Source organism: Chiloscyllium plagiosum, unplaced genomic scaffold, assembly GCF_037043375.1.
Source record: "Chiloscyllium plagiosum isolate Xiang-an unplaced genomic scaffold, Cpla_swu_hap1 HiC_scaffold_39, whole genome shotgun sequence".
Classification (NCBI taxonomy): domain Eukaryota; kingdom Metazoa; phylum Chordata; class Chondrichthyes; order Orectolobiformes; family Hemiscylliidae; genus Chiloscyllium; species Chiloscyllium plagiosum.
The window spans coordinates 513,235-585,323 of record NW_028270177.1 but is presented as its reverse complement, the minus strand read 5'-3'; the positions used below and the strand labels follow the sequence as shown (position 1 = coordinate 585,323).

At 48.1% G+C, this 72,089-nt stretch overlaps 1 protein-coding gene across 1 annotated transcript; it reads right to left on the bottom strand.

Annotated features, from left to right (window-relative positions):
- Positions 1-13,744: 13,744 nt before the first annotated feature.
- On the bottom strand, positions 13,745-43,764 carry slc30a4 (solute carrier family 30 member 4). The gene is made up of 7 exons (XM_043674562.2): positions 43,287-43,764; positions 33,815-33,961; positions 29,263-29,416; positions 22,646-22,853; positions 18,647-18,752; positions 16,873-17,007; positions 13,745-15,964 (listed from the first exon to the last, which is right to left on the bottom strand). Exons 1-7 carry the CDS (start codon positions 43,660-43,662, stop codon positions 15,810-15,812), a joined length of 1,281 nt encoding a protein of 426 aa, XP_043530497.1. The 5' UTR covers positions 43,663-43,764; the 3' UTR covers positions 13,745-15,809.
- Positions 43,765-72,089: the final 28,325 nt, after the last annotated feature.

Here is a 72,089-nt window from a genome sequence, read left to right as displayed (position 1 = left end):
ACTGGAGGGGATGGGCACATTAGAAATATGGAGCTTATTCAAGGAAAAGCTCCTGTGTGTCTTAGATAAGTATGTACCTGTCAGGCAGGGAGGAAGCTGTAGAGCGCGGGAGCTCTACGAAGGCATATGGCGTACTGGCTTTTATTGGTAGAGGAATTGAGTTCCGGAGTACTGAGGTCATGTTGCAGTTGTATAAGACTCTGGTGCGGCCACATCTGGAGTATTGTGTGCAGTTTTGGTCGCCATACTATAGGAAGGATGTGGAGGCACTGGAACGGGTGCAGAGGAGGTTTACCAGGATGTTGCCTGGTATGGTAGAAAGTTTACGAAGGAAGTGGAATCTCTGGTTAAGAGGAAGAGGAAGGCTTATGTTAGGATGAGATGTGAAGGCTCAGTTAGGGCGCTTGAGGGTTACAAGGTAGCCAGGAAAGGCCTAAAGAGAGAGCTCAGAAGAGCCAGGAGGAGACATGAGAAGTTGTTGGCGGATAGGATGAGGGTAAACCCTAAGGCTTTCTATAGGTATTTAAGGAATAAAAGAATGACAAGAGAACGATTAGGGCCAATCAAGGATAGTAGTGGGAAGTTGTGTGTGGAGTCAGAGGAGGTAGGGGAAGCACTTAATGAATAGTTTTCAACAGTATTCACTCGAGAAAACGACAATGTTGTCGAGGAGAATACTGAGATACAGGCCACTAGACTAGGTGGGATTGAGGTTCACAAGGAAGAGGTATTAGAAATACTGCAGAGTGTGAAAATAGATAAGTCCCCTGGGCCGGATGGGATTTAGAACATAGAACATAGAAGAATACAGCGCAGTACAGGCCCTTCGGCCCTCGATGTTGCGCCGATCCAAGCCCATCTAACCTACACTAGCCCACTATCCTCCATATGCCTATCAATGCCCGCTTAAATGCCCATAATGAGGGAGAGTCCACCACTGCTACTGGCAGGGCATTCCATGAACTCACGACTCGCTGAGTAAAGAACCTACCCCTAACATCTGTCCTTTACCTACCCCCCCTTAATTTAAAGCTATGCCCCCTTGTAATAGCTGACTCCATACGTGGAAAAAGATTCTCACTGTCGACCCTATCTAAACCCCTATCTAAACCTCTATTAAGTCACCCCTAAACCTTTTTTTCTCCAATGAAAACAACCCGAAGTGCCTCAGCCTTTCCTCATACGATCTTTCTACCATACCAGGCAACATCCTGGTAAACCTCCTCTGCACCCGTTCCAGTGCCTCCACATCCTTCCTATAGTATGGCGACCAAAACTGCACACAATACTCCAGATGTGGCCGCACCAGAGTCTTATACAACTGCAACATGACCTCAGTACTCCGGAACTCAATTCCTCTACCAATAAAAGCCAGTACGCCATATGCCTTCTTCACCGCACTATTTACCTGGGTGGCAACTTTCCAAGATTTGTGTACATGGACACCAAGATCCCTCTGCTCATCCACACTACCAAGTATCCGACCGTTAGCCCAGTACCCCATCTTTTTATTACTCTTACCAAAGTGAATCACCTCACACTTAGCTACATTGAACTCCATTTGCCACCTTTCTGCCCAGTTCTGCAGCTTATCTATATCCCGCTGTAACCTGCCACATCCTTCCTCACTGTCTACAACTCCTCCGACTTTCGTATCATCCGCAAACTTACTCACCCAACCTTCTAACCCCTCCTCCAGGTCATTTATAAAAATGACAAACAACAATGGTCCCAAAACAGATCCTTGCGGAACACCGCTAGTGACGGCACTCCAAGATGAACCTTTGCCATCAACTACTACCCTCTGTCTTCTTCCAGCCAGCCAACTCCCAATCCAAACCTCCAACTCACCCTCAATGCCATACCTCCGTATTTTTTGCAGTAGTCTACCATGGGGAATCTTATCAAACGCCTTACTAAAATCCATATACACCACATCTACTGCTTTCCCCTCGTCCACCTCCTTAGTCACCTTCTCAAAGAATTCAATAAGGTTTGTGAGGCACGACCTGCCCTTCACAAAACCATGCTGACTATCCTTGATCACATTATTCCTATCCAGATGTTCATAAATCCTATCCCTTACAATTCTCTCTAAGATTTTGCCCACAACAGAAGTGAGACTCACCGGCCTATAGTTACTAGGGTTATCCCTACTCCCCTTCTTGAACAAGGGAACCACATTTGCTAGCCTCCAATCTTCTGGCACTACTCCTGTAGACAACGAGGACATAAAAATCAAGGCCAATGGCTCTGCAATCTCCTCCCTTGCTTCCCAGAGAATCCTAGGATAAATGCCATCAGGCCCAGGAGACTTATCTATTTTCACCCTTTCCAGAATTTCGAACACCTCTTCTCTACATACCTCAAAGCCATCCATTCTACTTAATTGTGACTCAGTACTCACATTGACAACAATGTCCTGTTCCTGATTGAATACTGACGAAAAGTATTCATTCAGTGTCTCCCCAATCTCTTCAGCCTCCACACGCAACTTCCCACTACTATCCTTGACTGGACCTATTCCTACCCTAGTCATTCTTTTATTCCTGACATACCTATAGAAAGCCTTAGGGTTTTCCCTAATCCTACCAACTATGGACCTTTCATGACCCCTCCTTGCTGCTCTTAGCTCTCTCTTCAGGTCCTTCCTGGCTACCTTATAACTCTCAATCGCCCCAATTGAACCTTCACGCCTCATCTTTACATAGGCCGCCCTCTTCCATTTAACAAGGGATTCCAATTCCTTATTAAACCACGGCTCCCTCACACGACCCTTTCCTCCCTGCCTGACGGGCACATACTTATCAAGGACACTCAATAGTTGCTCCTTGAACAAGCTCCACATATCAATTACACCCTTGCCTTGAAGCTTACTTTTCCAGGCCACACATCCTAAGTCATGCCTCACAGCATCATAATTTCCCTGCCCCCATCTATAACTCTTGCCCTGTAGTGCACACTTATCCCTCTCCATCACTAGAGTAAAGGTCACCGAATTGTGGTCACTGTCCCCAAAGTGCTCACCTACCTCTAATTCTAACACCTGGCCTGGTTCGTTAGCCAGAACCAAATCCAGTATGGCCTCACCTCTTGTTGGCCTATCTACATATTGTGTCAGGAAACCCTCCTGCACACATTGGACAAACACTGACCCATCTAACGAACTTGAGCTATAGCTTTCCCAATTAATATCAGGAAAGTTAAAGTCCCCCATAACAACCACCCTATTACTTTCACTCTTCTCTTGAATCATCCTCGCAATCCTTTCTTCTACGTTTCTAGGACTATTCGGAGGCCTGTAAAAAACTCCTAACAGGGTGAGCTCACCTTTCCTATTCCTAACCTCAGCCCAAACTACCTCAGATGGCGAGTCTTCATCCATCGTCCTTTCCACAACTGTAATACTATCTTTGACAAGCAATGCCACACCTCCCCCTCTTTTACCCCAACCTCTGACCCTACTAAAACATTTAAACCCTGGAACCTGCAACAGCCAATCCTGTCCCTGTTCTACCCATGTCTCCGTAATAGCCACAACATCGAAGTCCCAGGTACCAACCCACGCTGCAAGTTCACCTACCTTATTTCGTATACTTCTTGCATTGAAGTATACACACTTCAAACCTAGGATCCTCTGGGAAGCCAGGGAGGAGATTGCCGAGCCTTTGGCATTGATCTTTAAATCATCATTGTCTCCAAGAATAGTGCCAGAAGGCTGGAGGATAGCAAATGTGGTTCCCCTGTTCAAGAAGGGGAGTAGAGACAACCCTGGTAATTATAGACCAGTGAGCCTTACTTCAGTTGTTGGTAAAGTGTTGGAAAAGGTTATAAGAGATAGGATTTATAATCATCTAGAAAATAATAATTTGATTAGGGACAGTCAACACGGTTTTGTGAAGGGTAGGTCGTGCCTCACAAACCTTATTGAGTTCTTTGAGAAGGTGACCAAACAGGTAGATGAGAGTAAACCGGTTGATGTGGTGTATATGGATTTCAGCAAGGCGTTCGCTAAGGTTCCCCACAGTAGGCTTTTGTACAAAATGGAATGGGATTGTGGGAGATATAGCAGTTTGGATCAGTAATTGGCTTGCTGAAAGAAGACAGAGGGTGGTGGTTGATGGGAAATGTTCATCCTGGAGTCAAGTTACCAGTGGTGTACCGCAAGAGTTGGTGTTGGGTCCACTGCTGTTTGTCATTTTTATAAACGACTTGGATGAGTGCGTAGAAGGGTGGGTTAGTAAATTTGCAGATGACACTAAGGTCGGTGGAGTTGTGGAGAGTGACATAGATAAGCTGCAGAGCTGGGCTGAGAGGTGGCAAATGGAGTTTAATGCAGACAAGTGTGAGGTGATTCACTTTGGTCGGAGTAACCGGAATGCAAAGTACTGGACTAATGGTAAGATTCTTGGTAGTGTAGATGAGCAGCGAGATCTCGGTGTCCAGGTACACAGATCCTTGAAAGTTGCCATCCAGGTTGACAGTGTTGTTAAGAAGGCATACAGTGTTTTAGCTTTTATTAATAGAGGGATCGAGTTCCGGAACCATGAGGTTATGCTGCAGCTGTACAAAACTCTGGTGCGGCCGCATTTGGAGTATTGTGTACAGTTCTGGTCACCGCCTTATAAGAAGGATGTGGAAGCTTTGGAAAGGGTGCAGAGGAGATTTACCAGGATGTGGCCTGGTATGGAGGGAAGGTCTTATGAGGAAAGGCTGGGGGCCTTGAGGCTGTTTTCATTAGAGAGAAGAAGGTTGAGAGGTGACTTAATAGAGACATATAAGATAATCAGAGGGTTAGATAGGGTGGACAGGGAGAGCTTTTTTCCAAGTATGGTGACAGCGAGCACGAGGGGGCATAGCTTTAAATTGAGGGGTGATAGATGTAGGACAAATGTCAGAGGTAGTTTCTTTACTCAGAGAGTAGTAAGGGTATGGAATGCAATCTTCTTCCTGACCTCTCCGCCCCCACCCTCACCTTGACCTCCTTCCACCTATCGCATCTCCAACGCCCCTCCCCCAAGTCCCTCCTCCCTACCTTTTATCTTAGCCTGCTGGACACACTTTCCTCATTCCTGAAGAAGGGCTTATGCCCGAAACGTCGATTCTCCTGTTCCTTGGATGTGCCTGACCTGCTGTGCTTTTCCAGCAACACATTTTCAGCTCTGATCTCCAGCATTTGCAGTCCTCACTTTCTCCTATGGAATGCTTTGCCTGCATTGGTAGTAGATTCACCAACTTTAAGTACATTTAAGTTGTCATTGGACAAACATATGGAAGTACATGGAATAGTGTAGGTTAGATGGGCTTCAGATTGGTATGACAGGTCGGCACAACATCGAGGGCCGAAGAGCCTGCGCTTTAATGTAATGTTCTATGTTCTAAAAATGTTCTATGTTCTAACTCATTCATCTACATTGTAAATAATTGTGGCCCCAGCACTGATCCATGTCGTACTCCAATAGTTACAGGTTGCTATCCTGAAAATACTCCCTTTATTCCAATTCTGTCTCCTACTAGTTCTCCAATGCTCTCTCCATGCTAATGTACTACCCCAATCACCATGGACTTGCATCCTAAGTAGCCTAACGTCTGGTAACTTATAAAACATCTTTGGAAATACAAATAGATCACATCTACTGCTTCCCCTTTACTTATCCTGCTTGTCACCACCTCAGAGAATTCAGGCGTGATCTCCCCTTCATGAAGCCAAGCTGACTCTGATCATATAATGTGCAATCAACTCACTGCTAAAATGTCCCCAGTGACTCTGCTTCCACCATCACCACTGGCAACGTATTCCATGTATTCACAACTCTCTGTGTAAAGAACTGACCTCTGACATTTCCTTTATACCTTCCTCCTAATATCTTCAAACTATGACTCCTCGTACCAGTCAATCCTGCCCTGGGGAAAAGTCTCTGGCTGTTGACTCTATCTATTCCTCTCATTATTTTGTACACCTCGATCAGGTCTCCTCTCTTCCTCCTTCTCTCTAGAGAGAAAAGTCCGAGCTTATTCAACCTTTCTTCATACGGCAAGCCTTCCAGTCCAGGCAGCATCCTGGTAAACCTTCTTTGCACCCCCTCCAAAGCCTCTGTATCTTTCCTATAGTAGGGCAACCAGAACTGCATACAATATTCCAAGTGTGGTCTCACCAGGGACTTGTAGAGCTGCAGCAAAACCTTGCGGCTCTTAAACTTGATCCCCCTGTTAATGAAAGCCAAAACACCATATGCTTTCTTAACAACCCTATCCAATTGGGTGGCAACTTTGAGGGATCTATGTACTTGAACAGCCAGATCCCTCTGTTCCTCCACACTGCCAAGAATCCTGTCTTTAATCCTATATTCAGCATTCCAGTTCGACCTTCCAAAATGCATCACTTCGCATTTATCCAGGTTGAACTCCATCTGCCATTTCTCAACCCAGCTCTGCATCCTGTCTATGTCGCGCTGCAGCCTGCAGTAGCCCTCGATACTATCGACCACACCTCCAATCTTTGTGCCATCTGCAAATTTAATAACCCATCCCTCAACCTCCTCATCCAAGTCATTTATAAAAACTACAAAGAGCAGAGGCCCAAGAACAGAGCCCAGTGGGACCCCACTCAACACTGACCTCCAGGTGGAATACATTCCATTTACAATCACTCTCTGCCTTCTGTCAGCCAGCCAGTTCTGAATCCAGATAGCCAAATCTCCCTGTATCCCATACCTCCTGACTTTATGAATGAGCCTACCACGGGGAACCTTATCAAATGCCTTGCTGAAATCCATATACACCACATCCACTGCTCGACCTTCGTCGATCTGTCTTGTTACCTCCTCAAAGAACTCAATAAGATTTGTGTGGCATGACCTGCTCCATGACCAGCCATGCTGACTGCCTTTAATCACGCTATGCTTTGCCAAATAGTCATAAATCCTATCCCTCACAATTTTTTCCAAAACTTTGCTGACCACAGACGTGAGACTGACTGGTCTGTAACTGCCAGGGATTTCCCTATTCCCTTTCTTGAAAAGAGGAACAACATTCACCTCCTTCCAATCCTCCGGTACGACTCCTGTGGAGAGTGAGGAGGCAAATATCCTCGCCAGCAGCTTAGCAACCTCCTTTCTCACTTGCCGGAGCAGCCTAGGATAAATCTGGTCTGACCCTGGGGACTTATCAATCTTAATGTTTTCCAAATTTTTCGGCACATCAACTTCATCAATCTTGATCTGGTCAAGACTCTATCCCAGCTCCTCAAAGTTCTCATTCACAACAAGGTCCCTTTCCTTGGTGAAAACAGAAGTAAAAACCTCATTTAGGACTTCCCCTATCTGCTCAGACTCCACGCACAAGTTCCCTACGCTATCTCTGATCGGCCCTACCTTCTCCCTGATCATTCTCTTATTCCTCACGTATGAGTAAAATGCCTTTGGGTTCTCCTTAATCCTGCCTGCCAAGCCTTTTTCATGCCCCTTCCTGGCTCTCCTCAGTCCATTTCTGAGCTCCTTTCTAGCAAGCCTGTAATCCTCTAAAGCTGTGCTAGATCCTTGCTTCCTCCACCTTACGTAAGCTGCCTTCTTCCTTTTGACAAGAATCTCCTCTGTTTTCGTCATCCAAGGTTCCTTAATCTTACCCCTTCTTACCTGTCTCAGAGGAACAAATTGGTGCATCACTCGCAACAACTGCTCCTTAAACAGTCTCCACATGTCTGTTGTGCCCTTTCTGTGGAACAATTGCTCCCAGTCTGTACTTCTCAACTCCTGTCTGATAGCGTCATAATTTCCTTTTCTCCAATTAAATATCTTCCTTGGTAACTGCTCCTTTCACTCTCCGAGACTATGCTAAATGTGAGGCAGTTGTGATCACTTTCACCGAAGTGCTCTCCCACTGCGAGATCTGACACCGGTCCTGGCTCGTTGCCGAACACCAAATCCAAAAAGGCCTTTCCCCTCGTTGGTCTGTCTACATACTGAGTAAGGAAACCCTCCTGAACACACCTGACAAAAATGGCTCCATCCAAACCATCTGCACTGAGGGGTTCCAGTCGATATTGGGAAAGTTGAAATCACCCATAACAACAACCCTGCTACTTTTGCATTTTTCCAGAATTTGCCCGCCTATGAGATCTTCAGTTTCTCTACTGCTATTAGGTGGTCTGTAGAAAACCCCCAATGAGGTGGCTGTTCCCCTGCTGTTCCTAACTTCTACCCATTTAGTTTTATTTTCTATGTTTGCTTACTCTGTCCTTTCCTGTTCCACTCTGGATATCGTTATCCAAATATAAGCCCTGAAATGTCATATCCTCTTGATTTGTCTGCCTACATTTCCCTCTATCAAACCATCCCCTTCTCCAAACAGTTTAAAGCTCTCTTTACAGTCATGGTTATTTGATTCATCAGGTCACTGGTCCCAGCAGAGTTCAAAGGAAGTCCATACCACCAAAACAGGTCCATCCTACCCCAGTGCTGATGCCAGTGCCTCCCAAACAGAAACCCAATCTACCCACACCAACCTTTCAGCATACGTTTAACTCTTTGACTTTATTAACTTTACACTAGTTTGCCTGTGGCTCAGGTGGTCATCCAGAGATTATAACCCAGGAGGTTCTGCTTTTACATTTAGTCCTTACCTGTTCAAAATCTTTCAGCAAAATCCTCCTTCTTAGTCATATCAATGTCATTGATACCAATGTAGACAACAACTAGATTCCTCCCCACTCTCTCAAGTTCCTCTTCAGCCCTGAGGAAATGTCCTTAACCCTGGCACCATGCAGCCTTTGGGACTCCCACTCACAGAGAACTGTATCTTTCTTCTCAATTATTATTGTTCCCTACCACAACCAAGTGCTTATTTCCTGTGATGCCCTTGAATAGCTGCCTGTACCATAGAGCTGTGGTCAGTTTGCTCAGGTTTCCTGCAGTGCCCACTCATGTTTACACAGTGTGTAAGAACCTTATAACTAATGGACAATTGTTGGGGCTTGGCTGTCTGAACACTACCCCCAAATCCCTAGATCTGTCTCAGCTGCAGTTACACCCTTCTGTCTCTGATCACACACCGATTTTGAATGACCTAATGTAATGGGTGTGACCACCTCCTGCAATGTGCAGGTTACTTGCTCCTTCCCTGATCTGGTAAACTGGCTGCAGCTCAACTCCAGTCCCTCAACTTGGATCGAAAGTTCCTCAAGCTGCAACCAAATATTTAAAGTGTAACTGCCAAAAGACTTTCCATCTCAGATGTTTTCTCATGTTCACTTTTGCAAGTGCAATAAAAGAGCAGAGTATTATTTAAACATAATATCACTGTGGAATAGGGAGCTGCAGAGGGATTTGGGTTTTCTAGTGCCTGAGTCACAGAAACACTAGTAAGCTTGTATAGCAAGTAACCACAAAAATTAATGAAATTTTATCCTTTATTATGAGAGGAATTGAATGTAAAATAGGAATGTTATGTTTGAGTTATATAGGCCACATTACGAGTATCACATGCAGTTTTAGTCTCCTTATTTAGAGTCATAAGGTCATACAGCACATGTCTATGCCCACCATGTCACTGCTGACAAACAAACACTGAACTACACTAATCCAATTTACCATTGCCCGTTATCCCCATGACCAGTGCTCATCCAGATGCTTCTTAAATAGTGAGAAATCTGTCTCCACCACCTCTCAGGCAAAATGTTCTATATTTTTACTTCCTCAGATTTCCTCTAAACCACCTACTCCTCACTTCAAATGGTCTTGGACACATCTGCCAAGATGAGAAGATTGTCATGATCTACCCTGCCTATGGCTTTCTTCACTTTGTACACCTCAATCAGAAATTAATCCCCTCCCCACCCCCACTCCCTCCCACCAACCCCCTCAGTTACCACTGCACCAGGGAAAACAAACCCAGCCTATCCTCATAACTGAGACATGCAACATCCTGGTGAATCTCCTCTGCAACCTCTCCACTGCAGTCAGTCCTTCTGATAGTCTGGGAACCAGAACCATACACAGTATTCCATCTATAGTCAAACTAATGTTTTATAAAGGGACAACAAGACTTCCATGATTCTATAATCTATGCACCAGCTAATGAAGGCAAGCATCCTGTGTGTTTTTTTCCCCACCCTGTCTCCCTGTGCTGACATCTTTAGGGATCTGTGGACTTGTATACCAAGTCCCTTTGTTCCTCAGTACTCCCTAGGGACCTACCATTCATTGTGTGTATCCATCCCTTTTTAGACCTCCCAAAATGCATCATCTCACACTTAACAAGATTAAATGCCATTTGCCATAGCTCTGCCCAATTTACCAACTGATTAATATCAGACTGTAGCCTGAGACCACCCTTCTCACTGTCAACATAGAACATAGAACAATACAGCACAGAACAGGCCTTCGGCCCATGATGTTGTGCCGAACATTTGTCCTAGCTTAAGTACCTATCCATGTACCTATCCAATTGCCGCTTAAAGGTCACCAAAGATTCTGACTCTACCACTCCCACAGGCAGCGCATTCCATGCCCCCACCACTCTCTGGGTAAAGAACCCACCCCTGACATCCCCCCTATACCTTCTACCCTTCACCTTAAATTTATGTCCCCTTGTAACACTCTGTTGTACCCGGGGAAAAAGTTTCTGACTGTCTACTCTATCTATTCCTCTGATCATCTTATAAACCTCTATCAAGTCACCCCTCATCCTTCGCCGTTCCAACGAGAAAAGGCCTAGCACTCTCAACCTATCCTCGTACGACCTATTCTCCATCCAGGCAACATCCTGGTAAATCTTCTCTGCACCCTCTCCAAAGCTTCCACATCTTTCCTAAAGTGAGGCGACCAGAACTGCACACAGTACTCCAAATGTGGCCTAACCAAAGTCCTGTACAGTTGCAACATCACTTCACGACTCTTGAATTCAATCCCTCTGCTAATGAACGCTAATACACCATAGGCCTTCTTACAAGCTCTATCCACCTGAGTGGCAACTTTCAAAGATCTATGAACATAGACCCCAAGATCCCTCTGCTCCTCCACCTCACTAAGAACCCTACCGTTAACCCTGTATTCCGCATCTTATTTGTCTTTCCAAAATGGACAACCTCACACTTGGCAGGGTTGAACTCCATCTGCCACTCCTCAGCCCAGCTCTGCATCATATCTAAGTGTCTTTGCAGCCGACAACAGCCCTCCTCACTATCCACAACTCCACCTATCTTCATATCATCTGCAAATTTACTGACCCACCCTTCAACTCCCTCATCCAAGTCATTAATAAAAATTACAAACAGCAGAAGACCCAGAACTGATCCCTGCAGAACTCCACTTGTAAGTGGGCTCCAGGCTGAATATTTGCCATCTATCACCACTCTCTGACTTCGACCGGTTAGCCAGTTTTCTATCCAATTGGCCAAATTTCCCTCTATCCCATGCCTCCTGACTTTCCGCATAAGCCTACCATGGGGAACCTTATCAAATGCCTTACTAAAATCCATGTATACTACTTCCACTGCTCTACCCTCATCCACATGCTTGGTCACCTCCTCAAAGAATTCAATAAGACTTGTAAGGCAAGACCTACCCTTCACAAATCCAAACAACACCATCAATTTTTGTGTCATCTGCAGACTTACTAATTAAATCTTCTTTATGCATATCTAAGTCATTAATGTGGATAACAAACAGCAAGGCTGCCAGCACTGATCCCTGTGGTACACCGCTGGTAAAAGGCTTCCAATCAGAAAAACAGCCCTCCACCATCATCCTTTGCCTTCCATTTGCAAGTCAATTTGGATCCAGTTTGTAAAGATGTCTTGGATCCCATAAGTTCTTACTTTTTGGATCAGCCTTCTTGTGGGACCTTGTCAAAGGTCTTACCGAAATCCATGTAAACTGCATCAATTGCACTACCCTTATCAAAATATTTCATCACTTCTTCAAAAATCCCCATTGAATTAGTCACACAGGATCTCCCTCTAATAAATCCATGCTGACCATCCTTGATCAACTCCTGCCTTTCCAAGTGTTGACTAATCCTGTCCCTCAGAAATGTTTCCATTAATTTCCGTCACTGATATAGATTAGTTGCTCTGTAATTACCTGGCCTATCCCTGCTGCCCGACTTGAACAAAGGAACTGCATTAACTATCCTCCAGTCATGTAAGATCCTGAATGATCTTGACAAAGTGAATGTGGAAAATAACTTTCCAGTTGTGGGTGAGCCCAGAACTAGCAGACACTGTTTTAAAACTAAGGGCCACCCTTTAGCACAGAGATGAGAAGAATTTGTTCTGTCAGAGGGTCGTATGATTTTGAAGGTTACTATCTCATAAGATGGTGAAGATGAAGTTATTTAATATTTTTGAGGTGGAGATGGATTGATTCCCTTGTCTAACTAGAATCTATGGTTATTGTAGGCCGATGGTGAAGTGAGATGATTGATTATTTACCTGTAATCAGCTTTAGAATAAACAAATGTAGTTCTAATCACTTATTCTAAGCATGATGGGATTTGTAACCATTTCTACACAAATGTAACCAAGAATGCAAGTTGTTAAGCTAAAGAAAGTTAACGCCTTGAAACAACAGTCTGGGGGTGATATGGGAATGGGGATGAAACATTGTTAGGCTCGCAGTGATAACAAATCCCAGAAATGACAAAAAATGTGAAAGGAACATCTACAGGGCTGATCATTGACAAGGCTGATGTAACGTAAGTGCAGAAAATCAATGACGTGAACTGTAAAAAAAAGTAATGAAATGGGAGCATTAAGACTATAAAATGTCATGCTGACACATTAGAGAAAGATCTGGACTGACTTTTACCAATTGTGTCTCTGAGAAAATGCTGATAAAATAAAGTCTGTACTTAGTGAACCCAGGATTCAAAGTATTTCTTAACCTCAACAATCATAATGTGGTATCTGAAACAAAAACAGATCTTATTGTATATCGGAGCAGTATCTCAGAACCAACTCTACTCTAATTTATATGTTCACATGTTGCACTCTCCAGTGAATTAACCTAACTGGAAATATCTGACGGGACAATTCAGGTTCAGAGGCAAGACACTTGCATTTGAGTAGCATCCTAATGTCTACAACAGAAGCTGTCATGTGGTCCTGGGTTTGGGGCATGAACAGAAACGACGCGCTTTATCAAGAGTCTTCAATCACAACCCCATCTTGATCTCTGGATTAATCACCTCAGTGTACAGAAAGATGCAAGGGATTAAGAAAATGCAGAAGTTTCAAAACCTGCAGCATTTAAATATTCCACGGGTCAATCCGCTGCTGTTACCCAGTGATCTGTGCTTGTGGATAATGGCCACAGTTCTGTCAGCAAATGTAGTTCAGAAGAAGTTAACCACATTTATCATGAAGCAATCTGACAGGAAATTCAGATTTTTCAAAACCTGAATTTCACTTACACAGAAATGCAAATGTGGTCAGCACACAGTGCCTGGTAAAGCGATAAGGTGGAAGGAGGCAGCTGCTCCCGTGGAGAATGATTGACAATGGCGCCACATAAACAAGGTCAAGTGTCAAAGATGTCACTGCTCAAGAAATTAGACCTTAGAAAAGTGGAGAATGTAGAAAAATAGTTTAGTAGTTTTGATTATTGAGTTGAAGCTATGTTGTGTTTGAATTAATAAAGTTAGGTAGGATAACGGTACATCCTGAGTATGTGCACATTCTCAAGAAATAGCTTTATAATAAACACTGAAGGCTCATTAATACAACTATAAAAAAATAATCTCAATAGCTTGTACAAATCACTAACTTTTATATTTTTAGATTCTCCTCATAAAACAATCCGAGTGTATAAAGTACAATTTCCATGGGAGAGGACAGGCATTTAGCGAAATAAATATTATCAGAGAAAATCTTTCCCAAAAATACATCATTTAAAGTGTTGATTATAAAACACTGTTTAACAGTAAACACTGACAAAGTCAACATTTCAGAAAAAGGAACATATTGTGGATGAAATAAAAAACAAAATGCTGGAGAAACTCAGCAGGTCTAGCTGCACCTGTGGAGAGAGACAGAGTTTATGTCACAGGTCAATTACCTTTACTCAGAACTGCCTCACTCTTTATTTCCCACAGGTGATGCCAGAACTCCCACGCATTTCCAGTATTTTCTGTCTTTATTTCAGATATAGTCAGTTTACTGCAGAGGTTTTATGTTCACATTCCAGACAAACTGTACTATTGCACGTTAACTGTAACAAACTCAGTAACATGATGGTCCTGCATGCTACTCAGCTAATAGTTACACTAGGTACTGACATTTCAACCTGCCTTCTTTAAGCAGAACCAAATCCCAGAGTCTTTGGCACAATGGTACTGGGGAGAGAATGTGCTGAAATATATTAAAATATTTTATCTCCCACCAAATTTTTAACATTGGTTGTACAGAGCTACAGCAATAAGAGTTCTAATTCCCTGCATTGGGAATGAGATGGGGCCAGCAGTAAATGTGGAGAGGTTAAAATTATAACTCCATTAGAGGCACTTTCATAATCATTAATGAGTTTGTGGCTGAAGCAATAATATAACAAATCTTAATCCTGAACCTTGAACCTTGAACACTTTGGAAACTCAATGAATGACCCAGCAGAGGAGGAGGCCATTTGCTCCATCATACCTGTGCTGAAATTATTCAACTTCCTTTTTCTTGAGGGCAGCGATGAGGGCATTGCTGGCCAGGCAGCATTTATTGTCCATCCCTAATTGCCTAGAGGGCAGTTAAGAGTCAACCACATTGCTGGTGGAGTCACGTGTAGGCCAGATTAAGTAAGGATGGCAGTTTCCTTAGTGAACGAGATGGGTTTTTCCAACAATCGACACTGGATTCATGGTCATTGCTAGATTCTTAATTCCAGAATATTTATTGAAATCAAATTCCACCATTTGCCATGGCAGGATTTGAACCCAGGTCTCCAGAACATTACCTAGATCTCTGGATTAATAGTCCAGCGATAATATGGATTCTAAATTCCCAGAATCTGCAATACTGTAGACTGTAAATCATAACTACATTAAAGTAAGTAACAAAACTGAAATATCTCAGTGGTATAGCTAAAATAAAGTTGCTTTGTTGTATATGGAAAATGCAAATGATGTAGCACTTGATGTGTAACAATCCAGTAATACTGTCCATTTAGATTAGATTAGATTACTTACACTGAGGAAACAGGCCCTTCGGCCCAACAAGTCCACACTGCCCCGCCGAAGCGCAACCCACCCATACCCCTACATTTACCCCTTACCTAACACTACGAGCAATTTAGCATGGCCAATTCACCTGACCCTGCACATCTTTGGACTGTGGGAGGAAACTGGAGCACCCGGAGGAAACCCACGCAGACACGGGGAGAATGTGCAAACTCCACACAGTCAGTCGCCTGAGGCGGACATTGAACCCGGGTCTCTGGCGCTGTGAGGCAGCAGTGCTAACCACTGTGCCACCGTGCCGCCCTAACAAAGGAGGGAGCGCGCAAGCAGTCCTGCACTACTGTAGAACAGAAATTATCAGAAATTGGAGAAGAACCTGACCAGACTCAATAGCAATTAAGCAGCAAAGATTCTTCAAAAGGAGCTTCTGGGAGTGAGGTCCTAATGGTGATACAAATATAATATGTGACTAAGTGACATACCGGGTTTTGCGATGCTCAATATCACAGTTGTTTATCCTTGAGAATGGTCACCATGTTAAAATTTTTAAAAACTACTTTTTACATTTATATAAAATTATCAATTGTAGATTTTCTGAGCAATCTTTTGTGTGAAGTTATTCTCTTCCTCAGACCTGAGTCCAGCTACTAAGCTTCCAAGGACCTGCACTTAGTGCAGACATTGTTTCCAGCCTCCTTGAAAACTTGCACTTGTACAGTGCATTGGTGCATTCCGAAAGTATACAGCAAGATCTGCTGGACTTGACATTGCACATCTTCCCATCTGGAGAAACTCTCTGGAACTGAAAAGATATAAATATCCATCAGATTCTGTCAGGAAGATACATGGCAATGTTTTCAGAATCTCTTAAGACATTGGTTTAGGAGTGAAGGATGACATTCTCACACAGAGGGGAGATCAACCTCTTGAATCCAGCACAACACCAAATCTCCAAAAGCAGCAGCTCAACACAGACCCACTATTTCAGGAGAAGGGCAACCAATTCACAGACAGTGTCACCATTCTGACCCCTAAAACCAACTCAACAATCCCATCAGCTTCATCCTGTCTCCCCCTCTTTCTCTACTCCTCCCCATAATCCTTGTGTAATTCTCTCTCCATTACACTTGCCTCTGTTTCCCTCTCTCTTTCTCTCCCCATCTCTCTCTGCCACACTTCTGTCTCTTTCTTTCCCTCTCTCTATCACATGAACCTCTGTCTTGCTCTCTCCCTTTCACTATCTCTCATTCTCTCCCCCTTGTTTTCTGACACACTCTCCCACTATTTCATTCTCTGCCACAGTTCATGCTTCTTCTTAGTGACAGAAATTCAGCAGATTAAGACTTTGGACCAATCAATGACCTACATCTGATTGACAAGTGAGTGATTTGTTCACAGTCCAGTCAAACACTGCAATTTCTTTGAAATCAACCAGTAACTATGTTTTTCCAGAGCCTTTTGCCCAATCCCTAGCGCTGGGACATTCTGTGGTTTATCTCCGTGGTCTGGGTCGACGGCCTCATTGAAACAAAGACAGGTCTTCCCATCCTGTTAGCAAACTAAGGTGCAGTAAATGCTTGAGATCATGGGCAACAGTGTGTGCCTTAGGGTTTACTCCAGACTGAGTTAAAGAGTTAACCACAGTCTATTCTATCGGTACCAAATAGTTAATCAGAGAGTGTGTCAGGATCAAACATGTAAATTGCTTACTCAGCTTTAAGTGCACAATTGCTGCTGTTTTGCCAACTGTTAGTGACCAGACATTCAGGCGTTGAATGGAATGAACGTCATCAATCTTTAACAGAGCATCACGGAGACGATGAACATCAAGGTGTCGTGGAGTTCCTGGGAGAGGAAGAAACCGATGGAAAGTCACTTTTAGAGCAAAATACTCCCTGCTAAATGGTTCCATCAAATAATTCAGCCCAGCACAAGTTCTCAACACACATATTAAGCATTAAGCCTGCATCTTCCTGGATGTGCTAGATTTAAGTCAGACATTTACCCTGGGATCACGGATGGGGATTGTACATTGATTTAGGATAAAAGGAAAACTTCACAGAGTGAGAACAAATATTAGACACTAGGTTAAACAGTTCTGATGAGATAATGCAGACTGGTTGTTTAATCTCATTCATTTTGAAAAGCATCTCAACATAATATTTTAAATACTGTGGAAAATAGTGCTTTCCATAGGAACAGAGATTACAGACAAGCAGGCCAATCAGTCCATTCCTGATGAAGGGCTTTTGCCCGAAATGTCGATTTTCCTGCTCCTCGGATGCTGCCTGGCCTGCTGTGCTTTTCCAGCACCACTCGAATCCAGACTCTGGTTTCCAGCATCTGCAGTCCTCACTTTTGCTGTTCAGTCCATAGCACCACTAGAAGTGCTAGATCTTTGACAGGAAGTATCTGATTCTAGCCATTCATCTGCATTCTTCCTGTTTATTCTGTTTATCCCATTTTTTATAAAAAATCACCTCTGTACGTGTGTGAGTGAGTGTGAGTGTATATGTGAATGTGTGTGTGAGAGAGTGTTTGTATGTCTCTGCATGTGTGTGTGTGAGTGAGTGCGACTGTGTGTGTCTGTCTGTCTGCGTATGGGGCTGTGAGTGAGTGTGAATGTGTGTGTCTGCATCTGTGTGAGTAAGTCTATATGTGTGAGAGTGAGAGAAATCTACCACCTACTCTTCACTCTTTTACTTTGCGGAAACTTAAATCAAAACAATGAGTGGATATCATTACAGTATTTCAGTGATTAATTTGGGGGTAAGTGCAGAACAAAAGGGAAAATTGGGAGAGGTGTCTCACAGACTAGTCAGGAATACTCACAGAACAATACCTTACAGACAATGTGCCAGACCCCATCATCATCATCCCTGGATATGTCCTGTCACATTGGCAGGGCAGACCCAGCAGAGGGGGCGATATAGTGGGATATAGTCAGGAGGGAGTTGCTCTGGGGATCCTCAACATTGACTTTGGAGTCCATGAAACTTCATGGCTTAAAATTAACCTCCTGCTGATTAACACGTACTGCACCCCTTTCTCCCTTTCAGAGCATGACTCTGAACTCCTCCATGTTGACCATTTGGAGGAAGCAATGAGGGTGGCAAAGGGCATAGGATGTACCCTGGGTGGGGACTTCAATGTGCCCCATCTGTGTGTTCTTCTATTAAAGGGAGTAGTTTTGAAATTCTGGCAAGGTAATATTAGAAAGAATAATATTCAGTAACTCATCTGCACAGTCCTCAGCGCGGAGAGAAAACTGGAATTGTTCTCCTGATGTTGCAATCCAGTGGGTAGCTGTATGATGGGACACAGCCACATCTTGATCTCTGATGCTAAAAGCAGACATTTCTTTTTCCAACATGGGGAAATGATAAAGCCACATCCATCAAATGCCTCAAACACCACATTACACTGACCCTCCCTGTAACTGGGCAACTGGAATCTGGAGGGAATATCACACTGAAACTCATACCTTCCAGGAAGATTAAACCAGTGTCACGTAGGATTCGAAAAGTTGTGCACAGCACCAGGAAGGAGAAGATGTAAGTGCAGATTGGATCAGCGATCTTGTACAAAGGCTGCAAGAGTGGAACGGGAGAATGAGAGCATTCACAGTCATCAGGGACTTTCTCACAGAGACAGAGTTCGTGAAGTGATCCACACCTACCCCAACATTCCCCACCTCCTGACAGTTCCCCACAATATCACCCTAACCCCATCAATGAAAGCCAATTTTAGTCACTTCATGAAGAGAAGCCCCAAAGGCAGATGAAGACTAATTTCTCCCATTGGTGATAGATTGAGAACCAAGAGAGTACAGATTGAAGAGGTAGGTTCCTTGCTCCTTATGATTTTAAATGCTTCACCTGGATTTACACTCAGCCTTCTCTTCACCAGGGAGAACTGTCCTAATTTCTCCAATTTATCATCAGAAGTGAAGCACCTCACCTGTGAAACCATTCTCTTAAATCCCATCTGCACTCAATTCAATGCCTTCACATTTCCCTAAAGTGCAGCACCTGGAACTGGGCACAATATTCCAGCTGAGGCTGAGCGTCTTCATTATCAACATAATTTCCTTGCATTAGTATTCTATGGTCCTACTCACACAACTTAGATTCTGTATGTTTTACAGGTATATAATCCATTATCCAAAATTCCAAAATCCGAAAAGCTCTGAAATCTGAAATGCTTTGCATGGGAGTCTAGGGCGTCATTTTGGTGTACGAGCAGGTGACCCTACTCCACATCCACTCGAACCATGTCACTCAGATGTGACATGGCGGCGTGGCCCAGTACTGGCAGGCATCAATTGTGTGTCAGCGCTCGTACTATTCACACGTGCGTCTGCTATTAGGTAATTTTTAAAAGTTTCACTGTGAAAATGTCATTTATTCTGAAACACGAAAAGTTCCAAATTCCTAAAAACAACTGGCCCAAGGATTTTGGATAAAGAATTGTGTACGTGTATAAACCTGTCCTGCCACCTTCATCAATTTACATACATCTGCACCCAGCTCTCTGCTCCTGTACTCATCAATAAGATTAAATTTACATAGTTTGTACATAAGCCAAAAGAAATTTCTTCACACAGAATGTGGGAGGCTATTGAAGTCATGCCAAGACTCAAGATTAGATTAAGGAAGGGGATAATGAAAAATAATTAGTGATATGTGAACAAGGCAGATAAATATGATGGAGATAGTTCACTCATTTGGACAGTACAGGGTAACATGAACAATATGGACTGAATGGCCTGGTCCCAGACTATAACCTCTATGTGTTTACTCAGAATATCAAGGTTGAGCTCCCCTGGGTATAGTAAGTCTGTTAGACAGAACATAGAACAGTACAGGCTCTTCGGCTCTCAATGTTGTGCCGGCCTTTTATCTTATGCTAAGATCAAACTAACGTACACACCCTTCCATGTGCTTAAAAAGAGTCATTTAAATGTTCCTAAAGTATTTGACTCTACTACCACTGCTGGCAGTGCATTCCACGTACACACTACTCTCTGTACTTACCTCTGACATCTCCCTTAAACCTTCTTCCAATCACCTTAAAATTATGGCCCTCGTGATTTCTGCCTGGGAAAAAGTCTCTGGCTATCTACTCTATCTATGCCGCTCAACATCTTGTACACCTGTATCAAGTCACCTCTCATCCTTCTTCACTCTAATTAGAAAAGTCCTAGCTCCCTCAATCTTTCTTCTTAAGACATGCCCTCCATTCCAGGCAGCATCCTGGTCAATCTCCTCTAGAACGTTAAAACTTGCACATCTTTCCTCTAATGAGGCGACCAGAATTGAGCACAATATTCCAAGTATGGCCTAACCAGGGCTCTACAGAATTGCAGCATAACCTTGCGATTCTTAAACTCAATCCCCCTGCAAATGAAAGCAAACACACCATACACCTTCTTAACAACTCTATCAACTTGGGTGGGAACTTTGAGGGATCTATGGATTTGGACCCCTCAAAGGAACAGATCTATGGATCTGTTCCTGCACACTGCCAAGAATCCTGCCTTTAATCCTGTATTCTACATTCAAATTTTATCTTTCAAAGTAAATCACTTCACACTTTTCCAAGTTGAACTCCATCTGCCACTTATCAGCACAGTTCTGCATCCCGTTAACGTCATGTTGCAACCTACAACAGCTCTTCACACTATGCACAACTCCATCAACCTTCATGTCATCAGCAAACTTACTAACCCACCCTTCCACTTGCTCATCCAAGTCATTTATAAAAATCACAAAGTGCAGAGGTCCCAGAACCGATGCCTCTGGAACACTAGGGGTCAACAAGCTCCAGGCTGAATACTTTCCATCTACCACTACCCTCTGTCTTCTATGGGCCAGCCAATTCTGAATCCAGACAACTAAATTTCCCTATATCCCATGCCTCCTTATTTTCTGAATGAGCCTACCAAGTAGAACCTTATCAAACACCTTATTAAATTCCATTCCTGAAGAAGGGCTTATGCCCGAAACATCGATTCTCCTGTTCCCTGGATGCTGCCTGACCTGCTGCGCTTTTCCAGCAATACATTTTCAGCTAAAATCCATGCACACCACATCCACTGCACTACCTTCATCAATGTGTTTTGTCACATCCTCAAATAATTCAATAAGGCTTGTGAGGCATGACCTGCCCCTCACAAATCCTGTCTCTCAAAAACTTCTACAATACAGAGTAAAATCCTCCATTACCATGTTCCGACCCAAACTTAAGAAGAGTGTATTTCCAGTCCCAAAGGAGATAATATTTGTCTCATTTCAGTGATATTAATTCAAGGAGAATGTTATTTGTGAGTATCTCCAAATTTTTGCAAGGTTTGTGAAGGTTTGTAGTTCAGGTTGAGGTTTAGGGTGTAGGTTTGCTCGCTGAGCTGTAGGTTTGATATCCAGACGTTTCATTACCTGGCTAGATAACATCATCAGTGGCGACCTCCAAGTGAAGCGAAGCTGTTGTCTCCTGCTTTCTATTTATATCTTTCTCCTGGATGGGGTTCCTGGGGTTTGTGGTGATGTCATTTCCTGTTTGTTTTCTGAGGGGTTGATAGATTGTATCTAGATCTATGTGCTTGTTTATGGCGTTGTGGTTGGAGTGCCAGGCCTCTAGGAATTCTCTGGCATGTCTTTGCTTAGCCTGTCCCAGGATAGATGTGTTGTCCCAGTCGAAATGGTGGGTTTTTTTTTCCTCCGTGTGTAGGGCTATGAGAGAGAGGGGGTCGTGTTTTTTTTGTGGCTAGCTGGTGTTCGTGTATCCTGGTGGCTAACTTTCTTCCTGTTTGCCCTACATAGTGTTTGTGACAGTCCTTGCATGGAACTTTGTAGACGACATTGGTTTTGTCCATGGGTGTACAACCCAGGAACACCATCCAGGACAAACATATAACCTACACCCTAGTAACTCCAAATGCCAGACACATATACCTGACAGACCAATACAGCTGGCAGACCCATATAGTTGGCAGAATTGTTGCACGCCCACAGCAGATGCTGTGGATTAAATACAACAAGTGAGCCATAAATGTGGGGATTAGGAGCAGCAGGAGGTTATTTGCCCCTCGAGCCTACTCCACTGTGCGACAGAACCGCTGGCAGGCTGGATACTGAAAAGATGTGACCCCCTGTGGAACAGACCAGATCTCAGGCATAGAGATTAAGGTGGGGATGAAGAGAATTTTTGTTTCCTGAGAGAGTCATAAGTCTTTGGAAGTCTCTTCATCAGTGAGTGCTGTGGGTGACAGCATTGAATAATTTTAAGGCAGAGTTAGATAGATGCTTGACTAATGAGGAATTCAAAGGTTACCTGGAGGAGGTTGGAATGTGATGTGAGGCTATAATTAAAGGAGACACATTTCAAACTGGTTTCATTAAAGAGATTTGGGAGGGTCAGAGTTAGGAAAACATTTAGAAATGCATATTTTTCTTTCAGTTCAGCCTCTGAAAGCAATACTTACTTTAAAGCGGATGATGTAAGCAGCCACCAGGACACCAACACTCTGCACCAGGTCCCCAAGGGCATGGATGAAAGCAGCTCTGACAGCAAGGCTGTCCATGTTGTGACTGTGCTCTGTGTTGTTCCTCTGATCTCCTCTAGCAACATGTTCTGACTGGCAGTGAGAATGGGAATGCATGTGACTGGACTGGTTCAGCAAAACTCCCATTCTGTTCAAAAAATACAAAGAATAGAAACAGTAAAGTACTTGTAGCTGCAGAGAACAATCAGGTAGAGTCAACAACTGTGTTTGTACTGGGCTCCAGCTTTCTTACTCTGTACTTTTGTACTGTGAACAAAAGTAAGACACCACTCAGAAGCCGAAATCTTAAACAACGTGCAGTTCTTGGAAGCAGGTGATGTTTGCACTCATATCTCAGGTAGTTTTGGGACAATAAACTACAGTCTCTGATGTCAGAGGAATTTTAAAATTCAACTCAACAACAAGACTTCATTTTAATCTCAATATGCCACTGGTGTAACAGCCTGGAGTATGTGTTTGAACTCATAACCTTCTTACCCAGACTCACTTTTATTTCCAAATATCATTTAATAAAATGCTCCAAACAAATTCAGGTTTTTTCATTGCAGGAACAGTGGGCAGTGATCCTGTACCTGGTTTATTAGTAAGCATTTCCCATTCTACAGGACATGGGAAACAGCAAAATTGATTGCTGGCCTGGACACAGGAAATCACCCGGGCTCCTCTCAAGTAATCGCACAGTCTATGTCGAACTCCTGGTACTGCGAAATATTGGGTTTCAACTATTCAGTAGGACATCCTTGTGATCCACCACTTAGGACAATATGACAGAGATTCCCTAACATGGGCCTTTTTGGGTCCAAGCCTGGATTTGTTTGGCAAGTAATGGTAGAGTGTCCATGAGGTTCAAAGTTGCAATGACTTCACCCATTTCTGGGGGTGAAGGTACAGAGCTCAGGGCATCCACATTGGCTCGGTGCCTCCCTAGACATGTTCCAAGGTATATTCGTAGGCAGCTAATAGCAATATCCCCCAGCACTGAATCAGAGTTTATACAATGAGAGAAATCACCTGTCTTCCTTGAACAGCAGAGGTTTGTGATCAGTGACTATGGTGAAATGTTGACTGTAGACATACTGACGGAATTTATTCACTGTGAGTACCATGGCCAAACCTTCCTCCTCATCTGGGCAGACTTTTTTCTGCCCCTGTGATAATTCCAATATGTGACAGTACCGCCGTTATCCCACTGGGGGAGGTGTTGTTCATTAAAATGAGTGGTCTCAGCAAACATAATGTTGACAAACATATTTGTTGACAGTGATTGTTGTTTAATGTTTGCAAAGGCCTTTTCTTGTGGCATTTACCACAAATATTTCAGATTTTATTTTAGCAGACATGGAGAAGTGGCAGCAGGGTCACCAGATTAGGTATGAATTTCTCATAGTGATTTATGAGACCCAGAAAAGGCTTCATGTTTCTTCAAGCTGGAGGCCTTTTTATGCCTTTTGATTCTCTTCAACATTAACCCTTGTTAACCCTGTACCTGAGGAACATTACCTCATTTACCTGGAAGCTGGACACAGTGAAGACTTACTCCAAACTCTCCAAATGTTCCTTTGCAGTGGCTCCTGAGGTTAGAATATCATCTGCATAGACTGCCTTCCTGGGCACCCCTTGGAGAATGTTTTCCATTTCCTTCTAAAAGATGGCTCAAGTCAAAGACACCCAAAAAGGGAAGTGTACTCATACAGTCCTTCATGAGTATTTATAGTAACATACTTCCTGGGTGACAACTCAAGCTCCATTTGGAGGTAGGTGTAATTATTGTTCAGTTTGGAAAATATGTGACTCCCACCCAACTTTACAACCAAGACTTCTCTGTGTGGCATAGGATATGTGTCTAAGCAAGAAGCTCTGTTGACCATTAGCTTTTAATCTTCACAGATGTGGACTGAGTTGTCAGGTTTTAAAACTAGGACTACTGGTGTGGCCCATTCAGCAACCTTTACAGAGTGTATGATGCCGAGTTCCTCTACACTTTCCAATTCAGCCTCTATGTTGGTGCTGAGAGCACCAGCTGTACCTTGAGGTACTTGGGTCAGGCTTCTGGATCGACATGAATCTTGGTCCTGGCTCTTTTTATCCTCATGAGGCCCTTTTGAAAATCTTCGGGATTCTTTCTTAAGACTTCACACAGATTGCCAGTGCCTGTTTTAAAGATTTCTTGCCAATCTAGGTGTATTTTCTGTAGCCAGTTCCTTCCTGAAGTGTTGAAACCTTGCCCTTGTATCACCATTAAAGGGAGTTAGACTGTCTATTGTGTAACTGGGATTACCAAGCTCCCAATAATAAAGGCTGTCCAATCTATGTGGCTGATCTAGCCTTGGTGTCTCACAGGTTGAAAGGCAAGATGCCCCGTTGGAGTTTCTGAAAGGTTTTCTCCCCAACAACAGATACAATGGTGCCTGGATCTACCTCCATGTCTCTTAAGGGTGGTTACTTACCTGGAGTTTTATCTTAATTGAGGCCATTTTGGGAGCAGTGATGTAATTTAGCTCTGTCAATTCCTCATCCTCAGTCTGATTTATTTGCTTGTCTTGAGGTGACTTTGTCCTTTGACCCGGGCAGTATGTATTTTGCCTGTTTTGATCGCCTTGTCTGGGAAGGACCCTATGATCACACGTGCAGACCGGACATTCCTGCTGCTCACTGTATGTGGAGAATCATCCCATCCAGTTCTGGAACCTCATAGTCTTCAAACTCAATTGCCCTTCCCTGGTAACAAACAGCAGCTGTGAGGATTATCCCACTGGGCACTTGGCTCAATGTATGGGTGGTCACTCACGATAGGGGATTGTACCATCTATGGGTCCCTGAAGCTCCTGAGTCACTTTATCTGCATTTTCACCAGAAAGAGTCAGTTCTGTTGCTTCCTTGTGGTCTGGATCTGGTTTGGTGAGTTATCTCCTTTGGGTCACAATGTTATTAATTCCACAAACGAAGTGATTCCTTAACATTTCCTGCAGTGCTGACCCAAACTGTCTGTGTCCTGCTAATTTCCACAGTTTTGTCAAGAATTGAGTACCTGACTCCCCAGGAAGTCTTTTTACCGTATTAAACCTGTTTGCCTGTTAAACCTGTTTACCGTGTGAAACCTGTTTGCCGTGTGAAACCTGTAAGGCTAGAGTACAGCAGATAGTTTGGCCTCAGAGTAGTTCATTATCATATCTATCAGTTCATCAAAGGAATTTAATTCCTGGTTTGTGGGTAGGTTAATCTCTTTATGATGCCGAAACTCAGGGCCCACAAGCGGTGAGGAGAATGACTTTTTGTCAGCGATTCCCATCTATTCAGTTTTCTCAGAAAAGTATTTAATTCTTTTGGCATAAGATTCCCAAGCAGCAGCATTTCCAATATTTCCCCGTCAGAGTCTTACCGGGATTTTTGAAAATCTCGGCTGCCTGAAACTTTTTTTTCAGTCTCATCATGATTGTCACAACTCAGGAAAACCGACTAGAAAGGAACTGCAAAATAGAGTCACTCCTCACTGTGTACATTGACTAGCCCCAGCCTGGGACAGACAGTTCCACAGATTCATCCCAAGGTCTGCTGTTTTTAAAAATTCAACTTGTTCAGCGCTGTTATTACACACTTCCCAAGCAGATGGGACTTGAACGTGGGCCTCCTGGCCCAAAGGTCTGAACACTACCACTGTACCTCAAGCCCCTCTTCACTCTGCATATTCTTATATCCCAAAGCAATGGCTCTGCCTTATTCTGTACTTCAGCTGGGATTTAGCACTATGTTTTCTGTTCATTACCTGTCGTTCCTGAGAGTGGGTTAGTGGTATCCTCTGTTACACTGGTATGCAATGTTAGTCACTAGTTATTTCAATCAAGTTGTTCAGACATGTCTGATGGGAATTCAGGTGGGACTTGAACCCTGGGTCCCCTGCTCAGAGGTAGGGACACTATTACTATGGCACAAGGGCCCCTGATGGGTCTGCGTTTTTATATTTGGAAGTCTTATTACAATGAGTCTGCTCTATAAATATCTTTGAGCGACTTGTTTGGGGATGTTTCTACACACCTCTGGAACCTGGATCTCCTGGTCCAGAGGTAGGGACTCTACAACTATGCCACAAGAGGTTTCTGCGTTTAGTTGCCACTTTGATTTGGCTTCTCAATTCTTCCTTTCTCTTATTTTCTAAACAACCCTGTCCAGCAATACTATCACATACCCCTCAAGCAGATGTGACTTCAACCCAGACAACCTGCTTCAGAGGTAGGGACACTACCACTGCTCCACATGAGCCCTCTAGCCCTGTTTTTTTAAAATGTATATCTGAAAATGTTATCAAACACAACCAAACGCCTATCCCAGCACCAGCTCACCATGATTTTCTTTTCATTTTTAACTATTAACCATCATCAGTAATCACCTGTGCAACCAACTAGACATTTACAGGTCGTTCTGCTATAATGTGCGTTTTGTTAATGCGAATTCGCTATTACACGATTGATGAACTGGGGACACTTTTTATAGAGTGAATTTCTAAAGTGTGAATTGGTTATAGCTCGATTCCAACCCCCATTTGTTTAAATGATGCTGCTATTACGCGATTTTCTTATAACATGGGGTTGCATGAGAACGGAACTACCACGTTACAGCAAAACAGACTGCACCTGCAAAGCAAACCCTCAAATGTGAGGGAGGGGTTAGGGAGAGAGAGGGAAGGGGCAAAATCAAATTGGAATTGGAGGGGAAAATAAAGTACTGTATCCCCTGCAGGCATTGACAGCATCAGTGGGCACCACATGCTTCCTCTCCAATGTCACCCTGGCCTGTCCACAGATTTCTGAAGGTGGTAGATAAGGTTAATAGGGCAGTTAAGAAGGCATATTGGACAGTTGTCTTTATAAGTTGAGGCATAGATGATAAGAGCAGGGAAGTCATGTTGGAGCTGTACAGAACTTTGGTTTGGCCAGAGCTGGATGCTGTGTACGTTTACTGGGAGGCAATGGCCTAGTGGTGTTACTGCTAGACTGTTAATCCAGAGACCCAGGTGTTCTGGGGACCCAGGTTTGAATCCCAACATGGCAAATGGTGGAATCTGAATTCAATTTTTTTTAAAAACTGGAATTAAGAGTCTAGTGATGACCATGAATCCATTGTTGAGTGTTGAAAAAACACATCTAGTTCACTAAAATTCTTCAGTGAAGGAAACTGCTATCCTTACCTGGACTACATATCACTCCAGACCCATAGCAATGTGGGTGACTCTTAACTGCTCTCAGAGTAATCAGGATTGGGTAATAAATACTGGCCTAGCCAGCAATGTCCTCATAATGGGAATGAATAAGAAAAAAATGTTCTGGTCTCTACACTGTAGGAAGGATGTGATGGCAGTGGAGGGGGTGCAGAGGAGATTCACCAGGATGTTGCCTGGGAGGAAGCATTTCAGCAGCAAAAAGAGGCTGGATAGGATCGACTTATTTTATTTATAGCAAAGAAAGCTGATGGGGAAGCTGACAGAGGTCGATAAGATTGTGAAGGGCATGGATAGGATGAAAAGAAAATAGTTGTTCACCTTAGATGAAGGGTCAATAATGAAGGGGCGCACTTTTAAGGTGGAAGGCAGGAAGTTTAGAGACAAATTTGAGGAATGTTTTTTTTCCACCTAGAGAATGTTGGGGAGCTTGGAGGCACCACCTGGGAGGGTAGTTGAGGTAGAAAAGCTCACAATGTTTAAAATGTTCTTGGATGAACATTCCAGGCTTTGGGCCAAGTGGGACTAGTGCAGATTTAACAGAGTTTTGCTGGTACTCTATGGTTTGATTACTCTATGGTTTGATTACCTTATTAAAACATACTTGATCCTGAGGAGACCTGACAGGGAGGTTGCCGAAAGGATTTCTCCTGTATGGGCAAGATTTGTTCAAAGGGACACAATGTCTTAAAAAACAAAGCTCTCCCATTTTAGATGGAGATGCAGAATGTCTTTTCTTTCAGAGGTTGAAAGTCTTTGGAACTCTCTTCTCCAGAGAGGAATGGAAGCAGAATTGATGAATATTTTTAAGGCACGGGTAGATAGACTCTTGACCAACAAGAAAGGTTATCCAGGTAACTGCAGGAATCCGGAGTTAAGATCACAATTGGATCTTGTTGAATAGTAAAGCAGGGTCAGGGGCTTGTATATTTATACATAATAACATGATTTTATCTTGGTTTCACCAAATTGTGGTTAATTCTCTGCAAGGCAATATTTTAAGCTTGTCTTTGAATTGAGTCTCAATTGGTTTGCTCAAGAAATACTTAGAGTGAAGCCATTTGAACAGATCACTTCCTACACTCTCCACCTACTGCACTCTCCCCTCAATCCCCTGCCTCAGCTCTGCCTCCCAATGGACTAAATGGCCTTGTTCTGGGCAGCTCATACCAGTCCAAACCAAACTGTGCACTGAGCAGAAAAACAGGACAGCTACAAGCAACTGCTCAGGAATCCAAAGGAGATTTAGTTTTAACGTTACATTAATATATCCTGGAGACATGAGAATGATACTGAGACTGTTTAAAGCAACTATTCAACTTACATGAGGTTCACTGCAACTCCAATTCCGGCGATGATGATCATCACATCTGCTTGGATCTCAAAATCCTGGTGTATGGTCCTCTGTACTGCTTCATAGATGAGCCCAATAGTCACAGCATAGATCAGCATTACACTGAGCACTGCAGCCAGGGCCTCTGTGCAGTATACAACAGAAGGACCACATCAATTTACAGAAAATTAAACAAATAATGCAATCAAATCACAACAGTATCAACACTAGGATGGCACAGTGGTTCAGTGGTTAGCATTGCTGCCTCACAGCACCAGGGACCCAGGTTCAATCCCAGCCTTGGGTGACTGTCTGTGGGGAGTTTGCACATTCTCCCCTTATCAATGATGATTTCCTCCCATAATCCAAAGATGTACTGGCCATGGTAAATTGCCCATAGTGTTAGGTACATTAGTCAGGGGTAAAAGTGTAGGGGAATGGGTCTGGGTGGGTTACTCTTTGGAGGGTTGGTGTGGACTTGTTGGGCTGAAGGGCCTGTTTCCATACTGTAGGGAATCTAAACTTGGAGAAAGTGAGGACTGCAGATGCTGGAGATCAGAGCTGAAAATGTGTTGCTGGAAAAGCACAGCAGGTCAGGCAGCATCCAAGAAGCAGGAGAATCGACGTTTCGGGCATGTGCCCTTCTTCAGGAATGAGGAAAGTGTGTCCAGCAGGCTAAGATAAAAGGTAGGGAGGAGGGACTTGAGGGAGGGGCATTAGAAATGTGATAGGTGGAAGGAGGTCAAGGTGAGGGTGATAGGCCAGAGTGGGGTGGGGGGGCGGAGAGGTCAGGAAGAAGATTGCAGGTTAGGAAGGCGGTGCTAAATTCGAGGGATTTGACTGAGACAAGGTGGGGGGAGGGGAAATGAGGAAACTGGAGAAATCTGAGTTCAAATCTAAACTAGGCTTGCATAGAAGACAGAGATATTACAACAACCACCAGCATAAGAATGAAGGGGCCATAGTATAGGTAACATCACTTGACTGGTAATCTAGAATCAAGGTTAATGTTCTAAGGACCATGGGTTAATATTCCACCAAAGCAGAAGGTAAAATTTGAATTCAAAACCCAGCTCTGATTGTGTAAAATCGCATCAAATTGAATAATGTTCTTTCGGGAAGGAAATCTACCATCTTTACTTGGTCTGGCCCACAGTGACTCTAGACCCACAGGAACTCTTAACTGCCCCGAGCAATTAGGCATGCCCAATAAATGTGATGTAGCTAGAGATGCCCTCTTCCCATGAATGAATTTTTAAAAAGTAGTCACATCATAAGCATTTAATAGAACAGCACAAGCAACAGGTCTCTATCCACTGCTTATGAAAAGAGTTGAGATGGTACAAGAATAACTAGAATGCTTCAATAATCAGATATGGAGCCAAAGACACAGATGTGGAGTGGGGGTAAGCAATAAACAGAATGAGAAAGATGGGCTGAAGTCAATATTGAGCATTGTAAAGGAGGTGTAGGGAGGATTTGAGCTATTGGGAGAGGCTGAACAGGCTGGTGCTGTTTTCCCTGGATCCCTCGGAGGCTGAGGGGTGACCTTATAGAGGTATACAAAATTTTGAGGGGCATGGATAGGATAAATAGACAAAGTCTTTTCCCTGGGATCAGGGAGTCCAGAACTAGAGGGCATAGGTTTAGGGTGAGAGGGGCAAGATATAAAAGAGACCTAAGGGGCAATTTTTTTCACACAGAGGGTCGTATGTGTATGGAATGAGCTGCCAGAGGAAGTGGTGGAGGCTGGTACAATTGCAACATTTAAAAGGCATCTGGATGGGTATATGAATAGGAAGGGTTTGGAGGGATATGGGCCGGGTGCTGGCAGGTGGGACTAAATTGGGTTGGGATATCTGGTTGGCATGGACGGGTTGGACCGAAGGGTCTGTTTCCGTGCTGTACATCTCTATGACTATATGATAGAACATTTCAGAACTGGAGTTTCGAATATAAATGGTTAAAGGTCATAAATGGTAAGCAGAGTCTGGATCGTGGAAAATTTGACTGAGGAAAGCTGAAGGCATCAGATAATCAAATGTCTTGGCACAGTCTGAAAATACAAAGTGTGTTGCCAATCTTTGGTACTACATTGATCCTTACACAACACTGTGTCTTTTTATCCATGAACAGCAAACCCTCTCCTAAGGTTTTAGAGAAATTGTATTGTGTACTGGATGAAAGTTACTCAGCACTGAGCTTCAAGTGTACACACTTAGTCCAGTTAGAACTGCTTTCCTTCTGAGTTGCAGGTTCAATGTGCAGACTAACCCAACCGTGATTATTGTCTCTCTCTTGCCAGTGCATGATACAAAGTTCAGACAAAGATTCTATGCTGACTCAACTCATCACAGAATGTGGCTCCCGTAATGATTTTCAGCTGCTTTACTGCCACGCCAACTCCTCTTCATAAAACTCAGCTACAAAGCCGTGACTTGATCAGTGCAACATTGAACCGAATAAAAAGTCATACAATGATCCAGCAAAAAAAAACTGGGCCATTCTGCCCACTGCACCTGTGTGAACCTTTGAAAGAACAAACTGCTTCACAAAATAACTCAGTTATTAAAGGGTAAACCTTGAAGATGCAGGATTTTAGACTAAACAGGCTCATAATTCAATTTATAGCTGTATTGCCAAGAGAATTTGGGAACATTTCACAAATTTAATATCCCTGTAATTCAATATTCTGGGGTCTGGGGCTCCCATTCAAACATCCCAGGAGCAATTACAGAGGATCATGTCCAGTTATGAGATGGTGATGACTGAGCAAAGTGTTTCAGTTCATTGAAACCGATCCTGTAATCTCTGCATCCCTGCAGCTGTACGTGAAATGACTGTAGAGTTTCTCTCCACTCCTCCAAGTCACAGTCTATTCCTGGTGCTGAGCTCTCAGTGAAAATAGTCTCCTGATGTGATGTAATTTATTAATTAGATGGTCATCCCCAACAACAACAACTTGTGTTTATGTACAGCACCTTCAATGCCATTAAGTGTCCCAAGATATCTATATATGAACAAGGAAAAAGAGGAGATCACGAAGCTCTTCAAACCTGCACAAACATTCAGTAAGATCATGGTTCTACACTCCTGCAAATTCTGATGGGTTTTGCCCCCTTGGAAATCAAGTATCTATCTACCTCAGCCATAAAAATATTTAAAGATTCCGTATCCTTTTGAGCAAGGGAATTCCAAAGACTCTCAATCCTCTCAGAGGAATAAAGTGTTTCCTCAGCTGTCTTAAATGGGTGACTCCTTTTTAAGCTGTGACCACAATTCTAGATTCTCCCACAAGAGGAAACATGTTTTCCACAACCATCCGGTCAAGTCCCTTCAAGATCTTCATGCTTCAATAAAGTCATCTCTGACTCTTCTAAACTCCAGAGATACAGGCCTAGTCCATCCAGCTTTTCCTCAAGGTAATCCACTTATTCCAGATACTAGTCTAGTAAACCTTTTCCGTAAGACCAAAGGACACAGGAGCAGAAATTAGGCCATTCAGCCCATCGAGTCTGTTCCGCCATTCAATTATGGCTAATAAGAAAATTAAGAAAAGAAAATTACAGCACAGGAACAGGCCCTTCGGTCCTCCAAGTTGCTCAAGCCCATTCTCCCCACTTTCTCCCTGTAACGCTTGAGCCCCTTTCCAAACTGCTTCCAATAGCTTTAACATCCTTCTGTAAGTATGGTGACTAGTACAGTACTCCATATGTGTACAACTGAAGCATAACATCATTACACTTACATTCAATCCCCTCATAATTAAATATGACATTGCAGCAGTTTTCCTGATTACTTATTGTACCTGTATATGAACCTTTTGAGATTCATAAATTAGAACACACAGGTCCCTCTGCATCTCAAGAACTCTGCAATCTCTTACCAATCAAGCAGGGAAGCTTGGTCAAGCTTCTCAAATGTTGTTGGAGTTGCACTTATTCGGGCAAGTATGGAATATTCCATCACACTCCTGACTTGTGCCTTGGTGGACAGGCTTTGGGGAATCAAAAGGTAAGTTACTTGCAAAATAATTCCCTGCTTCTGACCTAGTTTGTGAAGGAATGTTCATTGTTTAAAGAAACAAAAATATAAATGGTCAATTTCTGTCCAGTCCTGAAGCCAATACACACCCATCATTCCTCAAACATTCAGTCCCTCTCCTCCACATCTGTCAATCTATTCTGCCTTTTACTTCCCACCTCTGGTTTTCAGAACCCCCTGAAAATTCTTCTGTTTTACTGGCCTTTCTGGTCAGTGTTCATTTTGCCCCTGTGTGGTGTAAATACTGGGAGATCCAGTTCTATATTTGTGAGGAACTACAATCAGGCTGCTCCATCAGGAAATCCTTGTCAGCTGGACTAAATATCAGCAAACACAATCATAAAATAAACTTTCTGATGCTTACAAGAAAAAAAGAATACTGTAGTCTTTCTAACCCACCAAATCTTACTATCGATCGAAGCCTTTAAAAAAAACCTTGAACAAGCAATCACTGTAAAAGCAGTGTCATCGAGAGAAGGGAGAAATTCACCTCACATACCAAACCGGTGCAAGCCGAAGGTAAATCTGCTGCTTGGAGGCCTCCCAGCAAGGAACAGTGCGACCAAGGAAGCAGCAATTCCAAGGACATCAGCTAGCGTGTGAACTGCATCAGTCATAACTGCCAGGCTGTTGGAGAGATATCCTCCTATAGTACAGCAAAGAAAGAAATATTTAGTAAATCCAGGCTGAACCAAACCAGGAGTGCAGATATCACCAGCCACAGACTGGAAGCTTGAACAATTAGTGTCTCATTAGGATGATAGGGCAAGCAGAATGTTTGGGTTAGATGTCCCTTCTTGTTACACACTGGAACTTCCTTTGATGTTTTCCCTACCTCCAACATCCTAACCCTTACTCCCCCACCCAAACACTTGCCTACACTTTGTAACTGCAGATGACTGGAACAGATATCTCAGAAACTGAAATTGCTGGAGAAACTCAGCAAGTCTGGCAGCATCTGTGGAAAGAGATGGCAGAGAGAGTGTGGAAAGTTCGATTAGAGTAAGATGTTCCAGTCAGAGCTCGTCTGCTTGCTAGCTCCTTTTCTTTATTTTCTTCTTGTTGCAGATTTTCTTGCCCCTACCCAACTTTTAACATCTTAAAGTACTTAAGTGGAGGGAACAGATAGCTGAGTCCCAGACCAGCCCAGTATGGGAGATGGGTCATGGGCCATAGTGGGAGCAGAATGATCATGGAGCGGGGAGCAGAGCGAGTGTGGGCCGGAGCCTGGAGTGTGAGTTGAGTGAGTGTGGGCCGGAGCCTGGAGTGGGGAGCAGAGCAAGTGTGGGCCAGAGTCTGGAGTGGGGAGCAGAGCGGGTGTGGGCCGGAGCTTGGAGTGGGGAGCAGAGAGAGTCTGGGCTAGAGCCCAGAGCGGGGAGCAGAGCGAGTGTGGGCTGGAGCCTGGAGCAGAGTGAGTGTGGGCCGGATCCTGGAGCCCGGAGCGGAGAGCAGAGCGAGTGTGGGCCGGAGCCTGGAGTGGTGAGCAAAGCGAGTCTGGGCTGGTGCCCGGAGTGAGGTGCAGAGTGACTGTGGGCAGAAGCCCGGAGCGGGGAGCAGAGCGAGTGTGGGCTGGAGTCTGGAGCAGGGAGCAGAGCGAGTGTGGGCAGGAGCCTGGAGCCCGGAGTGGGGAGCGGAGTGAGTGTGGGCTGGAGCCTGGAGTGGGGAGCAGAGCGAGTGTGGGCCGGAGCCTGGAGTGGGGAGCAGAGCAAGTGTGGGCCGGAGCCTGGAGCCCAGAGCGGGGAGCAGAGTGAGAGTGGGCCGGAGCCCGGAGTGGGAGTCGAGCGAGTGTGGGCTGGAGCCCGGAGTGGGGAGCAGAGCGAGTGTGAGCTGGAGCCTGGAGTGGGGAGCAGAGCGAGTGTGGGCCGGAGCCTGGAGTGGGGAGCAGAGCGAGTGTGGGCCGGAGCCTGGAGTGGGGAGCAGAGCGAGCGTGGGCCAGAGCCTGCAGCCCGGAGCAGGGAGCAGAGTGAGAGTGGGCCGGAGCCTGAAGCACAGAGTGGGGAGCAGAGTGAGTGTGTGGTGGAGCCCAGAGTGGGGAGCTGAGCGAGTGTGGGCCGAGGCCTGGAGCCCAGAGTGGGGAGCAGAGTGAGAGTGGGCCAGAGCCCGGAGTGGGGAGCAGTGCGAGTGTGGGCTGGAGCCCGGAGTGGGGAGCAGATCGAGTGTGGGCTGGAGCCCGGAGTGGGGAGCTAAGCGAGTGTGGGCCGGAAACTGGAGCCCAGAGTGGGGAGCAGAGTGAGAGTGGGCCGGAGCCTGAAGCACGGAGTGGGGAGCAGAGTGAGTGTGTGGTGGAGCCCAGAGCGGGGAGCAGAGCGAGTGTGGGCCGGAGTCTGGAGCCCAGAGCGGGGAGCAGAGTGAGAGTGGGCCGGAGCCCGGAGTGGGGAGCAGAGCGAGTGTGGGCTAGAGCCCAGAGTGGGGAGCAGAGCGAGTGTGGGCTGGAGCCCGGAATGGGGAGCAGAGTGGATTGTGTCCAGCTGGGTGACCAAGTCCTGGTGGTGAGTCCTCAATGGAGGACAGTGCGTGGCAACAGCGAGGCCTTGTTTTCTGAATCCCAGAGGGCATGGAATCAGTAAGAGAGGACTATAGCTTGAGAACATAAGACATTTCTTATTCTCATTCTGGACTATTCAAACTCTGTATTCACCTTGTCACTGTGTTACCTTTTGTTACTGTTTCAATGCTGTTAACAACACTTAAAGTATCTGTACCTAGCTCCCCTGTACCTAAGATGGCACTGAGTCCACGTGACAATAAAGATTATTATGTTCTATTTAACAAAAATTATGTTTTAATGAATAAATTTTGAATTGACAATTATAGTAAATAACTTTAAAATTCTAAAATGTACTTAGTATATCTGTTTTTGTAAAAATAAGCTAATGCGACATAATCTGTTTCTTATGTTCTTATAACTCAATCGAATATAACAATGTTACAGATAAAAAAATTAATAAAACTCATCGAAAGCTTTGCTATTAATTTCCTGCATAACCCCCATATGCAGCTCCAATACTGCAGATCCTCCAGGGCCAACTGCCTCTGTCCAAACCTCACTCCTATCATCACAAAAACCTATCCTCCCTACTCATAATCTCCAATTCAGTAAGTCTGACCCTCCCTGTTGTGCTGCTCTGCAGGGTTCCCATGTTACAGTGAAGTTAAAGTAGTTAGAGACCTGGGCAGAAGTTTAGCCCACTGAGCCTGCTCTCTCATTCAATATTATCATGGTTTTTCATCTCACTTAGTGCTCTGCTCATGCCTTGTCCCCATAGAAATAGAAGAAGACAGCATATAACAGTCACTAAAAACTCAACATTGCAAATACTCTAGGGGAGTTTAGAAAGTACAGGGATCGTGTCAGAAAAGAAGTAAGGAACTCAAAGAATATGCTTGATAAAGTATTAGCAAGCAAGACAAAGGAAAACCCACAGATCTTTTATCAGTATATAAAGAACAAAAGGATAATTAAAGAAAATGTGGGACCTATCAGTGATAAAGAAGGGGACCTGTATGAAGATGCAGATGATATGGGAAGAATTTTAAATTTTTTTTTTTACTCTGTGGTCACAAAGGATAAGCATGATGTGGATATAGTAATCCAAGAGGAGCAGTGTGAAATATTGGATAAAATAATCATAACGAGGGAGCAAGTAATGGAGGAGCTGCAATTCTTTAAAATGGATAAGTCACTAGGGCTAAATGAATTGTTCCCTAGGATGTTGAAGGAGGACAGGAAGGCTTTGAGGATTATTTTCCAATATTTTTTGAGACATGGGTGAATTACCAGAGGACTGGAGAAATGCAAATGTGTTTACAAAGAGCACAAAGGAAATGCTAAACAATTAGAGGGCAGTTAGTCTTACTTTAATGGTGGACAAATTGTTAGAATCAATCCTAAGAGATTGGATAAACTCATGGATTAGTCTGGAACAGTCAGCATAGCTTTGTTAAGGGTAGTTTATAAAATGACAAATTTGACTGAATTCTTTGAGAAAGTGACAAGGAGGATCGATGAGGTAGTGCAGTGGATGTTGATGACATGGATTTGACAAGGCCCCACATGGCAGTCTGGTCAAAAAAGTAAAAATTGATGAGATACAGGGTAATGTGTTGAATTGGATCCAAAGTTGGCTCAGTAACAGGAAACAAAGGGCAATGGTCAATGGCGTCCTTGCGAATGGAAAACTACTTGAAGAAATGTTCCACAGGGCTTGGTGTTGGGACCCCCTACTGTTTGTTTTGTATTTTGGATTTGAACATGACAGGCATAATTGGGAAATTTGCAAAAGAGACAAAATTGGCTGTGTAGTGAATACTGTAGAGGATAGTTGTAAGCTCCAAAATGATATACATGGGTTGGTGGAATGGGCAGGAAAGTGACAGATAGAGTTCAATGCTGAAAGTGTGAGGTAATGCATTTAGGGAGGTCAAACAGTAAAAGGAAATACACAATAAACAGGAATATACTGAGAGGGGGAGACAAAGTGAGAGATCTTGGCATAGAAATGCACAGATCCCTGAAGGTAGCAGGACAGGGTCAATACAGATAGACGCATATGGGATGCACTCTATTGTCAGAGGTACAGAATACTAAATTAAGGTTATAATGATGAAACTGTATAAGATGCTGGTGACGCTACAACTGGAGTTTGGGTCACTATATTACAAGAAGGATGTAATTGTTCTGGAGAGAGTGCAGAGAAGATTTACTAAAATGTTGTCAGGGCTGGAGAATCGTAGCTATAAGGAGAGTTTGGAAAGGTTGGGGTTGTTTTCCTTGGAAGAGAGAAGGCTTAGGGGTGACATGATTGAGATATACAACATTGTGAGGGAAAGAGATAGACTAGACAGGAGGAACCTATTTCCCTTGACAGAGAATTCAAAAATCAAGGGTCTTAGATTCAAGCTCAGTGGCAGAGGGATTAGAGGGGATGTGAGGGAAAACTTTGTTCCGCAGAGGATGGTGGGTGTCTGGAATTCACTGCCTGAGTTGGTGGTGGAGGAGGCAGAGACACTAAACTCTTTTAAAAATTTCCTGTATCTGCACGTTAAGTGCGGGAACTTGCAGGATTGTGGCTGTGTTCAGGAAATGGGATTAGAAAAAGCATCTGGGTGTCTTTGGGTCAGCATGGACAACATGGGCTGAATGGTCCCTTTCTGTGATGTATTATTTTAATGGTTCTTCTATGGTTCTATACCCTTATACACCTTTAGCCATATGAACTGTATCTAACACCTTCTTGAAAACATTCAATGTTTCGGCCTCAAGCACTTCCTGTCACAGAGAATTCCACAGGCCCACCCCTTTCTCGGTGAAATATGACACCACTTTTGTGATATGTGAGTTACAGTCTCAGATGATTGTGACCAAAGGAAATGTGTAATATAAATTGCCAGAAATGGGACAGGATGTATAACCAGTGGAATAGCTGTTAAACACACAGTTGTTGTTTACTGATGTTTAATTTCTGCTCCATTCAGTCCTAAATGGTCTACCCATATCCATGAACTGTGATCCCTGGTTCTGGACAGCCATTTCTGCCCTGGGGAAAAGTCTCTGGCTATCTACTCTATCTATGCCTCTCATTGCCTTGCACACCTCTATCAAGTCATCTCTCTTCCTTTTTCTCTCCAGTGTGAAATGCTCTAGCTCACTCAACCTCTCTTCATAAGACAAACCAGGCTCCTCTGCACCCTCTCTAAAACATCTACATCCTCCCTATAATGAGGCGACCAGAATTGGACACAATATTCCAAGTGTGGTCTAACCATGGCTCTGTAAAGTTGCAGCAAAACCTCACAGCTCTTACACTCAATCCTCGTTAATGAAAGCCAAAACACCATATGCCTTCTTAAACACCCTATCAACTTGGGTGGCAACTTTGGGGGAAATCTATGTACTTGGATCCCAAGATCCCACTGTTCCTCCACACTGTCAAGAATCCTGTCTTTAAACCTGTATTCAGCATTCAAATTCAACCTTCCAACATGAATCACTTCGCATTTATCCAAGTTGAACTCCATCTGCCACTTCTCAGCCCAGTTCTGTATCCTGCCAATGTCATGTTGCAGCCTGCAACAGCCCTCGACCCTATCTACAACACCACTGACCTTTGTGTCATTGGCAAACTCACTAACCTACCCTTCCACTTCTTCATCCAAGTCATTTATAAAAACTACAAAGAGCAGAGGTCCAAGAACAGATCCTTGTGGGACACCACTGGTCACCGACCTCCTGTCGGAATACTTTCCATCCACTACCACTCGCTGTCTCCTTTCAGCCAGCCAATTCTGTATCCAGGCAACCAAATTTCTCTGTATCCCATACCTCCTAAATTTCTGAATGAGTGAGGAACCTTATCAAATGCCTTAATGAAATCCATATACACACATCCTTCGTCAACTTGTCTTGTCACATCCTCAAAGAACTCAATAAGGTTTGTGAGGCATGACCTGCCCATCACAAAGCCATGCTGACTACCTTTAATCAAACTATGTTTTTGCAAATAGTCATAAATTCTATCTCTCAAAATCCTTTTCAGTATCTTGTTTACCACAGACATAAGACTGACTGGTCTGTAATTCCCAGGGATTACCCTATTCCCATTCTTGAATAGAGGAACAACATTCGCCTCCCTCCAATCATCCAGTACTATTCCCATGGAGAGTGAAGATGCAAAGATCATCGCCAGAAGCGCAGCAATTTCATTCCTCGTTTCCCGTAGTAACCATGGACATATCTGGTCTGGTCCCCAGAGTTTCCAGCACATCCACTTTCTTACTATCAATCTGTTCAAGCCTTTTAACCTGGTCCACAGTGTTCTCACTATCAACAAGATCCCTCTTTCGAGTGAATACTGAAGCAAAAATCTAATTTAGGGCCTCCCCTACTTCTTCAGACTGCAGGCACAAGTTCCCTCCACTAGCCCTGATCGGCCCTACCCTCTCTCTGATCATTCTTTTATTCGTTATGTACGTGTAGAATGCCTTTGGGTTTTCTCTAATCCTTCCCACCAAGGCTTTTTCATGCCCCCTCCTAGCTTTCTTCAGTCCATTTTTGAGTTATTTCCTAGCTACCTTGAAATCCTCTAAGGCTGTGCCAGATCCTTGCTTCCTCAACATTCAGTAAGCTTCCTTCTTCCTCTTGACAAGGAGCTCCTCTGCTCTGGGCATCCAAGGCTCCTTCACTTTACCATTTCTTTGCCTGTCTCAGTGGAACAAAGGTATCCAACACTTACAACAAGTGTTCCTTAAAACAGTCTTCACATTTCTGTTGTGCATTTCCCGTAGAACAATTGCTCCCAATTTGTACTCCACAGCTCCTGTCTAATAGCAGTATAATTTCCCCTGCCCAATACCTTCCCATACTATCTGTTCCTATCCCTCTCCATGGCTGTGGTAAAGGTGAGGCAGCTGTGGTCACTGTCACTGAAATGCTCTCCCACCAAGAGATCTGACACCTGGCCTGACTTGTTGCCTGGCACCAAATCCAAAATGGCCTCCCCGCTAGTCAGCGTATTGTCATATTGAGTTGAGAGTGTGGTGCTGGAAAAGCACAAAGTTCAGCCAGCATCTGAGGAGCAGGAGACCACACTCTTGACCTGTCCATCTTCCTTCCCACCTATTTGCTCCATCGTCCTTTTCGACCTATCACCTTTTCCCCTCCACCTTCATCTATATATCACATTCCCAGCTACCTTCCCCCCAGACACACCCCCCTTCATTTATCTCTGAGCCCCTGGCCACAAGCCTCCTTCCTGATGAAGGGCTTATGCCCGAAACATCGATTCTCCTGCTCCTCAGATGCTGCCTGACCCGCTATGCTTTTCCAGCAACAGACTCTCGGCTCTAATCTCCAGCACCTGCAGTCCTCACTTTCTCCTATCCACATATTGAGTCAGAAATCCTTCCTGGACACACCTGACAAAATCAGCTCCATCCAGACCATCTGCATTAAGGAGATTTCAATCAATACTGGGGAAGTTGAAGTCACCCATAACAACAACTCAGTTACAACTGCACCTTTCCAAGATCTGCTGCTCAATATGTCCTTCCATCTCTCTGCTGCTATTGGGGGTCTATAGAAAACACCTAATAAAGTGACTGCTCGTTTCCTATTACTGTCTTCTACCTATACTGACTCAGTAGACAAACCCTTCTCAACAACCTCCTTAGCAGCTGTGATACAGTCTATAACTAACAATGCGACTCCCCCTCCTCTTTAACACCCACCCCCCCCCCCCCCAACCCCAGTTCTTTTTAAAAGATCTTAACCCTGGAATATCCAGCAATCATTCCTGCCCCTGTGAAATCCATGTCTCTGTTATGGCAACAATATTGCAATTCCAAGTACTGATCCATGCTCTAAGTTTATCATGCTTGTTCCTGACCTTCCTTACATTGACACAGTCACACTTTAACCCATCCCTTTGCCCTATCAACTGTGTATCCTTCCTGACAGACTCTCTGCATTCCATTTCTGCCCGTTCAACAACTATCCTCTCCTCTGATCTGGAGCTCTGGTTCCTTCCTCAGAAAAAGGGACCAAAACTGCACATAATATTCCAGGTGTGGCCTCATCAAGGCTCTGTATAATTGCAGCAAGTCATTCTTGTTGCTGTATTCAAACTGTCTTGGTATGAAGGTTAACATACCATTTGCCTTCTTCACTGCTCACTGCTCCTGCGTGTTTACTTTTAGTGACTGGTATACAAAGACACCCAGGTCTCGTTGCACCTCTCCCTTTCCCAATCGATTGCCATTCAGATAATAATCTGGCTTCTTGTTTTTGCTCCCAAAATGGATAACCTCATATTTATCCATATTATATTGTAGCTGGCATGAATTTTCCTATTCACCAAACTTTTCCAAATCACACTGAAACATCTCTGCATCCTTCTCACATCTCACTCTCCCACCCAGCTTTGTGTCGTCTACAAAATTGGAGATGTTACATTTAGTTCCCTCATCCAAATCATTAATATATATCCTGAATCGCTGGGATTCAAACACTGATCTATGCAGTACCCCACTAGTCATTGGCTGTGACTCAGAAAAAAGATCCTAATCTGTTTCCTGTCTGCCAACCAGTCTCTATTCACATCAGTACATTTCCCCCAATACCATGCGCTTAATTTTACACATTAATCTTTTATGGGTGACTGTATTGAAAGCCTTATGGAAGTCCATGTAAACCACATCCACTGGCTGTCCTTTACCATTTCTACTTGTTACATCCTTGAAGAATTCCAGTAGATTGGTCATGCATGATTTCACTTTTGTAAATCTATGCTGACTCTCTCCAATCCTCCCACTGTCTTCCAAGTGCTCAGCTATTGAATCTTTTATATGGACTCTGGTATTTTCCCCACTGCCGACATCAGGCTGACTGGTCTATAATTCTGGTTTTCTCTCTGCCTCCCTTCTTAAATAGCCGGGTTATATTGATTCTGCTCCAATCTGTAGCGACTATTCCAGAGTCTATTGAATCTGGGATGTAGATTATTGGGCCATGGGAGTTTAAACACGTTCAACCCAATTGATTTTGCCAACACTATTTCCCTGCTAATACTGATTTCTTTCTGTTGGTAATTCTCACTGTGCTTCCCAACATTTTTGGAACATTATTTGTGAAGTATGTATTTAGTTGTTCAGCCATTTCTTTGTTCCCTATTATAATTTCCCATGTATCTGACTGCAACTTCTTGTTAACATTTCTGAAATTGCCTCCTCACGTCAGTCTGATAGAATTTCCTTCTCCCTATTCACTGTGTAGAAAGTGTCAGCCACGTACACATTCTGGGAACAATTTTCCGCAGACTAATTTCTGCCGACTTGATTAAAGTAAAACTGTTAATTGTGGATTTAATTGACTTCCCCCTTCTTCCACTCCAGCTCCAGTCGCACTCCTCTCTCCCTCACTATCCAGTAATAAAAGTGCCCCTGAATTTGTTTGACTCCGGGTGTGCAGTGCCTACCGATGAATTCTCCAACAGTAAACACAACGTAGAGAGTCATCGCGATCCACAATTTCTGTTTCACTGCCTTTTGACGAGTCAGTTCGAAAGTCTTGCTGCAGCGATTGCATTTCTGCTCACTTGCCCTTGTATCCTGTGGGGGTTCCTCCGGGACCCCTGCTCCCTGCCCGGGGTTAGGATCGGCCCCGGCTCCGTTACAAACTGCCTCCTCGTCCCGAAGCACCAGCCGCAGTTTGTTCGCACCGCTCAGAGTTGGCAGCTCGTTTTCATCTTCCTCTCCCATGGCCTCGGGGAGAGCCAAGCCTGCGGTGTCCACGGAGGAGGCATGTCCTCGCCTCAGGAAGGAACTGAAGGTGCCCCACGGAGATCGGGCCATGGTGCTGCCGGGGTCCGGGGTCCGGGGTCCGGGCGCACTCAGCGGCGAAGCGGCATCTTCACACGGGGCTCCGCCTGCTCCTGCAACACAGTCCAGTCACACAGTAACCGGCTCAGTGACCAGCACCACCCCCTGGAGCAGGCATCACTGATCCACCCAACACCCCCCCCCCCCAGTCACTGCAGGGATCCACCCAACACCCCCCCCCCCAGTCACTGCAGGGATCCACCCAACACCCCCCCCCACCAGTCACTGCAGGGATCCACCCAACACTCCCCCCAGTCACTGCAGGGATCCACCCAACACTCCCCCCAGTCACTGCAGGGATCCACCCAACACCCCCCCCCAGTCACTGCAGGGATCCACCCAACACCCCCCCCCAGTCACTGCAGGGATCCACCCAACACTCCCCCCCCAGTCACTGCAGGGATCCACCCAACACCCCCCCCCCACCAGTCACTGCAGGGATCCACCCAACACTCCCCCCAGTCACTGCAGGGATCCACCCAACACCCCCCCCCCAGTCACTGCAGGGATCCACCCAACACTCCCCCCCCCCAGTCACTGCAGGGATCCACCCAACACTCCCCCCCCCCAGTCACTGCAGGGATCCACCCAACACTCCCCCCCCAGTCACTGCAGGGATCCACCCAACACTCCCCCCCCCAGTCACTGCAGGGATCCACCCAACACTCCCCCCCCAGTCACTGCAGGGATCCACCCAACACCCCCCCCCAGTCACTGCAGGGATCCACCCATCACTCCCCCCCCAGTCACTGCAGGGATCCACCCATCACTCCCCCCCCCAGTCACTGCAGGGATCCACCCAACACTCCCCCCCCAGTCACTGCAGGGATCCACCCAACACTCCCCCCCCAGTCACTGCAGGGATCCACCCAACACCCCCCCCCCACCAGTCACTGCAGGGATCCACCCAACACTCCCCCCAGTCACTGCAGGGATCCACCCAACAATCCCCCCCAATCACTGCAGGGATCCAGCCAACACCCCCCCCAGTCACTGCAGGGATCCACCCAACACTCCCCCCAGTCACTGCAGGGATCCACCCAACAATCCCCCCCAATCACTGCAGGGATCCAGCCAACACCCCCCCCCCAGTCACTGCAGGGATCCACCCAACACCCCCCCCCAGTCACTGCAGGGATCCACCCAACACTCCCCCCAGTCACTGCAGGGATCCACCCAACACTCCCCCCCAGTCACTGCAGGGATCCACCCAACACCCCCCCCCCCCACCAGGCACTGCAGGGATCCACCCAACACCCCCCCCAGTCACTGCAGGGATCCACCCAACACCCCCCCTCCAGTCACTGCAGGGATCCACCCAACACCCCCCCTCCAGTCACTGCAGGGATCCACCCAACACTCACCCCAGTCACTGCAGGGATCCACCCAACACTCCCCCCAGTCATTGCAGGGATCCACCCCAACACCCCCCCCCCAGTCACTGCAGGGATCCACCCAACACTCCCCCCCCAGTCACTGCAGGGATCCACCCTACACTCCCCCCCCCAGTCACTGCAGGGATCCACCCAACACTCCCCCCAGTCACTGCAGGGATCCACCCAACAATCCCCCCCCAATCACTGCAGGGATCCAGCCAACACCCCCCCCCCAGTCACTGCAGGGATCCACCCAACACTCCCCCCCCAGTCACTGCAGGGATCCACCCAACACTCCCCCCAGTCACTGCAGGGATCCACCCAACAATCCCCCCCCAGTCACTGCAGGGATCCACCCCAACACTCCCCCCCCCAGTCACTGCAGGGATCCACCCAACACTCCCCCCAGTCACTGCAGGGATCCACCCTACACTCCCCCCCCAGTCACTGCAGGGATCCACCCAACACTCCCCCCAGTCACTGCAGGGATCCACCCAACACTCCCCCCCAGTCACTGCAGGGATCCACCCAACACTCCCCCCCCACCCAGTCACTGCAGGGATCCACCCAACACTCCCCCCAGTCACTGCAGGGATCCACCCAACACTCCCCCCAGTCACTGCAGGGATCCACCCAACACCCCCCCCCCAGTCACTGCAGGGATCCACCCAACACTCCCCCCCCCAGTCACTGCAGGGATCCACCCAACACCCCCCCCCCAGTCACTGCAGGGATCCATCCAACACTCCCCCCCAGTCACTGCAGGGATCCACCCAACACTCCCCCCCCCCAGTCACTGCAGGGATCCACCCAACACTCCCCCCCCAAGTCACTGCAGGGATCCACCCAACACTCCCCCCAGTCACTGCAGGGATCCACCCAACACCCCCCCCCCCCCAGTCACTGCAGGGATCCACCCAACACTCCCCCCCCCCAGTCACTGCAGGGATCCACCCAACACTCCCCCCCCCCCCCAGTCACTGCAGGGATCCACTAACCCCGACCCTGGGATCGCTGCAGGGATCCACACAAACCCCAATCATGAGATCACTTCAGGATCCAGGCAACTCACGGTCCTGGGATCACGGCGGGGATCCATCAAAACCTGATCCTGGGATCGCTACAAGGATTCATACAACTCCCAATTTCGGGATCAATCTCGGGTGCTCCCTGCGCCCCTGAGCTACCTGTAAGGATCCCCTGCAAACCGGCACTCTTCACCTCTGGACCAGGGAGGGACAAGCCACTCCTCCGGCCGATTCCACAGGATCACAGACCAGATCCTCACACACCAGACAACCGGAATAACCAAATAGCCAATCACAACCCAGCGAATCCCTGATTGGATCTTCAATAGCCAATCATCACCCGGTCACGAATGATTGGTTACAGCAGCAGCAAATCATGGCTCAGAATCCAGGTTTTGACAGTTCCAGGAGACTTGGGTGTTCCCTAAATTCAACATGTTTATCAGAAGTTCTGCACTTAGTCGGTCCCCTTCATCCCACTCAGGATGACATCTTGCGATGACATATTTTACTTTAACCAACCTAGATACAGATCAACTTATCATTTCCTTAATGAGGGGAGAAACAAGTCCAGAATGAACTACTGACATTGCTTCCACTTTCTCTAGGAATAGCATCGTTAAGAATAGAATTAACTTGACTAGTTCTGAACATTTCGGGAATGAATTTTTTGAGGACATTATGAGCAAGGCGGAACCAGTTGCTTCTGGATTTCCAGAAAGCATTCAACAAGGTGCCACACAAAAAGCTGCTGCATAGGATAACATTGCACGGCGTTGTGGGTAATGTATTAGCATAGATAGAGGATTGCTCAACTAACCGAAGGCAGAGTGGAGATAAATGGGTGTTTTCCTGGTTAGCGACCTGTGGCTAGTGGTGTGCCTCAGGGATCCGCACTGGAATGGCAATTATTTACTGTTTACAATAATGATTGAGAGTTACATAGAACATTACAGCGCAGTACAGGCCCTTCGGCCCTCGATGTTGCGCCGCCCTGTCATACTAATCTGAAGCCCATCCTACCTACACTATTCCATGTACGTCCATATGCTTGTCCAATGACGACTTAAATGCACTTAAACTTGGCGAATCTACTACAGTTGCAGGCAAAGCATTCCATACCCTTACTATTCTCTGAGTAAAGAAACTTCCTCTGACATCTCTCTTATATCTATATCCCCTCACTTTAAAGTTGTGTCCCCTCGTGTTTACCGTCTCCATACTTGGAAAAAGGCTCTCCCTGTCCACCCTATCTAACCCTCTGATTATCTTGTATGTCTCTATTAAGTCACCTCTCAACCTTCTTCTCTCTAACGAGAACAGCCTCAAGGCCCTTAGCCTTTCCTCGTAAGACATTTCTTCCTTACCAGGCAACATCCTAGTAAATCTCCTCTACACCCTTTCCAAAGCTTCCACATCCTTCTTATAATGCGGTGACCAGAACTGTACACAATACTCCAAGTGTGGCTGTACCAGAGCTTTGTACAGCTGCAGCATAACCTCCTGGTTCCGGAACTCGATCCCTCTATTAATAAAGGCCAAAACACTGTATGCCTTCTTATCAACCCTGTCAATCTGACATCTTTCAGGGATCTGTGTACATGGACACTGAGATCTCTCTGCTCATCTGCACTCCCAAGAGTCTTACCATTAGCCCAGTACTTTGCATTCCGATTACTCCATCAAGAGTATATCAACTCACACTTGTCCACATTAAACTCCATTTGCCACCTCTCAGCCCAGCTCTGCATCCTATGAGAGTTGGGGACTAAGTATAGTGTGTCAAAATTCAAGATGACACTAAGAGGAGTGGTAGAGCAAAGTGTGCAGGGGCATTGAAAGTCTGCAGAGGGATATAGATAGGTTAAGTGAATGGGCAAGGGTCTGGCAGATGGAGTACAATGAAGGCAAATGTGAGGTCATCCATTTTGGTAGGAATAACAGCAAACTGGACTATTATTTAAATGGTGAAAAATTGCAGTGTGCTGCTGAGCAGAGGGACCTGAATGTCCTTGTGCATGATTCACAAAAATATGGTTTACAGGTGGAGCTGGTCATTAAGAAGGCAAATGGAATATTGTCTCTGATTGCCAGAAGAATGGATTGTAACAACAGGGAGGTTATGTTGCAGCTGTACAGGGTGCTGGTAAGGCCACACCTGGACTACTGCGTGCAGTTTTGGTCTCATTACCCGAGAAAGGATGTACTGACACTGGAAGGGGTACAGAGGAGGTTCACTCGGTTGATTTAGCAGGAGAGCTTGGGTAGACAGGGACTATACTCATTGGAATTTAGAAGAATGAGTGGGGATCTGATAGAAACATATAAAATTATGGAGGGAATAGATAGGATAGAAGCAGAGAGGTTGCTTCCACTGGCGTGTGAAACTAGAACTAGGGGGGAAAGCCTCAAAATAAGAGGGAGCAGATTTAGGACTGAGTTGAAGAGGAACTTCTTCACCTAAAGCGTTGGAAATCTGTAGAATTCCCTGCCCAGGGAAGCAGTTGAGGCTACCTGGTTAAATGTTTTTTAAAGCAAAGATAGATAGATTTTTGAACAGTAAAGGAATTAAGCGTTGTGGTGTGCAGATGGGTAAGTAGAGCTGAGTCCATGAAAAGATCAGCCATGATCTTATTGAATGGCAGAGCAGGCTTGATGGGCCAGATCACCTACTCATGCTCCTATATTTCACAGTCAGAAGTCATACGACACCACGTTATGTTCCAACAAGTTTATTTGAAATCACAAGCTTTCATTAGACTGCCCCTTTATAGAACATAGAACAGTACAGTGCAGTACAGACCCTTCGGCCCTTGATGTTGTGCCGACCTTTTATCCTACTCTAAAGATCAAACTAACCTACATATCCTTCATTTTATATCACCAATGTGCCTATCCAAGAGTCGCTTAAATGTCCCTAATGTATCTCACTCTACCACCACTCCTGGCAGTGCATTCCATGGACCTACCACTCTCCATGTAAAGAACCTACCTCTGACATATCCCTAAAACCTTCCTCCAATTATCTTAAAATTATGCCTCCTTGTGATACCTATTTCCACGTTGGGAAAAGGTCTCTGACTATTCACTATATCTATGCCTTTCATCATCTTGTATGCCTCTATCAAGTCAACTCTCATCCTTCTTTGCTCCAATGAGAAAAGCCCTATAAGACATGTCCTCCAGTCCAGGTAGTATCCAGGGAAATCTCCTCTGCACCGTCTCTATAGCTTCCACATCCTTCCTATAATGAGGCTACCGGAACTGAACGCAACTAACCAGGGCTCTATGGAGTTGCAGTATAACCTCATGGTTCTTAAATTCAGTCCCTCTGTTAATGAAAGCCAATACACCATGTGCTTTCTTGACAACCCTATCAACTTGAATGGCAACTTTGAGGGACCTATGGAGGTAGACCCCAAGATCTCTCTGATCCTCCACACTGCCAAGAATCCTGCCTTTAACCCTATGATCTGTATTCAAATTTGAACTTCCAAAATCAATCACTTCTCACTTTTTCAGGTTGAATTCCATCTGCCACTTCTCCCTACAGCTCTGTATCCTGTCAATATTCTATTGCAACCTACAACTCCACCAACCTTTGTGTCATTGGCAAACTTACTAACCCACCCTTCCCATTTCTCATCAAAGTCATTTATAAAAATCACAAAGAGCAGAGGTCCAAATTCCAGGCTGAATACTTTCTATCTACCACCATCCTCTGTCTCCTATGGGCCAGCCAATTCTGTAGCCAGACAGCCAAATTTCCCTGTATCTCATGCCTCCTTACTTTCTGAACGAGCCTACCATGCACTTGCTAAAATCCAAAAACAACACATCCACTGCTCTACCTTCATCAATGTGTTCTGTCACACCCTCAAAGAATTCAATACGATTTGTGAGGCATAACCTGCCCCTCACAAAGCCATGCTGATTATCTATAATCAAACTATGCTTTTCCAAATAAACATATATTCGGAATCTCCGAATCCTCTCCAATAATTTGACTACCACCATCTTTTTTGGGTGAAGTGAAGAAAAGGATACAGGCACTGAATTTATAGGCAGTGAGATCAAAAGATAATACAAATGGTGTGAGTGGAGAGATCACCTAAGTCTCTGTAGGTGATCAAAACTGTCATGTGGTGTTCTTATGAATTCAATTGAAAGGGTTTGATTACAATTTCACCAAAGAAATGTCACCAACTGATAAGATAAAGGAGCAGAATTAGGCCATTAGGGCAGGTAGCAGGTAAGGGGGCAGGTTGGATATTTGGAGGCTCACTGAAGATGTTACTGAGTATGGTGACGAAACGTCTGAAAACAAACCTTCCAGCTCAGCAGGCAAAACTACATCCAGGGTTGGGGATTGGTTGGGGGAAGCGGGAGGTTCAGGAGTGAGGGGTAGGGTGGAGGAGAGGGGGCAGAGAGTGGGTGAGGGGGCAGGGTGGGGGTGGGGAATGTGAAAAGAGGGGGTGAGGGTGCAGAGAGGGGTGAGGGGTCAGGGGAGGGGTGAGGGGCAGTGTGTGGTTGAGGGGAGGTGGTGAGGAGCAGTGTGGGGTTGAGGGGCCAAAGTGGGGTGACGGGTCAGGGAAGGGGGTGAGGGGCAGTGTGGGGTTGAGGGATAAGAGTGGGGTGAGGGGTAGTGTGGGGTTGAGGGGTCAGAGTGGGGTGGGGGTCAGGGGAGGGGGTGAGGGGCAGTGTGGGGGTGAGGGGTGAGGGGTCAGGGGAGGGGTGAGGGCACTGTGGAGTTGAGGGGTCAGAATGGGGTGAGGGGTCAGGGGAGGGGTGAGGGGCAGTGTGGGGTTGAGGGGTCAGAGTGGGGTGAGGGGTCAGGGGAGGGGTGAGGGGCAGTGTGGGGTTGAGGGGTCAGAGTGGGGTGAGGATCAGGGGAGGGGGGGAGGGGCAGTGTGGGGTTGAGGGGTCAGAGTGGGGTGAGGGGTCAGGGGAGGGGATGAGGGGCAGTATGGGGTTGAGGGGTCAGAGTGGGGTGAGGGGCAGAGTGGGGTTGAGGGGGCAGATTGGGGTGAGGGGCATTGTGGGGTTGAGGGGTCAGAGTGGGGTGAGGGGCAGTGTGGGGTTGAGGGAGCAGTGTGGGGTTGAGGGGTCAGAGTGGGGTGAGGGGCAGTGTGGGGTTGAGGGATCAGAGTGGGGTGAGGGGTAGTGTGGGGTTGAGGGGTCAGAGTGGGGTGGGGGTCAGGGGAGGGGGTGAGGGGCAGTGTGGGGGTGAGGGGTGAGGGGTCAGGGGAGGGGTGAGGGCACTGTGGAGTTGAGGGGTCAGAATGGGGTGAGGGGTCAGGGGAGGGGGTGAGGGGCAGTGTGGGGTTGAGGGGTCAGAGTGGGGTGAGGGGTCAGGGGAGGGGTGAGGGGCAGTGTGGGGTTGAGGGGTCAGAGTGGGGTGAGGGGTCAGGGGAGGGGGTGAGGGGCAGTGTGGGGTTGAGGGGTCAGAGTGGGGTGAGGGGTCAGGGGAGGGGGTGAGGGGCAGTGTGGGGTTGAGGGGTCAGAGTGGGGTGAGGGGTCAGGGGAGGGGTGAGGGGCAGTGTGGGGTTGAGGGGTCAGAGTGGGGTGAGGATCAGGGGAGGGGGGAGGGGCAGTGTGGGGTTGAGGGGTCAGAGTGGGGTGAGGGGTCAGGGGAGGGGATGAGGGGCAGTATGGGGTTGAGGGGTCAGAGTGGGGTGAGGGGCAGAGTGGGGTTGAGGGGGCAGATTGGGGTGAGGGGCATTGTGGGGTTGAGGGGTCAGAGTGGGGTGAGGGGCAGTGTGGGGTTGAGGGAGCAGTGTGGGGTTGAGGGGTCAGAGTGGGGTGAGGGGCAGTGTGGGGTTGAGGGGTCAGAGTGGGGTGAGGGGCAGTGTGGGGTTGAGGGGTCAGAGTGGGGTGAGGGGCAGTGTGGGGTTGAGGGGTTGGAGTGGGGTTGAGGGTTGAGGGTTGAGGGGTGAGGGGCAGGGCGGCTCCATGGGCAGGGCCTGCGGGAAGGTCGGGCTCTTGGCTGCGGGAGCCGCTGCCTCCTCCTCCTCCTCCGGGATCGGGTCTGTCTCCGGCCGGAGCTCCGTCCCCCATCTCCCCAGCGCTGAGCTGCACCAGGTACCGGAACCCGGGACACGGTCTGCGGCCGGGGCCCAGGCTCTGCCGGGGCCCGCACAGACCGGAGGGTCGGTGCGGGAAAGGGGGAGGCTTCAGGAGGCAACCGCAGGCCCCGTGCTCCATCCCGGTCTAGAGGGAGGGGGTAATTATAGAAGGGCTTGTGGGTGGAGATAGAGGCGGGGAATGGGGTGTATTGGGTTGTGGTATGGGGGATTGGGGTATATTGGGTTGTGGAGTGGGGGGATTGGGGTATATTGGGTTGTGGTGTGGGGGGATGGGGGTATATTGGGTTGTGGTATGGGGGATTGGGGTATATTGGGTTGTGGTGTGGGGGGATGGGGGTATATTGGGTTGTGGTGTGGGGGGATGGGGGTATATTGGGTTGTGGTATGGGGGATTGGGGTATATTGGGTTGTGGTGTGGGGGGATTGGGGTATATTGGGTTGTGGTATGGGGGATTGGGGTATATTGGGTTGTGGTGTGGGGGGATGGGGGTATATTGGGTTGTGGTGTGGGGGGATGGGGGTATATTGGGTTGTGGTATGGGGGATTGGGGTATATTGGGTTGTGGTATGGGGGATTGGGGTATATTGGGTTGTGGTATGGGGGATTGGGGTATATTGGGTTGTGGTATGGGGGATTGGGGTATATTGGGTTGTGGTATGGGGGATTGGGGTATATTGGGTTGTGGTGTGGGGGGATTGGGGTATATTGGGTTGTGGTGTGGGGGGATGGGGGTATATTGGGTTGTGGTATTGGGGGATGGGGGTATATTGGGTTGTGGTATGGGGGATGGGGGTATATTGGGTTGTGGTGTGTGGGATTGGGGTATATTGGGTTGTGGTGTGGGGGATGGGGGTATATTGGGTTGTGGTGTGGGGGGATGGGGGTATATTGGGTTGTGGTGTGGGGGGATGGGGGTATATTGGGTTGTGGTGTGGGGGGATGGGGGTATATTGGGTTGTGGTATGGGGGATTGGGGTATATTGGGTTGTGGTATGGGGGATTGGGGTATATTGGGTTGTGGTGTGGGGGGATTGGGGTATATTGGGTTGTGGTGTGGGGGGATGGGGGTATATTGGGTTTTGGTGTAGGGGGATGGGGGTTTATTGGGTTGTGGTGTGGGAGGATGGGGGTTTATTGGGTTGTGGTGTGGGAGGCTGGGGGTTTATTGGGTTGTGGTGTGGGGGATGGGGGTTTATTGGGTTGTGGTGTGGGGGATGGGGGTTTATTGGGTTGTGGTGTGTGGGGATTGGGGTATATTGGGTTGTGGTGTGTGGGGATTGGGGTATATTGGGTTGTGGTGTGGGAGGATAGGGGTATTTTGGGTTGTGGTGTGGGAGGATAGGGGTATATTGGGTTGTGGTGTGGGAGGATAGGGGTATATTGGGTTGTGGTGTGGAAGGATAGGGGTATATTGGGTTGTGGTGTGGGAGGATAGGGGTATATTGGGTTGTGTTGTGGGAGGATGGGGGTATATGGGTTGTGGTGTGGGGAGATTTGGGTATATTGGGTTGTGGTGTGGGAGGAGGGGGGTATATTGGGTTGAGGTGTGTTGTGGGGAGATGGGGGTTTATTGGGTTGGGGTAAGGGAGGGTAGGGGTATATTGGGTTGGGGTGTGGGAGGGTAGGGGTATATTGGGTTGTGGTGTGGGAGGATGGGGGTATATTGGGTTGTGGTGTGGGGGGATTTGGGTATATTGGGTTGAGGTGTGCTGTGGGGAGATGGGGGTTTATTGGGTTGTGGTGTGGGGGATAGGGGTTTATTGGGTTGGGGTGTTGGGGATGGGGGTATATTGGGTTGGGGTGTGGGGGATGGGGGTATATTGGGTTGTGGTGTGTGGGGATTGGGGTATATTGGGTTGTGGTGTGGAAGGATAGGGGTATATTGGGTTGTGGTGTGGGAGGATAGGGGTATATTGGGTTGTGTTGTGGGAGGATGGGGGTATATGGGTTGTGGTGTGGGGAGATTTGGGTATATTGGGTTGTGGTGTGGGAGGAGGGGGGTATATTGGGTTGAGGTGTGTTGTGGGGAGATGGGGGTTTATTGGGTTGGGGTAAGGGAGGGTAGGGGTATATTGGGTTGGGGTGTGGGAGGGTAGGGGTATATTGGGTTGTGGTGTGGGAGGATGGGGGTATATTGGGTTGTGGTGTGGGGGGATTTGGGTATATTGGGTTGAGGTGTGCTGTGGGGAGATGGGGGTTTATTGGGTTGTGGTGTGGGGGATAGGGGTTTATTGGGTTGGGGTGTTGGGGATGGGGGTATATTGGGTTGGGGTGTGGGGGATGGGGGTATATTGGGTTGTGGTGTGTGGGGATTGGGGTATATTGGGTTGTGGTGTGCAGGGATTGGGGTATATTGGGTTGGGGTGTGTGGGGATTGGGGTATATTGGGTTGGGGTGTGTGGGGATTGGGGTATATTGGGTTGGGGTGTGTGGGGATTGGGGTATATTGGGTTGGGGTGTGTGGGGATTGGGGTATATTGGGTTGGGGTGTGTGGGGATTGGGGTATATTGGGTTGGGGTGTGTGGGGATTGGGGTATATTGGGTTGTGGTGTGTGGGGATTGGGGTATATTGGGTTGTGGTTTGTGGGGATTGGGGTATATTGGGTTGTGGTATGGGGGATTGGGGTATATTGGGTTGTGGTATGGGGGATTGGGGTATATTGGGTTGTGGTGTGGGGGGATTGGGGTATATTGGGTTGTGGTATGGGGGATTGGGGTATATTGGGTTGTGGTGTGGGGGGATGGGGGTATATTGGGTTGTGGTGTGGGGGGATGGGGGTATATTGGGTTGTGGTATGGGGGATTGGGGTATATTGGGTTGTGGTATGGGGGATTGGGGTATATTGGGTTGTGGTATGGGGGATTGGGGTATATTGGGTTGTGGTATGGGGGATTGGGGTATATTGGGTTGTGGTGTGGGGGGATTGGGGTATATTGGATTGTGGTGTGGGGGGATTGGGGTATATTGGGTTGTGGTGTGGGGGGATGGGGGTATATTGGGTTGTGGTATTGGGGGATGGGGGTATATTGGGTTGTGGTGTGGGGGATGGGGGTTTATTGGGTTGGGGTGTGGGGGATGGGGGTTTATTGGGTTGGGGTGTGGGGGATGGGGGTATATTGGGTTGGGGTGTGGGGGATTGGGGTATATTGGGTTGTGGTGTGTGGGGATTGGGGTACATCGGATTGTGGTATGGGGGATTGGGGTATATTGGGTTGTGGTATGGGGGATTGGGGTATATTGGGTTGTGGTATGGGGGGATGGGGGTATATTGGTTTGTGATGTGGGGGGATGGGGGTATATTGGGTTGTGGTGTGGGGGATTGGGGTATATTGGGTTGTGTGTGGGGATTCGGGTGTATTGGGTTGTGGTGTGGGAGGGTAGGGGTATATTGGGTTGTGGTGTGGGAGGATAGGGGTATATTGGGTTGTGGTATGGGGGATTTGGGTATATTGGGTTGTGGTGTGGGAGGATGGGGGTATATTGGGTTGAGGTGTGCTGTGGGGAGATGGGGGTTTATTGGGTTGTGGTGTGGGGGATAGGGGTTTATTGGGTTGGGGTGTTGGGGATGGGGGTATATTGGGTTGGGGTGTGGGGGATGGGGGTATATTGGGTTGTGGTGTGTGGGGATTGGGGTATATTGGGTTGTGGTGTGGGGGGATTGGGGTATATTGGGTTGTGGTGTGGGGGGATGGGGGTATATTGGGTTGTGGTATTGGGGGATGGGGGTATATTGGGTTGTGGTGTGGGGGATGGGGGTTTATTGGGTTGGGGTGTGGGGGATGGGGGTTTATTGGGTTGGGGTGTGGGGGATGGGGGTATATTGGGTTGGGGTGTGGGGGATTGGGGTATATTGGGTTGTGGTGTGTGGGGATTGGGGTACATCGGATTGTGGTATGGGGGATTGGGGTATATTGGGTTGTGGTATGGGGGATTGGGGTATATTGGGTTGTGGTATGGGGGGATGGGGGTATATTGGTTTGTGATGTGGGGGGATGGGGGTATATTGGGTTGTGGTGTGGGGGATTGGGGTGTATTGGGTTGTGTGTGGGGATTCGGGTGTATTGGGTTGTGGTGTGGGAGGGTAGGGGTATATTGGGTTGTGGTGTGGGAGGATAGGGGTATATTGGGTTGTGGTATGGGGGATTTGGGTATATTGGGTTGTGGTGTGGGAGGATGGGGGTATATTGGGTTGAGGTGTGCTGTGGGGAGATGGGGGTTTATTGGGTTGTGGTGTGGGGGATAGGGGTTTATTGGGTTGGGGTGTTGGGGATGGGGGTATATTGGGTTGGGGTGTGGGGGATGGGGGTATATTGGGTTGTGGTGTGTGGGGATTGGGGTATATTGGGTTGTGGTGTGTGGGGATTGGGGTACATTGGGTTGTGGTATGGGGGATTGGGGTATATTGGGTTGTGGTATGGGGGATTGGGGTATATTGGGTTGTGGTATGGGGGGATGGGGGTATATTGGTTTGTGATGTGGGGGGATGGGGGTATATTGGGTTGTGGTGTGGGGGATTGGGGTATATTGGGTTGTGTGTGGGGATTCGGGTATATTGGGTTGTGGTGTGGGAGGGTAGGGGTATATTGGGTTGTGGTGTGGGAGGATAGGGGTATATTGGGCTGTGGTATGGGGGATTGGGGTATATTGGGTTGTGGTGTGGGAGGATGGGGGTATATTGGGTTGAGGTGTGCTGTGGGGAGATGGGGGTTTATTGGGTTGTGGTGTGGGGGATAGGGGTTTATTGGGTTGGGGTGTTGGGGATGGGGGTATATTGGGTTGGGGTGTGGGGGATGGGGGTATATTGGGTTGTGGTGTGTGGGGATTGGGGTATATTGGGTTGTGGTGTGTGGGGATTGGGGTATATTGGGTCGGGGTGGGTGGGGATTGGGGTATATTGGGTCGGGGTGGGTGGGGATTGGGGTATATTGGGTCGGGGTGTGTGGGGATTGGGGTATATTGGGTCGGGGTGTGTGGGGATTGGTGTATATTGGGTCGGGGTGTGTGGGGATTTGGGTATATTGGGTCGGGGTGTGTGGGGATTGGGGTATATTGGGTTGGGGTGTGTGGGGATTGGGGTATATTGGGTTGTGGTGTGTGGGGATTGGGGTATATTGGGTTGTGGTGTGTGGGGATTGGGGTATATTGGGTTGTGGTGTGGGGATTGGGGTATATTGGGTTCTGGTATGGGGGATTGGGGGTATATTGGGTTGTGATGTGGGGGAATGGGGGTATATTGGTTTGTGGTTTGGGGGGATGGGGGTATATTGGGTTGTGGTGTGGGAGGATGGGGGTTTATTGGGTTGTGGTGTGGGAGGATGGGGGTTTATTGGGTTGTGGTGTGGGGGATGGGGGTTTATTGGGTTGTGGTGTGTGGGGATTGGGGTATATTGGGTTGTGGTTTGGGGGGATGGGGGTATATTGGGTTGTGGTGTGGGAGGATGGGGGTTTATTGGGTTGTGGTGTGGGGGATGGGGGTTTATTGGGTTGTGGTGTGGGGGGATTTGGGTATATTGGGTTGTGGTATGGGGGATTGGGGTATATTGGGTTGTGGTATGGGGGGATGGGGGTATATTGGGTTGTGGTGTGGGAGGATGTGGGTATATTGGGTTGTGGTGTGGGAGGATGGGGGTATATTGGATTGTGTGGTGTGGGGGGATTTGGGTATATTGGGTTGTGGTGTGGGGGGATGGGGGTATATTGGGTTGTGTGGTGTGGGGGCATGGGGGTATATTGGGTTGTGTGGTTGGGATGGGGGTATTTTGGGTTGTGTGGTGGGGATGGGGGTATATTGGGTTGTGTGGTGTGGGGGGATGGGGGTATATTGGGTTGTGTGGTGTGGGGGGATGGGGGTATATTGGGTTGTGTGGTGTGGGGGGATGGGGGTATATTGGGTTGTGTGGTGTGGGAGGATTGGGGTATATTGGGTTGTGGTATGGGGGGATGGGGGTATATTGGTTTGTGATGTGGGGAGATGGGGGTATATTGGGTTGTGGTGTGGGGGATTGGGGTATATTGGGTTGTGTGTGGGGATTCGGGTATATTGGGTTGTGGTGTGGGAGGGTAGGGGTATATTGGGTTGTGGTGTGGGAGGATAGGGGTATATTGGGTTGTGGTATGGGGGATTGGGGTATATTGGGTTGTGGTGTGGGAGGATGGGGGTATATTGGGTTGAGGTGTGCTGTGGGGAGATGGGGGTTTATTGGGTTGTGGTGTGGGGGATAGGGGTATATTGGGTTGGGGTGTTGGGGATGGGGGTATATTGGGTTGGGGTGTGGGGGATGGGGGTATATTGGGTTGTGGTGTGTGGGGATTGGGGTATATTGGGTTGTGGTGTGTGGGGATTGGGGTACATTGGGTTGTGGTATGGGGGATTGGGGTATATTGGGTTGTGGTATGGGGGATTGGGGTATATTGGGTTGTGGTATGGGGGATTGGGGTATATTGGGTTGTGGTGTGGGGGATTGGGGTATATTGGGTTGGGGTGTGTGGGGATTGGGGTATATTGGGTTGGGGTGTGTGGGGATTGGGGTATATTGGGTTGTGGTGTGTGGGGATTGGGGTATATTGGGTTGTGGTTTGTGGGCATTGGGGTATATTGGGTTGTGGTGTGTGGGGATTGGGGTATATTGGGTTGTGGTATGGGGGATTGGGGTATATTGGGTTGTGGTATGGGTGATTGGGGTATATTGGGTTGTGGTATGGGGGATGGGGGTATATTGGGTTGTGGTATGGGGGGATGGGGGTATTTTGGGTTGTGATGTGGGGGGATGGGGGTATATTGGGTTGTGGTGTGGGGGATTGGGGTATATTGGGTTGTGGTGTGGGGGATTGGGGTATATTGGGTTGTGGTGTGGGGGGATGGGGGTATATTGGGTTGTGGTGTGGGAGGATGTGGGTATATTGGGTTGTGATGTGGGAGGATGTGGGTATATTGGGTTGTGGTATGGGGGGATTTGGGTATATTGGGTTGTGGTGTGGGAGGATGGGGGTATATTGGGTTGAGGTGTGCTGTGGGGAGATGGGGGTTTATTGGGTTGTGGTGTGGGGGATGGGGGTTTATTGGGTTGGGGTGTGGGGGATGGGGGTTTATTGGGTTGGGGTGTGGGGGATGGGGGTATATTGGGTTGGTGTGTGGGGGATGGGGGTATATTGGGTTGGGGTGTGGGGGATTGGGGTATATTGGGTTGTGGTGTGTGGGGATTGGGGTACATCGGGTTGTGGTATGGGGGATTGGGGTATATTGGGTTGTGGTATGGGGGATTGGGGTATATTGGGTTGTGGTATGGGGGGATGGGGGTATATTGGTTTGTGATGTGGGGGGATGGGGGTATATTGGGTTGTGGTGTGGGGGATTGGGGTATATTGGGTTGTGTGTGGGGATTCGGGTGTATTGGGTTGTGGTGTGGGAGGGTAGGGGTATATTGGGTTGTGGTGTGGGAGGATAGGGGTATATTGGGTTGTGGTATGGGGGATTTGGGTATATTGGGTTGTGGTGTGGGAGGATGGGGGTATATTGGGTTGAGGTGTGCTGTGGGGAGATGGGGGTTTATTGGGTTGTGGTGTGGGGGATAGGGGTTTATTGGGTTGGGGTGTTGGGGATGGGGGTATATTGGGTTGGGGTGTGGGGGATGGGGGTATATTGGGTTGTGGTGTGTGGGGATTGGGGTATATTGGGTTGTGGTATGGGGGATTGGGGTATATTGGGTTGTGGTATGGGGGGATGGGGGTATATTGGTTTGTGATGTGGGGGGATGGGGGTATATTGGGTTGTGGTGTGGGGGATTGGGGTATATTGGGTTGTGTGTGGGGATTCGGGTGTATTGGGTTGTGGTGTGGGAGGGTAGGGGTATATTGGGTTGTGGTGTGGGAGGATAGGGGTATATTGGGTTGTGGTATGGGGGATTTGGGTATATTGGGTTGTGGTGTGGGAGGATGGGGGTATATTGGGTTGAGGTGTGCTGTGGGGAGATGGGGGTTTATTGGGTTGTGGTGTGGGGGATAGGGGTTTATTGGGTTGGGGTGTTGGGGATGGGGGTATATTGGGTTGGGGTGTGGGGGATGGGGGTATATTGGGTTGTGGTGTGTGGGGATTGGGGTATATTGGGTTGTGGTGTGTGGGGATTGGGGTACATTGGGTTGTGGTATGGGGGATTGGGGTATATTGGGTTGTGGTATGGGGGATTGGGGTATATTGGGTTGTGGTGTGGGGGGATGGGGGTATATTGGGTTGTGGTGTGGGGGGATGGGGGTATATTGGGTTGTGTGGTGTGGGGGCATGGGGGTATATTGGGTTGTGTGGTTGGGATGGGGGTATATTGGGTTGTGGTGTGGGGGGATGGGGGTATATTGGGTTGTGGTGTGGGAGGATGTGGGTATATTGGGTTGTGATGTGGGAGGATGTGGGTATATTGGGTTGTGGTATGGGGGGATTTGGGTATATTGGGTTGTGGTGTGGGAGGATGGGGGTATATTGGGTTGAGGTGTGCTGTGGGGAGATGGGGGTTTATTGGGTTGTGGTGTGGGGGATGGGGGTTTATTGGGTTGGGGTGTGGGGGATGGGGGTTTATTGGGTTGGGGTGTGGGGGATGGGGGTATATTGGGTTGGTGTGTGGGGGATGGGGGTATATTGGGTTGGGGTGTGGGGGATTGGGGTATATTGGGTTGTGGTGTGTGGGGATTGGGGTACATCGGGTTGTGGTATGGGGGATTGGGGTATATTGGGTTGTGGTATGGGGGATTGGGGTATATTGGGTTGTGGTATGGGGGGATGGGGGTATATTGGTTTGTGATGTGGGGGGATGGGGGTATATTGGGTTGTGGTGTGGGGGATTGGGGTATATTGGGTTGTGTGTGGGGATTCGGGTGTATTGGGTTGTGGTGTGGGAGGGTAGGGGTATATTGGGTTGTGGTGTGGGAGGATAGGGGTATATTGGGTTGTGGTATGGGGGATTTGGGTATATTGGGTTGTGGTGTGGGAGGATGGGGGTATATTGGGTTGAGGTGTGCTGTGGGGAGATGGGGGTTTATTGGGTTGTGGTGTGGGGGATAGGGGTTTATTGGGTTGGGGTGTTGGGGATGGGGGTATATTGGGTTGGGGTGTGGGGGATGGGGGTATATTGGGTTGTGGTGTGTGGGGATTGGGGTATATTGGGTTGTGGTATGGGGGATTGGGGTATATTGGGTTGTGGTATGGGGGGATGGGGGTATATTGGTTTGTGATGTGGGGGGATGGGGGTATATTGGGTTGTGGTGTGGGGGATTGGGGTATATTGGGTTGTGTGTGGGGATTCGGGTGTATTGGGTTGTGGTGTGGGAGGGTAGGGGTATATTGGGTTGTGGTGTGGGAGGATAGGGGTATATTGGGTTGTGGTATGGGGGATTTGGGTATATTGGGTTGTGGTGTGGGAGGATGGGGGTATATTGGGTTGAGGTGTGCTGTGGGGAGATGGGGGTTTATTGGGTTGTGGTGTGGGGGATAGGGGTTTATTGGGTTGGGGTGTTGGGGATGGGGGTATATTGGGTTGGGGTGTGGGGGATGGGGGTATATTGGGTTGTGGTGTGTGGGGATTGGGGTATATTGGGTTGTGGTGTGTGGGGATTGGGGTACATTGGGTTGTGGTATGGGGGATTGGGGTATATTGGGTTGTGGTATGGGGGATTGGGGTATATTGGGTTGTGGTGTGGGGGGATGGGGGTATATTGGGTTGTGGTGTGGGGGGATGGGGGTATATTGGGTTGTGTGGTGTGGGGGCATGGGGGTATATTGGGTTGTGTGGTTGGGATGGGGGTATTATGGGTTGTGTGGTGGGGATGGGGGTATATTGGGTTGTGTGGTGTGGGGGGATGGGGGTATATTGGGTTGTGTGGTGTGGGGGGATGGGGGTATATTGGGTTGTGTGGTGTGGGGGGATGGGGGTATATTGGCTTGTGTGGTGTGGGAGGATTGGGGTATATTGGGTTGTGGTATGGGGGGATGGGGGTATATTGGTTTGTGATGTGGGGGGATGGGGGTATATTGGGTTGTGGTGTGGGGGATTGGGGTATATTGGGTTGTGTGTGGGGATTCGGGTATATTGGGTTGTGGTGTGGGAGGGTAGGGGTATATTGGGTTGTGGTGTGGGAGGATAGGGGTATATTGGGTTGTGGTATGGGGGATTGGGGTATATTGGGTTGTGGTGTGGGAGGATGGGGGTATATTGGGTTGAGGTGTGCTGTGGGGAGATGGGGGTTTATTGGGTTGTGGTGTGGGGGATAGGGGTTTATTGGGTTGGGGTGTTGGGGATGGGGGTATATTGGGTTGGGGTGTGGGGGATGGGGGTATATTGGGTTGTGGTGTGTGGGGATTGGGGTATATTGGGTTGTGGTGTGTGGGGATTGGGGTATATTGGGTCGGTGTGGGTGGGGATTGGGGTATATTGGGTCGGTGTGGGTGGGGATTGGGGTATATTGGGTCGGGGTGTGTGGGGATTGGGGTATATTGGGTCGGGGTGTGTGGGGATTGGTGTATATTGGGTCGGGGTGGGTGGGGATTGGGGTATATTGGGTCGGGGTGTGTGGGGATTGGGGTATATTGGGTCGGGGTGTGTGGGGATTGGGGTATATTGGGTTTGGGTGTGTGGGGATTGGGGTATATTGGGTTGTGGTGTGTGGGGATTGGGGTATATTGGGTTGTGGTGTGTGGGGATTGGGGTATATTGGGTTGGGGTGTGGGGATTGGGGTATATTGGGTTCTGGTATGGGGGATTGGGGGTATATTGGGTTGTGATGTGGGGGAATGGGGGTATATTGGTTTGTGGTTTGGGGGGATGGGGGTATATTGGGTTGTGGTGTGGGAGGATGGGGGTTTATTGGGTTGTGGTGTGGGGTTGGGGGTTTATTGGGTTGTGGTGTGTGGGGATTGGGGTATATTGGGTTGTGGTTTGGGGGGATGGGGGTATATTGGGTTGTGGTGTGGGAGGATGGGGGTTTATTGGGTTGTGGTGTGGGGGATGGGGGTTTATTGGGTTGTGGTGTGGGGGGATTTGGGTATATTGGGTTGTGGTATGGGGGATTGGGGTATATTGGGTTGTGGTATGGGGGGATGGGGGTACATTGGGTTGTGGTGTGGGAGGATGTGGGTATATTGGGTTGTGGTGTGGGAGGATGGGGGTATATTGGATTGTGTGGTGTGGGGGGATTGGGGTATATTGGGTTGTGGTGTGGGGGGATGGGGGTATATTGGGTTGTGTGGTGTGGGGGCATGGGGGTATATTGGGTTGTGTGGTTGGAATGGGGGTATTTTGGGTTGTGTGGTGGGGATGGGGGTATTTTGGGTTGTGTGGTGGGGATGGGGGTATATTGGGTTGTGTGGTGTGGGGGAATGGGGGTATATTGAGTTGTGTTGTGAGGGGGGATGGGGGTATATTGGGATGTTATATTGGGGTGTGGTGTGGGGGTGCAGTATATTGGGGTGTGGTGTGGGGGGATTGGGGTATATTGGATTGTGGTGTGGGGGGATGGGGGTATATTGGGTTGTGTTGTGGGGGGATGGGGGTATATTGGGGTGTGTGGTGTGGGGGGGATGGGCGTATATTGGGTTGTGTGGTGTGGGGGGATGGGGGTATATTGGGTTGTGTGGTGTGGGGGGATGGGGGTATATTGGGTTGTGTGGTGTGGGGGGATGGGGGTATATTGGGTTGTGGTGTGGTGTGGGAGGATGGGGGTATATTGGGTTGTGGTGTGTTGTGGGAGGATGGGGGTATATTGGGTTGTGGTGTGGTGTGGGAGGATGGAGGTATATTGGGTTGTGGTGTGGTGTGGGGGGATGGGGGTATATTGGGTTGTGGTGTGGGAGGATGGGGGTACATTGGGTTGAGGTGTGGTGTGGGGGGATGGGGGTTTATTGGGTTGAGGTGTGGGGATTGGGGTATATTTGGTTGTGGTGTGGGAGGATGGGGGTATATTGGGTTGTGGTGTGGGGAGATGGGGGTATATTGGGTTGTGGTGTGGGAGGATGTCGGTATATTGGTTTGTGGTGTGTGGGAGGATGGGGGTATATTGGATTGTGGTGTGGGAGGATGGGGGTATATTGGGTTGTGGTGTGGTGTGGGAGGTTGGGGGTATATTGGGTTGTGGTGTGGTGTGGGAGGATGGGGGTATATTGGGTTGTGTTGTGGTGTGGGAGGATGGGGGTATATTGGGTTGTGGTGTGGGGGGATGGGGGTATATTGGGTTGTGTGGTGTGGGGGGATGGGGGTATATTGGGTTGTGTGGTGTGGGGGGATGGGGGTATATTGGGTTGTGTGGTGTGGGGGGATGGGGGTATATTGGGTTGTGTGGTGTGGGGGGATGGGGGTATATTGGGTTGTGTGGTGTGGGGGGATGGGGGTATATTGGGTTGTGTGGTGTGGGGGAATGGGGGTATATTGGGTTGTGTGGTGTGGGGGCATGGGGGTATATTGGGTTGTGTGGTGGGGATGGGGGTATTTTGGGTTGTGTGGTATGTGTGATGGGGGTATATTGGGTTGTGTGGTGTGGGCGATGGGGGTATATTGGGTTGTGTGGTGTGGGGGGATGGGGGTATATTGGGTTGTGTGGTGTGGGGGGATGGAGGTATATTGGGTTGTGTGGTGTGGGGGGATGGGGGTATATTGGGTTGTGTGGTGTGGGGGGATGGGGATATATTGGGTTGTGTGGTGTGGGGGGATGGGTGTATATTGGGTTGAGTGGTGTGGGGGGATGGAGGTATATTGTGTTGTGTGGTGTGGGGGGATGGGGGTATATTGGGTTGTGTGGTGTGGGCGATGGGGGTATATTGGGTTGTGTGGTGTGGGGGGATGGGGGTAGATTGGGGTGTTATATTGGGGTGTGGTGTGGGGGGATTGGGGTATATTGGGTTGTGGTGTGGGGGGATGGCGGTATATTGGGTTGCGGTGTGGGGATGGGGGTATATTGGGTTGAGGTGTGGGGATTGGGGTATATTGGGTTGAGGTGTGGGGGAATGGGGGTATATTGGGTTGTGGTGTGGGGGATGGCGGTATATTGGGTTGAGGTGTGGGGGTATGGGGGTATATTGGGTTGTCGTGTGGGGGATGGCGGTATAATGGGTTGAGGTGTGGTGGTATGGGGGTATATTGGGTTGCGTGGTGTGGGGGATGGGGGTATATTGGGTTGTGTGGTGTGGGGGGATGGGGGTATATTAGGTTGTGTGGTGTGGGTGGATTGGGGTATATTGGGTTGTGGTGTGGGGGGATGGGTGTATATTGGGTTGTGGTGTGGGGATTGGGGTATATTGGGTTGAGGTTTGGGGATTGGGGTATATTGGATTGAGGTGTGGTGTGGGGAGATGGGGGTATATTGGGTTGAGGTGTGGGGATTGGGGTATATTGGATTGTGGTGTGGGGGATGGGGGTATATTGGGTTGTGTGGTGTGGGGGGATGGGGGTATATTGGGTTGTGTGGTGTGGGGGGATGGGGGTATATTGGGTTGTGTGGTGTGGGGGGATGGGGGTATATTGGGTTGTGTGGTGTGGGGGGATGGGGGTATATTGGGTTGTGTGGTGTGGGAGGATTGGGGTATATTGGGTTGAGGTGTGGGGGGATGGGGGTACATTGGGTTGCGGTGTGGGGATTGGGATATATTGGGTTGAGGTGTGGGGATTGGGGTATATTGGATTGTGGTGTGGGGGGATGGGGGTATATTGGGTTGTGTGGTGTGGGGGGATGGGGGTATATTGGGTTGTGTATTTTGGGTTGTGTGGTGTGGGGGGATGGGGGTATATTGGGTTGTGTGGTGTGGGGGAATGGGGGTATATTGGGCTGTGTGGTGTGGGGGGATGGGGGTATATTGGGTTGTGTGGTGTGGGGGGATGGGGATATATTGGGTTGTGTGGTGTGGGGGGATGGGGGTATATTGGGTTGTTGTGTGGGGGTATATTGGGTTGTGTGGTGTGGGGGGATGGGGGTAGATTGGGGTGTTATATTGGGGTGTGGTGTGGGGGGATTGGGGTATATTGGGTTCTGGTGTGGGGGGATGGGGGTATATTGGGTTGCGGTGTGGGGATTGGGGTATATTGGGTTGAGGTGTGGGGGAATGGGGGTATATTGGGTTGTGGTGTGGGGGATGGCGGTATATTGGGTTGAGGTGTGGGGGTATGGGGGTATATTGGGTTGTGGTGTGGGGGATGGCGGTATATTGGGTTGAGGTGTGGTGGTATGGGGGTATATTGGGTTGCGTGGTGTGGGGGGATGGGGGTATATTGGGTTGTGTGGTGTGGGGGGCTGGGGGTATATTGGGTTGTGTGGTGTGGGTGGATTGGGGTATATTGGGTTGTGGTGTGGGGGGATGGGTGTATATTGGGTTGCGGTGTGGGGATTGGGGTATATTGGGTTGAGGTTTGGGGATTGGGGTATATTGGATTGAGGTGTGGTGTGGGGAGATGGGGGTATATTGGGTTGAGGTGTGGGGATTGGGGTATATTGGATTGTGGTGTGGGGGATGGGGGTATATTGGGTTGTGTGATGTGGGGGATGGGGGTATATTGGGTTGTGTGGTGTGGGGGGATGGGGGTATATTGGGTTGTGTGGTGTGGGGTGATGGGGGTATATTGGGTTGTGTATTTTGGGTTGTGTGGTGTGGGGAGATGGGGGTATATTGGGTTGTGTGGTGTGTGGGGGATGGGGGTATATTGGTTTGTGTGGTGTGGGGGATGGGGGTATATTGGGTTGTGTGGTGTGGGGGGATGGGGGTATATTGGGGTGTGGTGTGGGTGGATTGGGGTATATTGGGTTGTGGTGTGGGGTGATGGGGTTGCGGTGTGGGGATTGGGGTATATTGGGTTGAGGTGTGGGGATTGGTGTATATTGGATTGTAGTGTGGGGGGATGGGGGTATATTGGGTTGTGGTGTGGGGAGATGAGGGTATATTGGGTTGTGTGGTGTGGGGGGATGGGGGTATATTGGGTTGTGTGGTGTGGGGGGGATGGGGGTATATTGGGTTGTGTGGTGTGGGGGGGATGAGGGTATATTGGGTTGTGTGGTGTGGGGGGGATGGGGGTATATTGGGTTGTGTGGTGTGGGGGGATGGGGGTATATTGGGTTGTGTGGTGTGGGGGGATGGGGGTATATTGGGTTGTGTGGTGTGGGGGGATGGGGGTATATTGGGTTGTGTGGTGTGGGGGGATGGGGGTATATTGGGGTGTGATATTGGGGTGTGGTGTGGGGGGGATTGGGGTATATTGGGTTGTCGTGTGGGGAATGGGTGTATATTGGGTTGTGTGGTGTGGGGGGATGGGGGTATATTGGGTTGTGTGGTGTGGGGTGATGGGGGTATATTGGATTGTGGTGTGGGGGGATGGGGGTATATTGGGTTGTGTGGTGTGGGGGGATGGGGGTATATTGGGTTGTGTGGTGTGGGGGGGATGGGGGTATATTGGGTTGTGTGGTGTGGGCGGGATGGGGGTATATTGGGTTGTCTGGTATGGGGGGAATGGGGGTATATTGGGTTGTCTGGTGTGGGGGGGATGGGGGTATATTGGGTTGTGTGGTGTGGGGGGGATGGGGGTATATTGGGTTGTGTGGTGTGGGGGGGATGGGGGTATATTGGGTTGTGTGGTGTGGGGGGGATGGGGGTATATTGGGTTGTGTGGTGTGGGGGGGATGGGGGTATATTGGGTTGTGTGGTGTGGGGGGATGGGGCTATATTGGGTTGTGTGGTGTGGGGGGATGGGGCTATATTGGGTTGTGTGGTGTGGGGGGATGGGTGTATATTGGGTTGTGTGGTGTGGGGGGATGGGGGTATATTGGGTTGTGTGGTGTGGGGGGATGGGGGTATATTGGGGTGTTATATTGGGGTGTGGTGTGGGGGGATTGGGGTATATTGGGTTGTGGTGTGGGGGGATGGGTGTATATTGGGTTGTGTGGTGTGGGGGAATGGGGGTATATTGGGTTGTGTGGTGTGGGGGGATGGGGGTATATTGGGTTGTGTGGTGTGGTGGGATGGGGGTATATTGGGTTGTGTTGTGTGGGGGGATGGGGGTATATTGGGCTGTGTGATGTGGGGGATGGGGGTATATTGGGTTGTGTGGTGTGGGGGGATGGGTGTATATTGGGTTGTGTGGTGTGGGGGGATGGGGGTATATTGGGTTGTGTGGTGTGGGGGGATGGGGGTATATTGGGGTGTTATATTGGGGTGTGGTGTGGGGGGATTGGGGTATATTGGGTTGTGGTGTGGGGGGATGGGTGTATATTGGGTTGTGTGGTGTGGGGGGATGGGGGTATATTGGGTTGTGTGGTGTGGGGGGATGGGGGTATATTGGGTTGTGTGGTGTGGTGGGATGGGGGTATATTGGGTTGTGTTGTGTGGGGGGATGGGGGTATATTGGGCTGTGTGATGTGGGGGATGGGGGTATATTGGGGTGTTATATTGGGGTGTGGTGTGGGGGCATTGGGGTATATTGGGTTGTTATATTGGGGTGTGGTGTGGGTGCATTGGGGTATATTGGGTTGTTATATTGGGGTGTGGTGTGGGGGGATTGGGGTATATTGGGTTGTGGTGTGGGGGGATTGGTGTATATTGGGTTGTGGTGTGGGGGGATTGGGGTATATTGGGTTGTGGTGTGGGGGGATGGGTGTATATTGGGTTGTGTGGTGTGGGGGGTTGGGGGTATATTGGGTTGTGTGGTGTGGGGGGTTGGGGGTATATTGGGTTGTGTGGTGTGGGGGGATGGGGGTATATTGGGTTGTGTGGTGTGGGGGGATGGGGGTATATTGGGTTGTGTGGTGTGGGGGGATGGGGGTATATTGGGTTGTGTGGTGTGGGGGGATGGGGGTATATTGGGTTGTGTGGTGTGGGGGGATGGGGGTATATTGGGTTGTGTGGTGTGGGGGGATGGGGGTATATTGGGTTGTGTGGTGTGGGGGGATGGGGGTATATTGGGTTGTGTGGTGTGGGGGGATGGGTGTATATTGGGTTGTGTGGTGTGGGGGGATGGGGGTATATTGGGTTGTGTGGTGTGGGGGGATGGGGGTATATTGGGGTGTTATATTGGGGTGTGGTGTGGGGGGATGGGGGTATATTGGGTTGTGTGGTGTGGGGGGATGGGGGTATATTGGGTTGTGTGATGTGGGGGGTTGGGGGTATATTGGGTTGTGTGATGTGGGGGGATGGGGGTATATTGGGGTGTTATATTGGGGTGTGGTGTGTGGGGATGGGGGCATATTGGGTTGTGTGGTGTGGGAGGATGGGGGTATATTGGGTTGAGGTGTGGGGGGATGGGGGTATATTGTGTTGTGGTGTGGGGCAGTGGGGGTATGGGGGTATATTGGTTTGCGGTGTGGGGATTGGGGTATATTGGGTTGAGGTGCTGGGATTGGGGTATATTGGGTTGTGGTGTGGTGTGGGGGGGATTGGGCTATATTCGGTTGTGGTGTGGGGGGATGGGGGTATATTGGGTTGTGTGGTGTGGGGGAATGGGGGTATATTGGGTTGTGTGGTGTGGGGGAATGGGGGTATATTGGGTTGTGTGGTGTGGGGGGATGGGGGTATATTGGGTTGTGTGGTGTGGGGGGATGGGGGTATATTGGGTTGTGTGGTGTGGGGGGATGGGTGTATATTGGGTTGTGTGGTGTGGGGGGATGGGAGTATATTGGGCTGTGTGGTGTGGAGGGATGTGGGTATATTGGGTTGTGTGGTGTGGGGGAATGTGGGTATATTGGGTTGTGTGGTTTGGGGGGATAGGGGTATATTGGGTTGTGTGGTGTGGGGGGGATGGGGGTATATTGGGTTGTGTGGTGTGGGCGAAACGGGTTATATTGTGGTGTGGTGTGGGGGGATGGGGGTATATTGGGTTGTGTGGTGTGGGGGGATGGGGGTATATTGGGTTGAGGTGTGGGGGGATGGGGGTATATTGGGTTGTGGTGTGGGGCAGTGGGGGGATGGGGGTATATTGGGTTGTGGTGTGGTATGGTAGGATTGGGGTATATTGGGTTGTCGTGTGGGGGGATGGGGGTTTATTGGGTTGTGGTGTGGGGGGATGGGGGTTTATTGGGTTGAGGTGTGGTGTGGGGGGATGGGGGTATATTGGGTCGTGGTGTGGTGTGAGGGGATTGGGGTATATTGGGTTGTGGTGTGGGGCAGTTGGGGGATGGGGTTATATTGGGTTGTGGTGTGGGGGGATGGGGGTATATTGGGTTGTGGTGTGGGATGGGGGGATTGGGGTATATTGGGTTGTGGTGTGGGGCAGTGGGGGGATGGGGTTATATTGGGTTGTGGTGTGGGGGGATGGGGGTATATTGGGTCGTGGTGTGGTGTGAGGGGATTGGGGTATATTGGGTTGTGGTGTGGGGCAGTGGGGGGATGGGGTTATATTGGGTTGTGGTGTGGGGGGATGGGGGTATATTGGGTTGTGGTGTGGGATGGGGGGATTGTGGTATATTGGGTTGAGGTCTGGGGCAGTGGGGGGATTGGGGTATGTTCGGTTGTGGTGTGGGGGAATGGGGATATATTGGATTGTGCTGTGGGGGCATTGGGGTATATTGGGTTGTGGTGTGGGGCAGTGGGGGATGGGGCTATATTGGGTTGTGGTGTAGGGCAGTGGAGGGATAATAGACAATAGGTGCAGGAGTAGGCCATTCTGCCCTTCGAGCCTGCACCACCATTCAATATGATCATGGCTGATCATCCTCAATCAGTCTCCTGTTCCTGCCTTATCCGACTCTTTCTTGAATGAATCCAGAGACTGGGGCAGAGCATTCCACACACCCACCACTCTCTGGGTGAAGAAGTTTCTCCTCATCTCTGTCCTAAATGGTCTACCCCGTATTTTTAAGCTGTGTCTCTGGTTCGGCACTCACCCATCAACGGAAACATGTTTCCTGCCTCCAGAGTGTACAATCCTTTAATAATCTTATATGTCTCAATCAGATCCCCTCTCAGTCTTCTAAACTCAAGGGTATACAAGCCCAGTTGCTCCAGTCTTTCAGTGTAAATTAATCCCACCATTCCAGGAATTGACCTCGTGAACCTACACTGCACTCCCTCAATAGCCAGAATGTCTTTCCTCAAATTTGGAGACCAGAACTGCACACAGTACTCCAGGTGTGGTCTCACCAGGCCCTGTACAGCTGCAGAAGAACCTCTTTGCTTCTATACCCAATCCCTCTTGTTCTGAAGGCCAGCATGCTATTAGCCTTCTTCACTACCTGCTGTACCTGCATGCTAACCTTCATTGACTGGTGTACAAGAACACCCAGATCTCTCTGTACTGCCCCTTTACCTAAATTGATTCCATTTAGGTAGTAATCTGCCTTCCTGTTCATGCCACCAAAGTGGATAACCATACATTTATCCACATTAAACTGCATCTGACCACTCACCTAACTTGTCCAGGTCACCCTGTAATCTCCTAACATCCTCATCACATTTCACCCTGCCACCCAGCTTAGTATCATCAGCAAATTTGCTACTGTTATTACTAATACCATCTTCTATACCATTAACATATATTGTAAAAAGCTGCGGTCCCAGCACTGACCCCCGCCGTACCCCACTGATCACTGCCTGCCATTCCGAAATGGAACCGTTTATCACTACTCTTTGTTTCCTATCAGCCAACCAACTTTCAATCCAAGTTAGTACTTTGCCCCCAATACCATGCGACCTAATTTTGCTCACTAACCTCCTATGTGGGACTTTATCGAAAGTGTTCTGAAAGTCCAGGTACACAACATCTACTGGATCTCCCTCGTCCATCTTCAGAGTTACATCCTCAAAAAACTCCAGAAGATTAGTCAAGCATGATTTCCCCTTCATAAATCTATGCTGACTCTGACCCAGCCTGTTACTATTATCCAGATGTGTCGTAATTTCATCCTTTATAATAGACTCCAGCATCTCTCCCACCACTGAGGTCAGACTAACTGGTATATAA

Bases quoted from the DNA above. Each gene is read 5' to 3' on its own strand.
- slc30a4 (XM_043674562.2), bottom strand. From the start codon at position 43,662: ATGGCCCGATCTCCGTGGGGCACCTTCAGTTCCTTCCTGAGGCGAGGA. The intron at 33,962-43,286 runs GTAGGCACTGCA...GCTGTACTATAG, and splicing joins TACTGTTGGAGAATTCATCG to GAGGATATCTCTCCAACAGC. The intron at 17,008-18,646 runs GTATGAGTTTCA...TTCCTCTCCCAG, and splicing joins TGGTTTAATCTTCCTGGAAG to GAACTCCACGACACCTTGAT.